We start from the raw sequence: 72089 nt of genomic DNA on the forward strand, positions 1-72089 counted from the left end.
TTGATTCCATGTGGTCTTGCCCCAGTTCCTGAGCTTTTCTGAGCCTCGATTTCCCCATGTACAGATTGGTGGTAATAATGTAAACCACCTCACAGGATTGTTTGTGGATTGTGTATTTCACATATGAAAGCTCGTGCCTTCTGCCCATAGCAGAGAGGAGGACTCTGTGAGTGGTAGCTAGGATTCGTCATGGACCCTGCTAACTACCAGTGTCCTATTGAGTTGGAGAGCCAGCTGAGAAGAACCAGGCTTCACGGTCCCCTCGCCCATCACTCCGGAACAGGTGGAGCCGAGGGGTCATGCATAACCTGGGCTCTGTGGGCAGACCCCAAGGCCTCGGAGAGGCTGCTTAAATCAACAATAAAAGCACACTGGAGGGGAAAATCGAGCAGGGGAAATGGAAACAGGTGATACTTTTCAAAAAAGTATAGCTCTAAAGTCATTTTGTTTCTTTAGAATAGATACATAATAATGTTGCAGTGGTTAATGAAGGGCAGCTAGTTTATTCAGATAATAACTGTCAAATTAGCAATTTTTCTTCTTTTGAGATATTATCGAAATGACAAAGAGCCCCTACAGAATGAATCACAGACTACTTACGCAGAGCTTACTGTAATAAAGGAATCAGCTACCTGCACTTTCGTTCTAGAAGATTTTCAAGGAGAATGAGCTTATAGAGAAAAAGGGTGGTTGAGGGGATAGGATAAGATTCAAAGTTTCATTTCTTAGTACCTGTGTGAGCCGTGGCAAGTCACTTAACCTCTCTGAGCTTCGCGTCTGTCATCTGCAGAGCATACCAACTTCACAACGGTGTCCATAGAATTAGGTGCAATTAAATGAGCTGATGGTGTATGCAGTTTACTGTGATCATAATCGTATTTTTCTTCCACTTTAAAATATCTGTTAAACGGCCAAGGAGGAGCATCTCTTTTTCCTCCAGCAGCTGGGAAACATCAGGCATAATCTTAAAGTCACAGGAAAAGTTTTTTGTAAAGAAAAGAAATTCCATTGTCTTTCTACAATACAGAACTCACGCAGTCTCATCTGAAAAGGAACGGGAACATGAGGGAAAAGACCAAGACGTGGATGAAATTTTCGTAACAAGGACTCTGCTTTGGTTTCTTGTCCCTAATTTTCATGACCACCTCCCAGCTTCTGTTTTTGCTGACGGTTGCTGGCCTGGGGCAAGGTTCTTGACCATTTTTCCTGAGGCTCACTGTCTTGGGTTTGGCTTTTTCTAAGCACAGGCTGGTGGCTCCCATTCCTTCTGACACAGGGGAGGGGCGCAGGGGCTCCCACAGAGCAGGACTGCCCCGCTAGCGGGCCGGGTGAGAGAGGCGACATTTACAAGGCCCTCTCTGGAGACTCCATTGCTCCTGATTTTGAAACCCACAGAAATCCAACAGCTCTCATCATTCACACTTCCGCCTTTAGAGATCTGAATCTGGGATGTGCCTCCGCTGACAACTGAATTCTTCCCACTTGATGACAATTCTTTTTGCTTCATTCCCCGCGGAATTTGTCAGACTACATACACTTAGATTCTCAAAACGGGTGACTNCAAACCAGGTCAGATACAATGACTTGGAGAAGACAGATATACCCAGAAAGCTTTCTGGTGAAAAGTTTTTGAAAATGATTTGGCGGAGTAAAGGAAAAGCAGATCTTGATCTGGCCTGAACAGATCAGAATAAAGACAAATAAAGACACTGTATTATAGGAGCAAGATTAGAACAGGATTGCGGAGTTCCGAAGCTTCTGCCGGCATGTCTTCATTCACTTATTCAATGAGCATGTATTCCCTGACAGCCCTACCATTGCAGGTGGTACTTGAGAGGCAGAAAGTCCCAATAAAGGCACAATGTGTGATCTTATCCTGAAGGGGCTGCAGCCCAGTAAAGCAGAAACCATTGAGTTTCCATCCAAAATGCATCATGGTCAATTCTAGCACGAAGCCCGTGCACACACAAAAGGGCGAGGGCACTAAGTGGTTGCTAGATCTTTTTTTAATGTTTGTTTATTTATTTTGAGAGAGAGAGAAATAGAGAGCAAGCAGGGAAGGGGCAGAGAGAGGTGGGGAGAGAGAATCCCAAGCAGGCTCCATGCTGTCAGCCCAGAGCTTGATGCAGGGCTTGAACCCACAAATCGTGAGATCATGACCCGAGCCTAAACCAAGAGTTGGATGTTTAACTGACTGAGCCCCCCAGGCGCCCCATTGGTTACTAGATTTGGGAAGGGCTTTGTGGATGCATCATGGAGGGAAGAGGGGTAAACATAGAGGAGGTGTGAGACAATGCTGGTCTCCCCCACATGGTGGGTCACTTAAAAGATTCTTCTCGAAAGGGAATTAACCAACGTCCGGGGCTAATATTCTAAGAAGCACCTCTACTTAGAGCACTCTGTGCTCTAATAAGCACAGAGCCAGCTCTGTGAAGGACATTTCTAGACACTATTTCCAGCCTGACAGTAAAGCACGGCCAGCATTGTCACCCCAGTCCCCCATAAGGACACAGAAGTCAGCGATGGTGGTCAAGGTTAAGTGACACACTGTAGACAAACCATTTGAGTTTGGTAGCTTGTGAAGTCACTAGGCCTCCCTGTACCTCATTTTCCTTTTATAAGCATAAAAAATATACCTTTCTCAGAAAAGTTCATGGTCTGAAGGAGTCTGTGTGCAGTAAGCATCCTTAGATGGGTCCCTGATACAGTGTAAGCACCAGACAAGTAGTTGATATTTTGATGTACCCAGTTTCTTTTTTTTTTTTCTTTTTAACATTTATTTATTTATTTTTGAGAGAGTGCAAGCCAGGGTAGGGACAGAGAGAAAGAAAGAGAGAGAGAGAGAGAGAGAGAATCCCAAGCAGGCTCCACGCTGTCAGTGCAAAGCCCAACTCAGGGCTCAAACCCACAAACTGTGAGATCATGTCCTGAGCGAAAATAGAGAATCAGACACTCAACTGACTGAGCCACCCAGGGGCCCCCAATGTACTTAATTTCTAAGTGGTTAGCCTGGGATAGAAATCTTGGTCAGAATTTTTAGCTACACCCTGTGCCCTATCCCTCCAAGGACTGATTCCTTTCAGACACCCTTTTCCAATTGGAGGAAAGTGTTTCCTTCTTGTCCCCTTTCAATTTTTTATTTCCCGTAAGGCTGGATCACCTGTACTGACAGCATCCATCTTGATAAAGGGACCAGACCAGCACTTCCAGGAAAAGACTAAGGTCGATGAACCGGCTTCCCAATCTGTAAAGTTCACAGACACGGAGTCTAGTTATTTCTCTATTGATCTAGCAGCTTTCTTTTTTGGGTGTTAATAAATCACAAATCTTCCCTGTCCGGTCTTGAAAGGAAGTGGGGTAGTTTTGGAGAGGGGGTTGAGATGGAGGACCCCGGGGTGGAAAGTGTCCTAAAACCCTCGGTGACTCTCCCTCTGGCACACAGGGTCACTGTAGGAACTTAGCTGAGTCACCCCAATTCTCTGAGCAGCGCGTTCAGGGAAAATAAATCCCGCCGCAAGGAGCTGACATGAGGTTGACACAAGGGCATGGATGTAGCTCTTTCGTCGTAGGACCTGGTAGTCAGCGTTCAAGTCCCCCTCCTGCATTTCCATGAAGGTTCTTAGAGCGACACCCAGCAGAAAGTAGGTGACGCAAAGGCGCATCACCTGAGAGACGGTCCCACATTCACAGCTGGGACAGACCTTGACCTGGTTGCAAATAGATTGTTTATCTGCCCAGAGTGTTTGGTGCCAAGCCTGACTGGCTCCAGGAGCCTAAGCGAGTGTCTGTCTACCGCTTTCAAGTTTCCAGAAACTTCCGCAAACATTTCATTTGATCTTGGTGATTATTGATGAGGTGGGTATTCAGTGGGCCACGTTTGTCTGGGTTTGCCCTGCGTCATTGGCCTCTCAGCCTCCTTCCTAAAACTGTGGGGACTCCGAAAACACAGGAGCTCCCTGGATATCATCTTTGATGTGATCTCTGGACTGACATCTACGGTTCTGTCCTTCCCCTGAAATCAAGACTCGTGCATCTTACAGCCTCCTTGATACCTGTACCTGGACATTTATAGTTGGCATCTTATATTTACCATGCTCCCACCCCGAATCCCTAATCTTTCCCCTCAAATCTGTATCACTGCATCGGATCAGATAGCGACAGGAAATTGCTGAGTCAGGACTTTGGAGGCTCCCTTCCTCCTCCAATCCCTTGATCAGGACCCCCTACTGACTCTGCCTCCAAAAGATGTCGTTAACCCAACCTCCTCCCACCTCCACTGCAGCCACGCGGGTCCAAATTCTGTCACCTTTCACCTGCAGACTCTGAATAGACTCTCTATTCCTGTCCTTGCCCCTTGGAGCACTCTGGGAGGGCCTGATGAAAAGCTCATCAGATTGTGTGCTTCTTTGCTGAACTCAGGTCCAACCATTTACTGTGTCCTTTGCTCACTGGTCTCCATCCGCTTGGCTTGGCTTTGCTGTTCCTCTAGCACTGAGCATGGCTCACTGACTTGCCATTCTCTGGATACCTGCCCACCTGCCCTCTTCCTTGCTTCAAGTCTTTGCTCAAATGTCATCTCAGCTCTGGGACAGTCACCGCCTACCCTCCATAAAAGTGTAACAGCCATACCCTCACCCAAGCATCCTCTAATCTTCCCTTTTCTTTACATTAGAAAAAAAATTTTTTTGTTTATTTTTGAGGGAGAGAGAGAGACAGAGCAAGAGCAAGGGAGGGGCAGAGAGAGAGGAAGACACAGAATCTGAAGCAGTTCCGGACTCTGTGTTAACAGCACAGAGATAACAGATGTGGGGCTCGAGCCCACAAACTGAGATCATGACCTGAGCCGAAGTTGGAAGCTTGACAGACTGAGCCACCCAAGTGCCCCTTCTTTACAATTTTTACACAGCGCTTATCTTTCAACATGCTGTGAAGTTAACATTTATTTGGTTACTCTCTGTGAAGACAGAGGGTTTTTTTGTTTTTGTTTTTTGGTGTGTTTTGTTTCCTCAGTGCCCAGAGCCAGAACATTCAATGGATATTCCCACTTATTAGTACTACGTTTGAAGGGTTCATCTGTTTTCTAAATTAGGCAAAACAATTTTGTTTACATTATATGACAGGAAAGCCTGCGTGGCTCAGCCAATCAAATGTCTCACTCTAGATTTCGGCTCAGGGCATGATCTCACAGTTTGTGAGTTCGAGCCCTGCATGGGGCTCCATGCTGACAGCGCTGAGCTTGCTTGGGATTCTCTCTCTCCCTCTCTCTGCCCCTCCCCCACATGTTCTCGATCTCTCTCAAAGTAAATAAATAAATTTTAAAAAATTATACAACATGGAGTTGTTCCATTGTTTTTCTGATCTGCATAGGAACTGTTTTCCTAGTTGTACAGCTGGAAAGAGGTACCTTCCCTTTCTGTCATTCTATCTTTTTTGTTACCTACAGAACGTTCCCTTAGCAGTGATGATTCAGCACCGAATGTCCTGCATCACATTCCTTCCTTGGTCTTCCTTGGATGGAGTTCACTCCATCCTCATGCACACACTCTACTGTGGACTTTCCAGTTATTTCTCAGAAGGAAGCAAGTAATAATTTAAATCTATAACGCTTCAGATTCATAATGAAGTTTCCTTCACCCTGTTCCGGTCGTGTGGGGCAGTTCTCCAGAGAGAGTTGATACTTTACTTCTGTAGGATAGGAACTCAGATTATAATTTAGTCAGGCCAGGAATCATTTTATTTTTTTCCCCCTAAGTGGATGATTTGGAAATTCTTTAAAGATATAATGTATTCTGTAAGTACTCGCAGCCTAATGGCTATGTATTCTTTTAATATTTACTCATAATATTCTTATTACTTGCAGATATGTTTTTCTAATGAAGAAAAAGAACTCATTTTTCTGTAATATGGGTCTCAGGAACTGGCAACTTTGTTTCCACTTCAGAGCTCAAATACACAATTTCCTTTAGCTTAAACAGCTGCAATTAAACCAAAGGGTTGCCTTTTCATTATAATATCCCTTCATTTTCTGTGATGATATCTCATAAACATTTTCCGCCAAGCGGCATGTTCCTCATATGTTGGAGCCAATGATCCTGCATTTTGGGAGAAGGGATCTTGTTGTCCTAATGTATAGATGATAGCCAAACCTACTGTCAGACAGAGGACATGCAGAATGAAGACCCCATCCTTTGGTACAAGTCGAGATAGTGGGTTGGTGTCTGTTTTGGAGGCAGGTGACTACAGTTGGGGACACCTACTGTGGCCATCAAAGGATAACAAGGGACTACCCTGGGGCACAGAACCAAGGGACAACTTCACCGGCTAAGCGGTAGGGTGCAGATATGTTCTTATAGATCAACGTTACAGATCAATGTCACAGAAGAACCTGTAAGCTAGTTTAATTACCTCAGTATTAGATTTTAATTGGCGAAGCAAACATCAGTTTCATCTGCTCTTACTCCTCCAGCCTTGAAGAGCCCCTGTTGGCCTTCAAGGGCAGCTTCTGGCCCTTTGGATTCCGATGCCATTAAGCCCATAAGACAGACAGTGTTACACCACATGATTGATGCCGTTTGAGCCGGACTACCTGATGTAGCAGAGTTTCTCAGAGCAGATCCAAATGCAGCGATCAATAATCATACACTTAGAAGTTGACACTCCACTACAACAGTGCTTAAGTAATCATCACCAAGATACCCCGGACCTATCTCTCCCAGCACATATTTCTTGTACCTTCCTGGAGCTTCTGTTGAATTCAGTGAGAGCTCTAGGTGCCCAGGGCGGCAGGGCAGTGACCCACGGAGTACTCACTGATTTATATTTGCATGGCTTTCGAGCTAATCAGCAAAAAGTGCTCATCAATCTTCTCCTCTCTAGGAAGTTGGACCACATTATTGTTCTTCTTTTGTGGGCAAGGAAAACTGAGGTAAAAGAGCTTCCCAAAGTGAGGAGATTGGGGGAAAAAAAGAAATAAAGTTACTTGCTGATGATCCCAAAGTGATACTTGACATCTGGCCTTCTACCGGGTGCCATTCGGCATTTTCAATGACTCAACAAAAACGTCCTTTTATGGAGACACTCACACCAGTGGAAAACACTGCCACATCACTGTGAGCATTCTATTCTACACTCGGAATAATTTTTTTTTTCTTACAAGAAATGCTTGTTCAGCTGATTGACAAAGAAAGGCGAACAGGACCAGGTTCTTGCTCAGACGCCCTCTTGATCAAGTCAGAGATATGCCCACAGTCACTGCCCAATGGGGTGGCCAAGACTCAGCTTCAGTAGCCTCGTAGTCATACCCCACAGCACAGGCTGATGAGTGTGAGCATGCCTCACTTCCTGGCTTCTTCCAGGATGGGTTTGCACTAGAATCATTTCCCAGGTATAATAAATTTAGGAGCCTCCCACAGTGGCACTGACAGCAAAGGCAAAAACTGTCAACCCACCTGCCCCCCTCCCCCACCGTGATGGAAAATCTTTCAAGGTTTTCCCAGCAGTGCATTAGAAGCTTTGTAAGAACCCACTGTTGTGCGCGTTTTGAGATTTCACGTCTTCCATTAACCAATTCTGAGACAGAAGACCAGTGTCTGTATTTCCCATGTTGTTGAAGTACCTTTACATAGACTTTTACCCACTTGCTAAATTGCCTGAATTTGTTAAATGTACAAAAGGGTCTACTCCCCGTTGATGGAGTAAAAGTAGTGTTTGATTAAGTAGATAGTTAGCTATGCTTTTTCCCCCACCCCATCTGGATGTGTTAAGGGGGTATGTTTCAAACTTAGCACTCAGTTCATGCCTTTAAGAAGGGGAGGGAAGAGGGTATTTAACAAGGTTAATAATGACAGAGAGAGGAATTGACACCACAAAAGAAAAAGAATCATTCCAGCATTTCATGACAGTTCAAAGACAGATGTCGTTGGCTAAGTGAGAATCTCGTAGACGTGGGGGTAATATACACCTTATATGCATATGGATTAGTGAAAGCAGACTGTCAAATTGGTGAGTGTAAGGTTGTCAAATATGAGACATAGCTGCAGAAAACCTGGAGAACTACTTACTATTTATTTCTTCTCTTAAAGACCCAATCCTGTTGTCTTTTCACAGACAAAAGACCAAGTCCTTTAAGGACCAAGGTGGGTCAAGAGTTGGACGGGATTGAGGCTTTGGATTGGGGCCTCCTGAGGACACCAGCTTTGGCAATCTTTTGTTTCTTGAAGTAGATTTTTCATCTTCATTATATGCGTACTATTCTCTTTTGTTTCCGTAGACTGTAGCTCACTCAACGGGGCCACATCTAATTCCATCTTCCTGGTGTTCATGATGAGAAATTCTAGAATGGCAATTGATGAGACCTCAGACTGAGCAAGTTATAGTCCAAGTCCCTTGGAAGTAGTTTGATCTTGGCAGTCAACCCTACCAAAGTGATTTTTGGCTCTGCCGTGGCACGAAGTGCTTCAGAGAGGCATCACTGGCCTTCTGAGCTGTGGTGGAGATTGGGTAGATGCAGAGCATCACTACCCAGAGACGGTTTGGCTTGGTTTGGTTGGGTAGATGAAAGGTGTCAGTAGTATGAGTCATGAGACCTGGATTGAGTCCTGCATCTCTCCCCAGGCTTGGACAAGTCCATCAGTCCACCTTCCTAAGCTTTGGCATCTTTATTCATGAGATGAGAATTGTTGATGAGATGATCTCTATGATCTCTCCTAACTGATATCCCATGACTTGACTTTGGCTTTGGCAGTGTGTCTCTGTGGGCTGTCAGGGAACCGGGAACAGCCTTGGGGAAAGGCTTTGTTGGCTACTGACCCATTGTCTCTAAGTAGACCCTACCTCTGTGTTTCAGTGCCATGCCCTCCCAGAAGGTCCCGAGCACTGAAGGCTAGCTCTGTTGAAGGTGGTCACAAGCTATTATGGCCTCAAACAGCCACAAACACAACCACTAAGTCCATCACCTACTAACCCATAGTGACTTACCCCCTTCGGCCAAACCTGAATGGTTTGACTTCAGGACTATGTGAACAGGAGTAAAGAAGTTAGGGATTTGCCTAACCTGGAGCAAAACTACAACAGATGCACGCTGGAGACAAAGACCTGCCTGACTGGTCTGTGTGATGCCTTCCCGGAGAAATTTCCTGTTTGTTGCCAGTGGCTGGAATGTCCTGGAAGAGGCCTCCTGAACAAAAGAACAGGGATGCCTGGTGAAGAGCAGGACTCTTGGGAAAGGCTCATAGCTTCCCGAGCAAAGGAGAATTAAGGAAGATGAGTTCATATAGACTAAAATAAGTGTATTGATATGGGGGAAATCCTGAACTCCACTGTGAGTTAGATGGTTGTGGTAAGTGGGAACTGCTTTGGGGGAAAACCCATGACTTCTCCAAATGCCTATGTAAATACCTACAGCATGGAAAATTAGCAGGAAGACCTCAAGATCTCAGCTCATACTGTCACTTACACTGGAAATATGGAGTTGCTACTGAGGGCAGGCAATGAAAATTAGAATCATAGGCTCCATAAGGTCAAAGGCCCATAACCATCTGACGCTTAGAAAAGAGAACATGAAAAATGCATAAGGAACAGCTGAGTGAAGCAAAAATCTGTACGAAAAAACAATCTGATAAGAATTATACAAATGTGGGGCACCTCGGTGGCTCAGTTGGTTAAGTGTCTGACTCTTAATTTTGGCTCAGGTCATGATCTCATGGTTTGTGAGTCTGAGCCCTGAGCCCTTCATTGGNATTTATATAATATATTTATAATTTGTTTATTTAACATAAAAAAAAGAATTATAGGATTGTGGTCAAGAAGCTATGCAAAGTAAATGATGAAATTACTTATGGTTAAATAGGGACAAAGGTCTAAGGAAAATGACCTGGGAGGGGTATATTTTGAAGTGGATATATATTCTTTAAAAGGATTTTACATGGAAGGTGACATTTTCTCAGTATTAAATGTGGCTAATACAGGAAAATAGCATGTAGCTCTGTATCAAAATGCCCTTCGTAATAAAAGTGCACCCAGATGTATTTATGGGTAAAATGAACTTGGCTTTAAAATACTCCAGCCAAACAACAAAAACAATAATATAAATAAAAAGACCAGTTGAAAAATGGAAGCAGGTTAACAATATCCTAGATAATTATCGACGCTGGGTGGCAGCTCTATGGGGATTCAAAATATGGTTATCTCTGCTTTCATATATATTTGAAAATATCTGTGATTGTATTTTTTAAGACAGAAAGAAAATGAAGACTGTGATTTAAATATCAATGATATTTTGAGGTAATATTTGCAGTGGCTATGAAGGAAGAGCTACATTTGCTTACATACAAAGAGCTTTACAAATTTATTTAAAAATACAAAGAAATAACTCAGTAACTGGCAATGAGCAAAGGACTCCATTATACAATCTACAAAAGAAATACAAGAGGCCATTGAATGCGAGAAAAGTATTTAACTTCAGTAATGGTTCCCAAACCGAAAATTAAAATAAATTGTGAGATAGGACTTTCTATTTATTCCACCTCAGAGATTGTCATGAGGAGGGTGGAGAAATTGAGGCTTGCTGGTGGCATTCACAGGGCAGTTCGGAGGCTGGTTAAGCATTATATAGCCATATAAATCAACGTGCAACTTCTCCCATGTGATTTCAAGGAATGCATGCTCAAGAAATAGGTGCATGCGCACATGTCCATATGTGTATGTGTGTGTATGAATGTTGTTCATTAGAATAAGGTCTTCAGAAACAAAAATTAAAATCAAATTAAATGTGGGGGCATCTGGGTGGCTCAGTCCGTTGAGCATCCAACTCTTGATTTCGGCTCATGTCACAGTCTTGCAGTTTATGATTTCAAATCCTGCACTGGGCTCTGCACTGACACCAAGGAGCCTACTTGGGATTCTCTCTCTCTCTCTCTCTCTCTCTCTCTCTCCCAGACCCTCTCTTTTCACTCTCTCCCTCCCCCATGCTCTCTCTATCTCAAAATAAATAAATTAATTAAAAAATAAAAAATCAAACTAAATGTTCATCACAAGATAAAACAATATTAGGCGTGTTCATAGAAGTATTTGAGGGTTCTACAAATCAATGATGAATGTCTATTTTCTGAGATGAAAAGGTATCAGCCATGCACAGTTGAGTGAAAATTCAAGTTGCAGGATAGTTTTAAACACTTAACAGGTATCTATGAAGGGGGAAAGAAAATATATCATAAGCAAAGACTGTTTTGGAAATTTATTTAAATGTAACAGAGAAATGAATCCAAGAGTGTTCAAAGCAGCTATTTTGATAGCCTAATTATTAACTTTATTGGGAAAGTAAGACTAGATTTATTGCACACTGGTAAATAGCCTACTTATTAACTTTATTGGGAAAGACTAGATTTATTGCACACTGGTAAATAAATAAAATCCACAGTCACATGCCAGAAATATTCTATTTTTTTTAAATGTTTTATTTATTTCTGAGAGAGAGAGAGAGAGACAGCGTGAGCAGGGGAGGGTCAGAGAGAGAAGGAGACATAAAATCTGAAACAGGCTCCCAGCTCTGAGCTGGCAGTCAGCACAGAGCCAGACGTGGGGCTCGATCCCACAAACCGTGAGATCATGACCTGAGCTGAAGTCGGACACTTAACTGACTGAGCCACCCAGACGCCCCAGAAACATTCTAATATTACATATTGGTGATACGAGTAAAAAATTGTTCAAATAAATGCAAATTTCTTACCCAAAAATAAAAAAAATAAAACCCAGAGCTACAGAGTTTAGCAAGGCATGTGAATATGTCTCCAAAAGCTTTTATGAAGAATCTATCAATCTATCACACATCTTGAGCCCCAGGATTTAACACACACATATGGAGGCCAAACTAACTGAAGAACCAAGTAGATGTATTTTCCAACCACTCTAGCAAAATATTTTTCTAGAACGTGAGATGAAGTTGAGAAATATCACAACCCCCTGCTCCCATAAAGAAGCTTAAAACACAGAGCAATTCTATTTTCAAACAACGGAAGCGCTAGTGTCTGAATTATAATTGACCAGTGAGACAAATTTAAATTACGCTTTCAAAGCATTTGTCTTTTTTATTGTTGCAAAGGACATGTGACATTGACAATGTAACCAGTTCGAAACGTACAAATTAGTGGCATTAAGTGCATTCACAATGTTGTGTAACCATCACCACTATTTCCAGACCTTTGTAATCATCCCAATGGCTACTTCACACCCATTCAGCAGAGGCTCCCATTTACCCCTCTCTCAGCTCGCTTTATAGATGTTTCCTATAAAGGGAATCAGACATTTTGTGCCTGGTTTCTTTCACTTAGCACAATATTTTTGAGCATGTAATAGTCATCCATGTTATAGTATGTATCAGTTTTCATGGCTTTTTTTAATAAACAACATTCTACCATACGGATGTTTTGTTTACCCATTCATCTGTTGATGAATATTTGGGTTGCGTCTACTTTTGGCTAATGTGAATAGAGATAGTATGTGTAACTCTATGTTTGTGTACAAGCTTTCACTTGAAAACCTGTTTTGAATTCTTTTGGGTAAATTCTAGGTGTGGAATTGCTGTGTTATATGGTAATTTTTTTGTCTAACTGGGAAACATTTTCCATAGCATCTACGCCATTTTAAACTCCCACCAGCAATGTGGGAAAGTTCCAATGGCTCCACATCCTCATCGATACTCATTATCTGCCATTTTTTGGCTTATAGTTAGCTAGGCTAGGGGTTGTAAGGTGACATCTCATTGTGTTTTTAATTTGCATTTCCCTGATGACAAATGATGTTGAACATCTTTTCGTATGATTTTTGGTCATTTGGATGTCTTCTTTGGAGTAAGGTCTATTCAAGTCATTTACTTATTTTTCAATTGGGCTATGTGTCTTTTTGTTGTTGAGTGGTAAATGTTCTTTATATATTCTGGATACTTTCTATATTTTGGTTATACACTAGACTTAATGTATTCCAGTATCCAGTATTCCAGAGTTATATCAGATGCGTGGTTTGCAAATATTTTGGCACATTCCATGGTTGTCTTTTCACTCTCTGGGTAGTATTCTTGATGCACAAAGTTTTTAATTTTGATGAAATAAGACTTACCTATTTCTTCCTTTGCTGGTTGTGCTTTTGGTGTTGTATCTTAATGTCATCTTCATGGCATTTTGAGATATCCAAATTTATCCAAAAAAGGAATACTTTATAATCCATAATTAACTATCCAATATATTTTATTTCCCCCAAACAATCTCATATTAAAATATTGTTTTTAAAAATCCATGCTCAGGGTGCCTGGGTGGCTCAGTCAGTTGAGCATCCAACTTCAGTTCAGGTCATGATCTCACAGTTCGTAGGTTTGAGCCCCATGTCAGGCTCTGTGTTGACAGCTCAGAGCCTGGAGCCTGCTTCGGATTCTGTGTCTCCTTCTCTCTCTGCCCTTTCCCTGTTTGTGCTTTGACTCTCTCTGTCTCTCAAAAATAAATAAACATTAAAAAGTTTTAAAATGCATGCTCTTTATCCATTTGGTGAAAACAAAAATTTAGTGTAAAATTAAGAAGTTGGGACATTCTCATAGGTTTTATTTGTTTTCTTAAAAAAAGTTTTCTATGTTGGGAAGATGAAACGTAGGCTAGAATTGGAAAGAAAGCATTAAAAAGTACTTTTGAAAGTGGAAGATGATTTTATTGAGTGCAGTTAGATCCAATGGTTTCTACTCTCTGATATTTAAGGAATTAGAAGAGCTTACATGCTGAGTCATTACTTTTTCATTGAGGAAAAGAAATAAAAACATAGTCTCCAATTTTTAAAATGGATTCAGGATGATTTTTTTAAAGTTTATTTATTTTGAGAGACAATGAGAGCAGAGGAGGGGCAGAGAGAGTGAGGGAGAGAGAGAGAATCACAAGCAGGCTCCATGCTGTTAGTGCAGAGACCAATGTGGGGCTTGAACTCACAAATTGTGAGATCATGACCTGAGCTGAAACCAAGAGTCAGATGCTTAACTGACTGAGCCTCCCAGGCACCCCATGATTCAGGATGATTCTAAAAATGATAATGTGCTTAATAATATCAATTCTTGAGCTAGAAGAATAGTAACGAGCTGTATTACTAATAAGAAGTCAAACACTTGAGTTCATTTTGTTTTAAGTTTTATAAAATGGGGATGCAATTTTACTTTTAGAGAAAGTTGACCCCAAATAAAAACTGACAAAGGAGCAGTGCAATAATTATCTAATAATGTTATTATTAATAAATAATAAATAAAAATAAATATCAGAAACCTCTTTAGAAGTAGGATAAAAAGGATGGAAATAATATGAAAAGATGTGAAAAGATACTCAACACCCCATGTTATTAAGGAATTGTAAATTAAAATAACAATGAGATACCCTTACACACCCATTTGAATGACCAAAATCCCAAACACTGACAACACCCAGTGCTGGTGAAGATGTGGGGCAACAGGGACTCTCACTCACCACTGGTGGGAACGCAAAATGGTGCAGCTGCTCTGGAAGACAGTTGGGAAATTTCCTGCAAAACTAAACATACTTACCATACAATTCAACAATCACGATCCTTGAAATTTATCCAAATAAGTTGAAAACTTAGGTGCCCACAAACACCTGTACGTGGGTATGTGTAGAAGCTTTATTCGTACTTTCCAAAACTGGGAAGCAACCAAAATGTCTTTCAATAGGTGAGTGTTTAAATAAGCTGTGGCCCACACAGACAATGGAATATCACATAGCACTAAAAACAAAGAGCTATGAAAAGACATGGAAGAAACCAAAATCATATTCCTGAGGGAAAGAAGCCAGTTTGAAAAGACTAATATACTGAATGCTTCCAACAACATGACCTTCTGAAAAAGGCAAGAATATGGAGACAGTAAACCAAGCAGCTTGTGAAATGTTGAGGGCAGAAGAATGAATAGGCAGAATTTAGGGAATTTTAGGGCAATGAAACTACTCTGCGTCATACTCTCTATCATACTCTGTATGATAATGGTGGAAACATGTTATTATACATTTGTCAAAATCCATAGAACATACAATACCAAGAGTGAACCTTAGACTAAGGACTTTGGGTGATGACAACGTATCAATGTAAGTTCGTGGATTGTAAAGCATGTCCCACTTTGGTGGGGGAAGCTAATAGTGGAGGAGATTGTGCATGTATGGAGTTTAAGAAAAATCCCTGTACCTGCTAACTGATTTCTCTGCTAACCGAAAAGTGCCCTCAAAAAATAAAATCTATAAAGAGGCATACAAGTGGTAGGTCTGTAGAATTCCACAGGAGGGTTATTCTGGAAAACTAGGTTGAACTGGAATTCCCAGAGTAGGTGACAAAATGGTGTTTTGGGTCCCCACCCTCAAATTAAACCTGATGAAACTACAGGAAACTAACAAAAACATGAGAATCCCTTCAGGAGACTATGGGCTTTCCTAAACTTGTGTGTAAGGGGAAGATCAGTGGCTGAGATTTGGTGAAGAGGAGGACCAGGAATTGCAGCAGAATGAGAGATTGGCAGACGGATTTTTGACTTTTCCTTTTGCCTTCTGCCCACAAGGCAGTTTCTGCTTTCTGCTTCTTTTCTTTACTGCATAAGGGTCCAGACCACTGTTGCCAGTATCTGTTCAGTGAGATCAGGACAGAGAAAAGGCTGACTGGCGTGAGATGTGGAAGGAAACAGATGGATTTCTGGGATGACCAGTTACTCTTAGGTACTCAACTTTCTACTCCTCTGATTCTGAACCCCCAAAACTAGAACATTATTCCCACAAGGCTGCCCGTCTACAGTCTTTGGGAGGGGTCCTCAGATTTGAGCATGTATCCACCATACCCAGAAGGTTTGTTACACCTCAGACTGTTGGTGCCAACTCTAGAATTTCTGCTACCGGAGGTCTAGGGCAGTAATTTGCATGTCTAACAAGTTCCCAGGTGCTGCTGACACTGATGTCCTTGGAGAACCACCCGCCATGGGTCCACAGACAAAACCTTAACTGGAAAGGTCTCCTGGAGTATCTGAAAATAGAGATTTAGTGCTGTTGCTCCGGGCTCTCCCTCCTCCCTTTAAACTCTTGGGACCAATGCAGACTGGGACCTGCCTTTCCTCAACACACATGAGTAGAGTAGTCAAGCCCTCCTGGAAAATGAACTCACCAGATTACATATCCAGAGAGTACGACTACTTCCAACAACAACAACAAACCAGATAGCAGCACCTTCTGAAACCCACGGTTAAGGGCCCAGTGAAAGAATGTAAAATTTTCCAACTATGCACCTTGTTATGGTCTGAATGTTCATGGGCTCCTCAACTCCCATTCATATGTTGAAGCCCTAACCTCCCTGCTGTGGTGATATTTGGAGGTGGAGCCTTTGGGAAGCGGGAAGGTTTCCATGAGGACATGGGTGTGGCCCTCATGACAAGATTGGCACCCTTAAGGGAAGGGGAAGAGCAGCTCTCTTTCCTCTGTGTGAGGACACAATGAGAAGGCAGCTGGGGCACCTGGGTGGCTTAGTCGGTTAAGCGTCCGACTTTCGCTTAGGTCACGATTTTGCGATTCATGGGTTCGAGCCTCGCGTCGGGCTCTGTGCTGACTGCCAGCTCAGAGCCTGGAGCCTATTTCAGAGTCTGTGTCTGCCTCTCTCTCTGACCCTCCCCTGCTCACGCTGTCTCTCTCTCTCTCTCTCTCTCTCTCTCCTAGAAATAAATTTAAAAAAAAAAAAGAGAGAGAGAGAGAAGGCAGCTGTTTACGAAGTCAGGAAGCCAGTCCTCACCAAGAATTAAATCTGCTAACACCTTGACTTTAAACTTCCAGCCTCCAGAACTGTGAGAAATAAATGTCTGTTGTTTAAGCCCTCCAGTCTGTGGCATTCTGTTAAGACAGCCTGAGCAAAGATGCGTCTCATTTTCTATCAGGGCCATAGCAGCATGGGCACTGAGGTGGCCTCTCAAATCCACAGCTCCTCCTAACATTGCAGGCATAACCACATCCCAACGTTTCTTCTGACCATCTTTCCCAGAGACCAGATACTGAACACAGTGGTGAGATATCACCTCTGTTGGACATCTTTATAAAGTCCTTTTGGTATTTTACTTGATCATTCAGAGTTCTGATCATCACCTGTGTTAGGTTGGGTTCGCCCCCAAGGTGACCTTGAAACAAGGATTTATGTGCAGGTGGTTTCTCTGGAGATGACCCCAAGAAGCCCTGGTGGTGGAATTGGGAGGTGGGTCAGGGAAGGGAGGGAAGCCAACAGTGGTGTGTTCATGAGCAGGTAACCCCTGTGGGCAACTGAAGTTAAACCCCAGGGGGATCTGAGGTGGGGGTTGGGGATGATATAGTATACAACACACTTATGTTCCACCGGAAGGAGGCTAAGAAGTTAAGCCATTGACTCACATCAATCATTGATGGAGGGCTGCTCCCCAGAGCAATAAAGTTTTGGCACTTCCATCAATGGCCGGTGTGCGTGTGCGTGTGTGTGTGTGTGTGTGTGTGTGTAGGATCAGTGGGAACCAAGATGATTGGAGAAGTGCACCTATATCACCTTGCTACCTTATCTTCTCCCAATTACCCAGAGGACTAACAAGGCTTCCTTTCCATTTGTGATCTGCTTCTGATCAAAGAGGTATCTTTCTCCCTACCTAGCTACTGATTATTCTCTAAGTTATTGATAATCCTTTAAGTAGGGTACTTCTCCAGTTAGAGGGCAGAAATTTATTGTATTTAAAAAATTTTTAATGTTTATTTATTTTTGAAAGGGAGAGAGACAGAGACAGAGCATGAGCAGGGGAGGGGCAGGGAGTGAGGGAGACACAGAATCTGAAGCAGGCTCCAGGCTCTGAGCTGTCAGCTCAGAGCCCAAAGTGGGGCTTGAACTCACAAACCCTGAGATTGTGACCTGAGCCGAAGTCAGATGCTTAACCAACTGAGCCCTCCAGGAGCCCAGAGAGCAGAAGTTTAAAATTTAAAAAAAATTTCTGAACAAAATAAGAGAGTCCAGTAGCCTTTGATCAGAGATCTCAGGGCTATGAGCCCAGAAACTGCCTCCAGCAATGTCTGAATTTGTGTCTTTTACTGAGCTTTCTTCAGGATGCCAGGGCAGGCCTGGGATGTATCCAGCCAACTGTTCCTCCCCAGAAGGTCAAAAACCACTGGCTTAAGCTGATGAAACGCAGTCACACTAAAGTGTAGTCCCTCACAAAAGCAGAAAACCACCAGCAATGTCTTCCTGGTCTGACTTGGAGGCAATGCCATTGGAGGTGTTATGCCTGAGTGGAGGAGGGGTGCAGAGTAGTCCCCAAACCAACATGGCACTTGGAACTTTTAGCCTTGGGTCAAGCTCATGAGCTTCTTGGGTGAAGCCAAATAGCACCTGTGTGATGATGTCTTGCCTGGTCTAGGGGGTTGCACACACCTACTCGCAGAGCTGAACCACAGGAACTGTGCCACCAGCACTTACTCTAGGGTTATGTTTGCTATGGATGTTGCCTCCTCCTTGCATTTCCTTTTAGTCCCATCCTTTCTTTCCAACCTCCAATTCTTAAATTGTTTCTCCATTTATCACTCTTCATTCATCTATGTTCAACTGTTCATTGCTATATGGCAGGAAATGGCCTTAAGGCTACAACATGCTGAGATATGACATCCGCGCTCAAGAACTCCAGTGTTTAGTGAGGAAGACAAACATAAAAGCCAATGCCATTTAGGATGATAGATACTATGTAGAGGAGGAGATGAATATATGGAAAGCCCTGAGGATATCAGAGGCTTCTGCATGAATGTGTGCTATGGTCTGAATGTTTGTGTTCTCTAAAATTTTCATATATGAAGACATTTTTTAAAATTCTTGAGAAAGAGAGAAAGGGAGGAAACAGAGGTGGGGGGAGGCCTAGAGAGGGGAGAGAAAGAATCTTAAACAGGCTCCATGCTCAGTGGAGCCTGATACGAGGCTTGATCCCATGACTGTGAGATCATGACCTGAGACAAAATCAAGAGTTAGATGCTCACTGGCTGAGCCAAGCAGGCACCCTCATGTATGAAATCTTAATGCCCAATGTGATGGTATAGGAAGTGAGGCCTTTGGGAGGTAATTAAGCCAGGAGGGTAGAGTGCTCATGTTTGGGATTAGTGCCTTATTAATGAGGCTCCAGGGAGAGTCCTAGCTCCTCCTACCACGTGAGGGCAGTGAGAAGTCTATAGCTGGGAGGGAGGCCCTCATTCAACCATGCTGGCTCCTGATCTCAGACTTCCAGCCCCCAGTACTGGGAGAAATGGATTTCTGTTATTTAGCAGCTACCAGGTCTATGATATTTTGTTTTGGAAGCCTGAAGGGACTAAGACAATGCATGCAATAAATTCAGACATCATTGAAATCTGGACATCATTATGGCTTGTTATTCTCCATGTCTGCCATCATCCATGTAATAGTGTAGTTTTTAATTTCAACCAAAGATGATACAGAGCATTTGAGCTTTTCGGTTTGCTTCCAAGTGGCAGATAGGGGTTGGCTGTCCTCACTGCCTTGCATACACATTCTTGTGATCACCAGCACACTTTGGGTATGGGTGTAGTACTGGTAGTATGCTTGTGCCAAAGTACCATGCTACTCACTGATTGACTTATCAGTGACCTAACTCATGATCTCCTACCACAACAATCTGCCCAGCTGATAGATATGGACTACCACTGAGTCCAGAGAGGACTCAGGCACAGTCAATATTTTCTTACCCACTGAGGTGTAATACTAACTAAAGTAAAGAATGCCAAGGAAGAATGCAGGTGCATCTCTCTCCCCCAAGGTTCCAGAGCTACCTTTTCCGTATACATAGAGGCATGGACAAGGCTTATTAATTACTCTAAGTCTGTGAAGGTCATTAGCTAGTCACTTGTCTCTATAGTAGATAAGTCTTGGGAGCCCACATAGATCTCACCCACACAAGGTGGGTATCCATTGTTATTTCAACCCTACTTCAAACCTCTTCTTCTGAGTACAGTGCATCGGACTAAGTTTTGTCTCCCAACCCAAACTGGGCCAGTTTGATTTTCACCCCCAGGAATTTGGAGTTGTTACCTAACATGCTGGTTGATATCTAAGAAAGGCAGTGAGGCCGAAGTTAGGGTAGTTCTATTTTGTAATCTGTGTGTCTCAACAGGGAAATGCATTTTGCAGTGTTACAGGAATGAGAGACAGCCAAGGAGGAAGAGATAAGACCCTGTAAGACCTGGTGGAGATGAGAGAGGAACCTAGGTCCCTGGCTGGGTTCAGCTTGGACTTTCCTGTTTCTTGTTCCAATTTCTGACAAGCCCTGGGCTACCTCTCTGCCCTTGGGTGCCACAAGGCATCCTGTATTCCTTATTAGGAAAGAAACAAAGAAAGAAGAGAAAATGAAAACAAATGTTCACTTGAGGCAGCTTGAGTAGGAGTCTGTTACTTGCAACCCGAGGAACTTGACTAATTGTCCTAAGAGAATTTTTTACCAGTGTGAGTTACTCTCACCATAGCTGACCTTAGGCAGTTGAATTGTTTTGAGACAGTCCTTTTAAAAAAAAAAGGTATTATTCTGACCCTAATGGCAGATAAATAGAATCTTGGTGTCCATCTGCTTGGTTCTGTGACCCTAGACTATAATGGGAGCATCTGGAGAGAATGAGGAACTGAATGAAAACAGGCTGGGTCGCCCCGAGGGAAATAAGCATAAGTGTTCTCAAAGAGAGGAACTAACTGCCAGGGGAAGCAGGAATGTCCCCATCCTGGAGATTTTCAGAAATAAGATAGCCAGTTGCTAGTCTGGGATAGCTGGAAGCGTTCAGATGACAAAGCCACCTTGGGTTGTCCCTCCTCTTTGAGCCCCTCGAGTCTGTGCTCTGGGTCCCATGGCCGTGCTTTGTGTTGGGGGACGGGGTCCTGCACTACGGGAATTTGTCTGAGTGGCTCTGTGGGCATGTGGTCCGTTTTCACGATTTTTGCCACAGATTTTATAAGCAGACCTTTGAAAATTCCCTGCTCTTCAATCCCCTGGATTCTGGGTTTCCATTAGGCTTGTTGGTGATGCCTTAAAGATGGCAGAAGAAGCGAATGATTCAGAGAAAACCAGTGAAACCAAATAGGAAGTTGGAAAAAGTGAAATTTTACAATGCATTTTCCTGCCCTTGACTTGTCTCTCTTTTCCTGGCCAGGATTCATCCTGAGAGTCTATTTTTACACTGTTCCTGACCCAGCGAAACCTGGAGGTTCTGCAAATCTTACCAGATTTAGATTCCATTTGTGTTTTCTCTGTAACCTCTTATTTCTGGGAAAGAGAGACAATCAGGAGGGACTGCTTCAACTTGTACTCATTTCTCTCCTATCACACTGAGTAAGATTGATCTCATTTAGAGGCACTGTGTGCAGGGCCCCAAGCTGCCCCACTGGGAAAACAAGATTTGCAAACTGAAGAAACCAAGGAAAGATGAATCTCTTCTCCAGAAAGGCTCATGGAGTAGACTGCTCCACAATTTCTCTGTTCTTTGAGGCCCTAATCTTGGGATATCAGAGTTAGGTGAGAGGCAAGTCAACAGTATGCCTTCTCACTGTGGTTTCCAAAACTTGACACAATTTCAGAGCAGTTCCTCCTGCAGATGTAGACACATGCTGGTATCTTCAGGAGGAAAATGTCTGCTGTGGCAAACTCCCAAAGTGTTGAAGAAAGAACTCCCCAAGGCAGAATTTTCCCACACTCAGCAACAGGGCAAGGAGAAACCAAGAGGCACAGTCTGAGCACTGCGGAAATCACAAGATGTGGTCTGCAGCTGGGGGAAGAGTGGCTGCAGTTCTTGCCATTCAGGGTTTCTTCTGGCTGGAATATTCTTAATCCTAAAGGCATTTAGCAGAGGATTTTCGGGCAGGCTTGGGTGGAAGGAGAGAAGAATATGCCGATGGAACTCGCTGTGTCTCTGTCTCTGTCTCTCGAAGCAGAACATGCTGCCTTGTCTGAACTGAGAGTGAGATATGAAGTCTATTTCTGGTTCTGCCAACTGACTCCCTGGTGACCTCAGTCACTTCCTCTCTTACAGCCTCAGAGTTCTCTTCTCTGAACAGGACTTTAGAATATTCTTACAACCAGATAGAGCCCCCAAACCCAGAAGATGCCAGTAAGACACAACTTCTGATTGCTACACTCTGAGTTCCTGTGGATTTGATTTAGCCAGGGGCAAGTGAGGTGCGAGGAGAATATTCTCTGGGTCATGTTCATCCTGGATTTGATGCATCCAGGTGAAGCAGTTTCCTCCTATCACTTTCTCTGCTTTCACAAAAGCCTATGGATTAACTCTTGGATTCCATTCAAAGCTGGTCACAGAGGTCCTAAAAGAACAGCAGTGGGACTGAGGAAAATATTGGAAACGAACTTCAGCTTCAGGAAGAATACTGCCCAGATGAACTCTAAGGCATCGGCCACACTTTTTGGTGGGCTGCAGCTACAGCAAAAGCTTGGAAGTCAGAAGGACGAGGCCTGGGCTTGAGGTGTTCTCAGATCCTAATGTGACCTGGATCAAGATAAAAAAAATATTTAGTGTTATGCATTAAAGTGTGCATATTAATTTTCAAAATACTACTTAAAAGGAGAATTTACTGAATTCAGTATTCAGTAAATTCTGAGTACTGAATTCAAAAGGAGAAAAGAAGATAGTAAAAAAATTAAAAGCAGAACAAACAAAATGCAAAATGATAGAAATAAATCAGAATACATCATTACCTAAAATAAATTTTAATAGACTAAATTCTCTAGTTGGGATTGAGCTGGATCTTGAGAGTAGATTTTAAAAATAACCCAAATGATATGCTTTTTATAAGGGACATGTAGCACAGGTTTCAGAAGGATTGAAAACAGAACTGTGGGAAAGGCTATAGTGGCCAAATATACATGAAAACAAACAAACAGGTGCAACTATATTCCTACCAAACAAAAGAGACTCTAACATAAGGGGATTATGAAAGAACAAGAGGACTACCACACCAGTGTCAGAAAAAGTTAATAATGTTAAACTTGTAAACTAATAAATAGCCTCATAACATAAAAAGAATGCACATGCAATATTAAAAGGGAAAATAAATAAATCTATCTTCATAATCTTAACTAAATAGGGAGATATACCATGTTCATGGATTGAATAACACAATAGTTTAGAGATGTCAATTGTCCAGATTGATTGAGGAATTCAATTCTAATCAAACTCTATATTTTTTAAAATAACTCAAAAATATGATCCTGACAATTATGTGAAAAGAGATTCAAAACTTTAGAATAGCTAAGAAAATCCTGAGCCAAAATATTGGACCATATGCTTCATCAGCTAGCAAGAATTATGAATAACATAGGGACTAGACAGTCTAATGTTGGTGGAGAATTTGATAGGTTGATCAAGGGACCAGAATAGAGAGCCTGGATTCAGATTCATACATACATGTACTTAATCTATAATAAAGGTAAAACTGCAAATAATGGAAAAGGAGAGGTTTTTTAGTAAGCTGTAGTTGAAGAATAATTTGTTATGCAAAAAAGAAAAACAAATAAAAACTACCCCTTTCTGCAAACCATTCCTCTAAAATCAAATCATTGAAGACCAGATTGTGAAGGAGTAAACTTTTGCTTTTGAAGAAAATGCAGAAAACTCTCTTCATGATCTCAAGGTCAGAAAAGTTTTGACACAAAAAGCATATTTAAAAAAAAAAGGATTCAGTGGGGGCACAGAGGATTTTTAGGGCAGTGAAAATAGTCTGTATGCTATAATAATGTTTTTCATTATACATTTGCCCAAACCCATAGAGTATATATCACCAGGAGTGAACCCAGAGGTAAAGTGTGGATTTTGAGGGTGGTTATGATGTGTCACTGTAGGTTCATCCTTGATTAAAAAAAAAAAAAAAAAAGACATTTCTGGAGAATGATACGATGATGGGGAAAGATATGCACATGTGGGGGCAGATGGTATATGGAAAATATCTGTACCTCCTTCATCATTTTGTAGTAAAGCTAAAATCCATCTAAAAAAGTAAAGACTTAAAAATAATAAAAATAGAAAATAGAAAAATATTAGAACTTTCTGTAAAGAAAGTGTAAAGGTAAGCTCCAAACTGAGAGATTCTTTCACGAATACATATTACAGTCATTTGTAGAATTTATAAAGAATTCCTACGAGTCAGACTTTTTAAGTCCTTAATAAAACAACAGGGAAACAGCGGGAGGCTGGAGTCGGCACTTACAAAAGAGAACATAATGACTTATGAACATGTGAAAAGATGTTCAGCTTCTGAACAGAATGACTTATGAACATGTGAAAAGATGTTCAGCTTCTGAAGTAATCAGGTAGATGCAAACTGAAACCATATTATCATGTCACCAGATTGGGGGAAATTAAAATAATCAAAAATGTAAAGAACAGTGGCACTTTTTGTAATAAGAAAGATTGTAAGAAACCAGAAGGTCCACGGGTAAGTGACTATTTTTAGAAACTGTGACATATGGTTGTAATGGCATACTGCACAGCACTTAAAATGACCCAACTATACATTACAAGTGAATATGGACAGATGTCAAGAGCTGATTTTTGAGTGGAAAAAGCAAATCAGAAAAATTATAAAAAGTAGACTCCTGGGGGCGCCCAGCCAGCTCAGTCAGTCAGAAAACCATGCAACTCTTGATCTTGGGGTCATGAGTTCGAGCCTCACGTTGGGTGTAGAGTTTACTTTTAAAAAAGTATATTTCTATACCTGTGGAGTCCAAAGAGATAAAAAACAAATAATATATTATTGATGGATGATGGAAAATGAGAATAAATTTCTAAAGAATGTATGGAAATAAAACTAAAAATTCCAGGTAGTGATTTATTCTGAGCAGGGACAGGAGGCAAGGTTAGGAAGAAGATCTCAAAATAATGGTAATTATTGGTTTTCCTAAAATGCTAAGTGAGGTCATGGCTGTGGATGGTTATTTCTTATACTTCATGTATATTTATACTATCGTATCTACTCAAGAAGAACTGAAAATGTTGTGAACAATTTTTCAGTGCCAAAGGGTCCAGCATATTCTATTTCATTCTTTTTAGAAGGACATAATATTCTATACTATGGATAAATGATTTCAACTTACTAATTTCCCTACAGATGTAAATTTAAGCATTTGGTTTTTTAATTTTTGGTTTTTCACATGTGACGAAATCTAAAGAGGATCTTAATGGTTACTTTTTTTTTTTTAAGGAAAGGAACTGTCTTTGTTTAAAAAACAAACACACCCATGATTTTGAACTCCTCCAAAGTAAAAGACTTGGTGGCCAGGAGACTGGAGAAGAAGGAAGAGAGAAGGCAAGGGGCGGGGGCGAGGGGAAAGGAGTGAGTCACTGAATGAGGTAGGGGTGATCCTGGCTGCAAAGCTGAGTCATGTTCTGTGATCTTGACCGATTACAAAGAACTCTGTCCGCCTTTTTCTCCATAGCCGTGGACTGGAGTCTTCACTTTACCGAAACTTCTTCGACCCCCTCTGCTAACCAAATGCATGATTCTTCTACGTGGAAGTCCCTTATCTGCAAATTTGGTATGTTTTCTTTTTCCCTGCAATCTCCAGGAATTGCATTTGCAAGATGAGTATTAGGGATACTTAGAAAACACAAGAACAAGGATCTGGCTGTGTAAAGAAATGACACGGAAAAGGCATAAGAGGTGTAAAGTTCTTTTTTCAATGGCCAAGTCCATCCTGGGCATACAACATTCCTCCTGCCTCCATGCTGCTTCGGGAATATTTGTTGATTCTGAAAGATGAAGAGTTTATTCAATTTACCACTGTTAATAAATGCGTTCCTTTATTAGAGATAACTTGGTTATTTTTTAAATAGGTTGTTGAAAAGATGGCCCAAGATGTCATTTAAATAAAGATGCTACTGTATGTAATGGGCCACAGCAACCAAGAATACAATATCCAAGTAATTTAATAACAGTTAGGAATAAGATTTCCATTAGACATGCCTGGAATTGGAGCGTACTACTTTAGTGCTTTCTATCAAGAAGACCTCTAAATTCCCAATTTAAAACTGATACATTTCAAGCTCGTGAATTAGACTGGGTATCTGAGTAAGAGAATAAATTGGGCCAGAGACTTAGCCATTGTGCTGCTGTGCAAACCTGATTGCTCCTGTGAGGTTATTAAAAATTCTGGGCTAATGTTCTGGAAAGAATGAATTTGCTATTATAGCAATCTTCCTGCATCATGGTACCTCTGCACTTGAAGCGCTATCTCTAAATTTAGCATATGCTCTAGGAAGGAGATTAATTGAATTAAGAAGTATTTATTAGAGGAGAAATAAATAGCTCTTGCCAATTAATGAGATCAATCAGCCCAACAATTAAAGAGGATTAGGGAACTCTGCCAGAGATGGCGGGTTTTAAGATACAGAGCCTGATAGACAACCTTCCATGGGGTGGGGAACCCATTCATGAGACAAATACATTTAGAAGCACAGAGTAAATGAAGTGTAAAAGAGAGTAATTGAGCCATTGTAAAAGGGGAAAAAATATATCCCCTTTCCCTTCTCGTTCTTTATCCCCCCCTCCCAAACATCTCACTTATGTAATCCTCTATATCGACTATCAAAGCAGTATGCATCTAATGATAAGCAGATGCTTGTTACTATCAGTTGATGCCATTTGTCACAACGTGGACATGAGCAACGCATGGAGAGTCATTCTCCAATTTGCTGTTTCAAAAGGAAAACATACTCCATTCCGACAATCAGAAAATGTATCTGATTTTCACTTTAAATTTATGAAGATTTCAACTAAACAGAGAGGAGTTTCCTTTTTCCTCCGGTATCCCTGTAACTTTTTCCCAGACTTGTTATTTCAGAACGTATTAGAATTGAGGAATAATTGATTTGTACTTAAACACATACACAGGACACACCATATGTGAGTTTCTAGCTATTATATTCTCTGTGAGGCCAAATAAGTTTGCCCAAAGATACTTTTAAGTTCCCAGTACAAATGTACTTTCATCAACAAGCTGGTGGCGACCGTAAGGAGGATAATCTTAACGCCTGGAACAGAACGGTTTTGACTGGAAGGGACCTCCGGCATCACTGGGCACATTGCTGTTGTCTGGATGGCCTGGGTGCTTGTGTCTTCACCAGAACCCAAAGCAGTGTCTCCGCAGGCTCCGCCCACTCACCAGGATCACTTTAGTCCTGACCCACAGGGAACCCTCATTCCTGAAGGAGGGACCCAGGCCAGGAGAAGTGATGAGCAACTCCTGCTCACCAACTACATCTAGACACTGTGTGGACAGTTTTTGTGCATCGCTGAATGCCCACAACACCCCTAGGAGGCAGACATTGTTATGTTCATTTTGCAGATGAGGAAAACTGAGGCTCAGAGCAGCTGGTCAGTTGTGAAGTTGAGACTTCACATGCATCCGGTATAAACTCACTTTTCCCTTAAAAAAAAAATTAATGTTTACTTATTTTTGAGAGATAGACAGAGTATAAGCAAGAGAGGGACAGAGAGAGAGGGAGACACAGAATCCGAAGCAGCCTCCAGGCTCTGAGCTGTCAGCATGGAGCCTGATGAGGGGCTTGAACCCACAAACCATGAGATCATGACCTGAGCCAAAGTCGGATGCTTAACCAACTGAGATGCCCCTAAACTTACTTTCCCTTTTTCCACTACTTGCAGTTCACTTGTCCCCACAGGCAACTGGGGACAGGTACCCACCAAAGCAGACATGCTTCCCCATGGTTCAGAGGATGGTGAGACCACCTCAATTCCAATCACTGGAATCCAGTCTTTCCTTCTGTGTGTCCCTGGGCAAATTACTTAGCCTTTCTGTGTCTCAGTTTACTCATCTGTTAAATAGCGATGATAATAGTGCCTCTCCACAGGGGTGCTTAGAGGATTAAATGAATTTGTATTTGTAAAGCAATTGAAAGCGTGCCCAGTACACAGTCTGTTCTAAGTCACTGTGGCCATGATGATCACATAGGCGTGTAAAGGGATTAGAAGGGATTACCTGGCACATGGCAGGCACTTAATTAAACACGTTATCCTATCAGGACATAATGTGTTCGTTTCTGCACAGCTGTTGGTTTTTTCTCCATCTTTAGAGACAAGTGCTTGAACTCTGCTCTGCAGGACATGAAGAGCAAAGTCGCAGGAAGTCTACACTGTGACATCACGGTCCTTCCAGGAGTGAGCTGGAAGGCTCACTTGGATTGGCACCCCCCCCCATTTGAACCATTTCCCCCATCTTGGTTTTGTTGAGTTGACTTTGATCACTGTCACATTACCAGGTTTTAAGGACAGGGTCCTGAAGCTTTCTTCTTCTATATCCACAGGTGCACAAGAAACGTTTATTGTGCACCTGTGTACATGCAATCTTTGGAAAGGTTGGGTCCTTATCCCAAAATGGCTGTTGATTCCCATTCTGGAGACCCAGAAGGCTGCCCTCGGACTCTTCTGTGTGTGTGTGTGTTGCAGGAGGGGCTCAAGGTTGGGTTCGAAGGGTGTGTGGCCAGAGAGGTACTGGTGATTTGCCTCTGAGCCTGGGAGTTAGCCACTCAGCAGAGAGGTGGGTCTAACCCCCTTCACTTCTTACTCAAGGAGGAAAGGCTCATCTGTTGAGCACAGTGAAATGGCAGAAGTGTATTGACATAGCAGAGGATTTCATCTGACGCTAATTATTTTGCTTTACCCTTTCCAAAATTTGGAAATCCCGGACCCTCTCTATATAGTAAGCAGCACATACAGTGATGTTCAGGCAAAGTCCTATCAAGAATGTGATGTTCCTGGTCTCCCCACTTTTATTACATAAATTAATAGAGAAAAGCGCATGTGCCTTAAAAGTGCTCATGAAGTATTGCCACATGTCGTTGCCTGCAGAGTGAATTCCAGCTGTGGTGCCCTCAAGTTAGGCGGCTGGAGAGGGCAGCCTCTGGAGAGGGCTCTTGGTTACATGTGTGAAAATAACTTACTAATTTGTAGAGGGTCTGACACTAGCCCTCAGTCCCAATTTGCCCCAGAGTTGATGAAGATGGCCATTAGGTGCGGTGGAAGGAACACCCCATGGAATGATCAGACCCGCATCATTCACATCAGAGTACCCCCTGTTCCCGTACTCCTCCACCGCATCACAACGGTCCTGGCGTACAGCGTTCAACCTCAACCCAAGGGCACAAGGCTTCCCCTCTCTCCCCCATGATAGATGAACCATCTGAAGACATACAGACTCCTCCTGCGTATTCTGCATGAGGGGAACCAAATGTTTCCCCATTGTGAACGCAGTTCACTCTCCCGCATTGACTGAGTCCAACTGGCCCAGACCCCTCCCCCACCTCCACCCCCAGCTGCAGACCTTTGAGGTTTTACTGTTGAACATTTCACACCCACAAGCTACACCAGAGCAGCATAGCCCATGCCCAACTAAAGGGTAAAAATGAGAAGATTTTGAGTAACACAAAGCCCTATCACGTGATGCATAATTCAGAACATGGCCAAGCATCTCTCTTGATCAAAAGAACTTCTTTAGAAGGAGTGCTTCTAAAATAAAATGGGATTGTTATGTGCTGAAGCCAGGCACACACACACACACCACACTCACTCACTTGGAGAAGCGGGGTCCAAACCACTCCACCGCTCCTGAAGTTTCAGAGATAGCAGAGACAGCACAATGGAAATGCTTCCCTTACTTAACTCAGAGTTCATTTTTAGCACGCGCACAGGCGGCCCGGCTCGTTATACATTTATTACTCCATAATGCATTTGGCAGCTCACACAAGATGCCCATACCTGTCCATAACAGGGAGCCACACCATTTGAACCAGATCTCCCTCATCCCCTCGGCAGCCCCATTAAGTAGGGGAGTAAATTATTAATTGTGCTGACTAAAATCTAAGCCCCAAATGATGCAAATAAAATTAACCAACAGGCGCTGGAAAAAAACAGAAGTATTCAAGGCAGCAGAGAAAAGTTTGCTCCCCACAAAAGCATGTCTTCAAAGTTATCATTAGGTATTATTGTGACGTGGCATTTGGTGACCACAGGGCCAACTGGTTTAAGAATGGAGCCTAGGGAATTTGAATAAATTTCTATGTGGCAAAGAGTATAAGCAGACAGTGATATTCAGGTCAAGTCTTGTAAAGAGGGTGGTCTTCCTGGTCCCCTACTCTTGTTGAATAATTGAGAAAAGCTCGATTCCCAAAGTGGTTGGATTTGGGCAAATAAAACTTGCACCCTCGCCTATTTACAGAGGAGTTTGGACCTAGAGACCCAAATCTTTTTCCAAGGATAAATGGCAGGGGTGGGAATCTTCTAGAAGCCCCGAGGCCCTCCCTGAGGCCAGTGATGGGGGGACCATCCCAGCTCTGCACCTGCGGCGGGTGACCATGATCAATCCTGGGAAAAAGTGGGGTGTGGTAGGAAGCCCCTGGGGCTGCTCAGTGACAGAATCTTTGTTTTCAGCTTTCTAGATTGGTCTGTAGCCTGGCACAGATGTCCAGGAGGCTTTGTGTCATGAATGCACATATTTAAAATGGTAAGTTTGAAGGTCTTATGATTGAGAGCCTGAGAAGTTTCTTCTTGAGAAAATACTCACCAATTGTTATTTGGTTCTGTATGTTGGGCCCATGCTGGGCCAGCGGGGCCTTCCTGGACTTTCCTGGAGAACAGGGTCATTCTGTGCCTTGGGTGCCATAAAGGGTCAGGCCAGGGCTCCCATGGCTTCAGCATGGACAAGTGTCTACCACGGGGGGGAAAAATGCCGAGATTCTGCAGTTGAGAGAAAAAGAGAGGGAGGGGGGCAGGCAGAGAGCACTCCACACTCAAGCCTTCCCCACCTGGACTTCCTCCTGCTCGATGGCCCAGCGTGCCCTTCACATCTGCAAACTAGTCAAGCATCTCTTAAGTAAGGCATTGAGTGTTGTTCATGCCAACTCACATTTGGGTTTCTGTAACCAGTGACTGAAGGACCCCTGAGAAATACCATAAAAGAAGAAAAAAATAACCACAGAAAACACACACAAACAAAATGGATACATAAATCTAAGGCTGAATTCTTGGAAAACCTAACGATATGACAAATCCCAGAAATAAATACAGAAGTAAAATATGTATCAGCAAGTTTGCATAATTCCCAAATTTTGAGCCTCTGTAAGAAATCAGGAAGGGAGGGAATAACAGATATGGTAAATAAGCATAGAAAGCTTCTACAAACAAGTACATGACAGAAATAAAATTAAGAGGAAAGTGAATTAGAAAAAACTGTCAATAAATAAATGACAAGATTTAATTGGAGTCTCATAAAAATTGGTAAGAAAAATATTACAGCACCGGTAGAAAGTTGGGGAAAATGAATGAACAGACAATTCACGCAGGCTGATTGTAAATTTCCAACTTGAAAGTTGAAAAAAAAAACAGAAGTACGAATTAATCTCACATTGTTGCCAAATCACAGAAGAGGATCAGTAAAACTATGCCGACATTAGAATATTCTTGGTTTTTTGATGGCAGGTTACTTCGACATGACTCTTTCAGAAAAGAATTAAAAATTCCCATCAGTCTTCGAAGAAAATTAATATGCCTTATCCAGGAAGTCCTATTCCTGGAAGTAGATCATAAGGTAGAAGAATTTAAGAGCTGTAGTAGGAGAATTTGGTCACCAAGAATGAAAATCCAGTTTCAATAAACCTAGACAAATAAAGGACTCTATTTTTCCAAGTAATTGCAAAAGGCAGGGAAAGAAGGGCTTTCAAGCAAGGGCCTTCTACTACTGTAACACAAATTGCCATAAATCTGAGTTGTAAACCAATTCCCATTTTTTAGGTCACCTTTAGAAGTTTGGTCAGGGTATGACTGGGTTCACTACTCAAGTCTGCTGAGGCTGAATCCAAGGTGTCGGCTGGGCTGAGCTCTTTTCTGGAGGCTCGAGGGGTGAATGTCCTCCCCAGCCCATTCAGGTTATTGTCAGATTCATTGTTTGTGGTTGCAAAACTGAGATCCCGTTTCCTCCTTGCCTGTCAGCAGGAGGCAGCTGTCGGCTCCTACAGGCTTCTCTTGTTCCTTGTCACGTGGCCCCTCCATTTTCAAAGCTAGCCATGGAGAACCTTCCTAATGACAGACCTCTCTCATGCTTTATCTCTCACTTCCTGCCTCTGACCTCCAGAGCCAGACTGAAAGGGCTCACGTGCAACTAGATAATGTCTCTCTTGATTAACTCAAGGCCAACGGATTATCTACCTTTATAGCATCTGCAAAATCCTTTTTGTCATGTAACATAGTGTAATTATGGGAATGGATATCTTATCAGATTCACAGATTCAGCCAACACCTAAGGGGAGGAAAGTGTATATGGGTGAGGACCATTGGAGGTCATCCCGGCTTCCAGCCACCACACTCTTCGTGTCCCAATCTGTCTCACCGTCTGCATTGACTGTTTGCCCAGGGAATGAGCACAATGCAGGCTCCAAGTTCACATGCTCCTTGGTGTGTGACCACACTCTGGAGAGAATCTTTCCTTCCCAGAGAGGGCACATGAGTCGTGGGGTCCATAGAGTTGCCTGGGTAAGGATTTTGAGATGGTCTCTTTTGACCCCTGTGGTCAATAAGAGATAAAGTTAGCAGCTGACTTCATGACTTAGTAAAAATGTAAGTTGAACAATTCTGAGATAGACTGAGATAGACTTATTTTGTCACTAAAATTAAACTTATCTCAACAATATAGGAAATGTACTAGTTCCAGTAAAAAACAAACAAACAAACAAACAAACACAAACAAACCAAGAGCAGGTGCAGGAAGAGCTGGATCCAGGAGATCAGCAAGGAAATCAGGGACTCTCCATTTGCTTGGTCTCTCTCCTACAGTGTCAGCCTCATCCTGGGACTCCAGGAGGCTCTCCCTCAGAGAAGAAAGCTCTACCCTTGCATCCAGACCTCATGTTTGCATTTGGAGGAAGGGAGGATGTTTGCCCTTGACACTCTTGCATAAGACAATGCTTCTCTTTCCAAAGGCCCTGGGAAATATTCTGGGTCTGGTTGTCTCACGTCCCTGTCGTAGGACAGATTGCTGTGGATGGATGGTGTCCTGCACACCAGGCCTCCACCGCTAAGGCTCCTGGCCTCCAGCTGAGCTCACATTCAGCTCAGGAGTGGTCGCCGGACGGAACTGTAGCCACACACGAGGCAGGCCCAGCAGGAAGCCAGCATGGACAGGACACCACCAAGGGGTCTTCGAGCCCAGCAGAGCACCAGGACCTGTCGCCCAGGGCTCTGGGAGTGACAGACAGGGAGGGCCGCCGCTTCCCGGAGAAGCCCGTGCGCTCCTTCTGCACCTCCGACCAGGAAACGAAGGCCGATCGCTATCCTGCCCTGAGCGGTAGAATTTCTCGCAGCTGCCTGTTTGTAGCCCCCGCTCCCCCCTCGCACGTGTGGGCCGCTGTCTGCAGTCCTCAGCCGCACCAGCCTCACCGAGCCGCCCTTGTAACTGTCTTTCCAGTAGGTAGGAATCTCACTTCCTTATTTCCAGGCATAAATAATCGCAGATGCAAAAAAGTACAGCCTTATTTTAGACCCAAGGGTTGAGAATACTACTGAATACTCAACAGCAGCTTTTTATTTTCGAGTGGGAGGTGGCCTGACTCCACCGTGCTGGCCCCGGGGGCCCCTCGGCCTCTGTGGAACACAAGCTACAAAGGAGAACCAGCAGTGCGTTCCAGCCCCCCTGAACCCAGTTTACGTGTTACTGCTTCTCCTTACCCCCTGCTCCTTGAGAACTGTCCTCTGAATTACAGACGGCGTGGGGGACTCTAGGAACCAACACTTCATCAATAACCTTGAGTTGTGGGTTCCAGGGCTGCCCGGCACGCGTCTGCAGGGCAGAACGGGATACGCACGGTGCGGGGCCCCGCACACACTGAAAATACCAGCGCCTGCCCAAAAAGCAGGAAACGCATTTCCTCATTCTTTCATGATCTCTCTCTTAACAGGTCCTGATGTTTCTTTATTTGCTATTTAATGTCATCTCCCTCATGCGGGGGGATAATCAAGGGGCAGACCCTCACAGCATCTGGGGCCCCATGACTCCGTCTGCCTGGCCCTATCCATGTCCCCACGTCCCCATGCCCTGACCAGGGTCCCAGGTCCCCGGGGGTGGAGGCGTCGGGGCAGGTGGCTTCGAGTCTATTCCACGGAGGGTTGTGGTCCCGAAGGGGGTCTGCGTGTGAGCTGAGGTTCCTTCCGCACACGCTCCGCCGTGCCCAGGACTTCACGTGCAAGACAACAATCCAGGACCAAAGTACTGACAACTTCGAGATTGGTCTGCAGCAACCACAGATCATGAACTGCAGACCTTCCGAGCCAGGGGCCCGAGGGACGGTCGTCCGCAGGCCTGTGAGGTCCTTGCTCTGGGGCCTAGCAGGCGGGGAGGGAAACAGAAAACAAAAAAGTGAATTGGATTTCTTGACTGGCTTCATGCATCTGCCCTTTGGGAGTTATCTGACCCTGAAAGGGCAGCGAGGTCTTCCGAGCCTGTTTCCAACCCTCCTGTGTTGCAGCTGCCAGAGGGAGAAACTGAGGCCTGGCAAAGGCAGCGATGGCCCTAGGAGGGGTTCCTGACTCATTAGCAACTGCCTCGATCCAGAGCTGAGGCTGCTGCAGGTCCCGTGGGCAGGAAGGCCAGGCGCCCTTGGTGAGTGACCTTGGGTGGGTCTCCAGGAGGCAGCTGTGGGGGTCGGGCTCTGGTCCCAGTCAGCTGCTCTGATTTGGAATATCCCTGTGTTGACTGCTCTGTCACCAGATGGCTGAGGCACACTGGGGACCCCAGCACCTCCTGAGGGCCTGCCTCTTGGCTGGGATCCAGAGATAGGGGACTCACAAGGCTCCATCCCCCACCCAGAGCTCAGAGCCACAAGCCACGCAGTGCGGCCTGGGACCCTGGAAGCCAGGGCGGAAATGCAGAAGGCAGCCCGGGCAGCTCAGGGCTGGGGCTGGGTTTGCATTTCAGGCCTTGCACCGAGTCTGAAAAGGGCGAGGAGGGGAGAGGCAAAAAAGAGCAGAAAAGGGACTCTGGGCAGAAGGAGAGGGTGCAGCAGAAGGGGGGGGAGACGGGCCTCTCAGCTACGGCTCAAAACCAGCCTCTTGCTTCCTCATTCCAGGGTCTAGAGACATCTGCACCTCCAAGTGCCCAGGGCCAGCTAAGAGCCCGTCCCTGTTTGCCCCGGAGCCCCTCACCTTGTGATGGCGGGATGGGGGGAGGGAGATGGCGGGGTGGGGTGTGCCAGGGGAGGGGGTGGTGATTCACAAGAAAAACAGGTCCTCCCTTTCTGCACAGCAAACAGGGTAGAAATCAGAGCACGGCGGTGAGGCGTTTGCACCCATCCGGTTGCTTCGGAGGGCACCCAGGACCCCTACCCGGTTGGGAAGAGGGGAGACTGAGGACCACCCCGTGCATGGTGCAAAGGGTGCTCTTTCCTAGTCCCAGCCGACCGACGCGAAAGACGGCGACCCGCGACAGACCGAACTGTGTGCGTGTGTCACAGAACACATAAAACAGGGGATCTCAGAGCCCACAGGAGCCTGCGGTTTCTGAAATTCGGGTGGGTGGCTTCCTGCCGCTGCAAGGCATGCCGGGAGGAGTTGGGAGGGCCCCGGGGGGCCGCCTTGCTGGGTTCCCTGCGCGGGTTTGCTCAGCCAGCCTGGCCCTGCCGCTTCCTAGGGTGGAGGGGACCCACCCATTCCCAGGAAAGCGAGGAGTGGACCGAGCAAACCCATCCACGAGGCTCCAGCCGTGCCGGCGAGGCAGAAGCCCATCTCAGGCAAGGGCTGCGGAAGAAAGGGGAGGACTCACTTCATGGTGTGCATCTAGACAGTGATTTTAATGTTATGTAAACGCAGCCGGCGATGCCTCATCTATCCTGAAATGTATGTGTCAGGGCGCGGGTGTAGCTAGGTGGCCCCCGGGTGAAACAAGCTGTGTTTTTATACAGGGGAGGCTGGTGATTATCTGCTTCTGAATTTTTTTTCTTATCGTTACAAATTTGAAACAGAAGAAGCAGAGGCAGTAAAAACAGAGGCGCGAATGCGGGGGACTGCGGGAAGTGACTCTGACATCCTCGCCCCCACCCCTGCCCTGGTGAGGAGGAGGTAGACAGACAGAGGGGCTCCTGGCGGCTGGAAAGGACGGAGAGGGAACGAATATTCTGGCATGAGAGATACAAAGTGACATGCATGTGTCCAAACTGATGTGCTGGGGAAATCAGGAGGAGGCGTGCGTGTATCCGTGTCCCTCGTGGTCATCCCTGGAAAAGACTGGGTTCTCAGGAGGGAGGGAACTTTGCACGGTTGCACCAGAAGCAGAGGATGATGAAAAATTCACAAGTGTGCATCTGCGCAGATCACAGGGGGGTGCAACACGAGGAGCCGGTGGGGTCCACCAGAGAGGGGACAGTACAGGAGCCAGGAAGGCAGCAAAGCCCCCAGCTCCCACCCCGGTGCAGAGCTGGTAAGCACAGCTCCTCTCTCTCCTTAGGTCCACAGATAGAACACCTGTCTGCTTAGTGTGACCTATCAGCTTCTGAGACAGCATGTTCCAGGGTGACCAGAAGTACCAGTTCTTCAAGGACAAGCCAGGGACCCACTCTCTGTCCCCCAAAGACCCCATGAAGTCTCTAAGACTCTGATCTGCCAGGATGACTTCCTCTCCCACAAGGATTGTGGAAAGAAACAGCCACTAGGGATAGTTGTCTTGTGGGCAGATTTTTAATCAGCGATGCCATTGATGACTTGGCTCCTCAAACAAATAGCCCCTTTTGAAGTTCATGCAGAGCCAAAGAAGTTTATTTGGCCAGAGAAAGAGTAATATTTACCATGAATCCTGCAGTTTCCGCTCTTTGACCATAGCTTTCTGTGACCAGACTGGAAAGCTTGCAGCGAAAGGCGTCCATCAATTTCCGGGCTCCTGGGTGTTGGATCTTTCACTGGGGATTGTCAGCAGATGTTTTTCCCTCCGAAAGCTCCACCGTCTTCAACCTTTTCCATTCCGGGCTCCTTGACTTCCTTCCTTCTCTGTTTTGTCTGTTTGTTGTATTTCGAGCCAACTTTAGAACATTTTGATGTTAGGAGAGCTGTTTCCATGTAACTCGACCAGAAAACCGGTGACAGGTGTGCCGATGGGACAAGGCCAGTGCGACGGCCCTTGGGCATTTTCACCAGGTTTACGTTTATGACCCCTGGTGGGTCGAGGTCGGGGTGGCCCCCCGTCCCAAGGCACACTGCTTGGCAAGTCAGTCCTGAGGTGTCGCCAGGATCCTGGCTTTGGAAATTCCACAATGGGAGGAAAGAAAATAGTTCTGTCATTAAATGAAAGAGGCGTCAAGCCACAGATGAGTCTCCGGCTACCTCCATCTCTTAACGTTGCTTTCTCACAGCCCTAAAAGGCTCCCCGTCCCCCAGACCGAGGCACAAAGTCTCACTCACTCACGTTTTCCTCCCCACGTTCCTGTCCTGCTTTCCTGATGCCCGTCCTTTCTCAGGTTCTTGGGAACCAGACTCCCTCCTCGCTGCCCTCCGGCCCTTCTAGTGCCACGGCTTCGCTCACTCTGCCTCCACCCCGCGCTCTCCCAAAAGGTCCTCACAGGGCACTGCCTGTCACCTGCGCAGGGATCAGATCTTTCAGAGAGTCCTCCCCTGTCCACCCACTGACACTTGTCACCAGCCCCCTCCACCTGGCCCTGGTATCCATTTGTTCTTTATGTTCACCGCCCTCTGAAGTGATTCCTTTCTTTCCTGTTCAGTGTCTGTCTTCCCCTGTCAGTGTCTGGAATTCAGGAGCCGTTAGAGAAAACGTTATGTCTCTCTTGTTCTTTCATTGTATGCCTAGCACCTTGGGGAACATATGAAAAGATTCTTAAGAGAATACTTCAGAGAATAAGTGAATGAGCGAATGAACGAATGAAGAGAATGAATGCCTAAGAATATAAATCCTTAAGAGAATGAATGAATGACCCACTTCCGCAAGGCTCTTAGCAGCGTTCTGGGCCCTTCCGTGAATCTCCATTCCTGACCTCTGGTTCTCCCCTTTTTATTTCCCTTTATAGAAAAGCCTGATGAGTGCTGCTAGGATACTGATTGTCTTTGAACATCCCTTAAAATTCCCTATTCTCAGCACAGAACAGGGTCCAAACCGCAGACCTTCCTCCAGCACTGATCTGAGTCTATCACGGTCCCCTTGAAAGCGCCTCCAGATTCCCGTTTCTGCTTCCTGTTCCTAGGCCTTTCCCATACCATTCCCTCTTTACTGATTCCCTCTTCCTATTTTCCAGTGGAAGGAATTCCCACCTAGAGTAAGAAAATAATCCTTGAAGAGTCAGGTACGTCTGGATTAAAATCTTGCCTCCACTATTTAATTTCTGGTTTTTTTTTTTTCTTTTGTAAGTGGAATATTTAAAGGCATGGGTCAAGGGCATGGCAACGTGTCAATGTCCTTCTCTACATCATCTGGTCTCTACAGCCTTTACTAGGAGGCTGGGTTAGTCTTCCCATCCCCCAAAGGTGGCCCCAGCCCTCTGCTCTCATTCCTGTGGTGAATTTTCATCAGTATCTGCTATCTGCACACACTGCATGGCACTTAAACTTCCCGGACATTGTTCCCTAGATCTCTGCATCACTGTCAACCCTTCTCAACTAAATTGTATCCTTCTACAGGGTGGGGAACTCATCATGATAGTATTCTCTTCAGCCTGCTCCCCAGAAGGTATTCTCTAGATGTTCAATGCTTTCATCAATTCATCTCTTTATTTGGTATTTATTGAGCACTTGCTATTTGGAAGGTAAGATGCTGAGCCCTGTTGTGGAGGTCGCATAGACAGGAAAAGATGGATTTTTTCTCAGGGCACTTAAGTCCATGGGGCTTCAATCCACGGTGAAAACAGCATCGTATAATTATCTTGTTCCTCCCACGTGCTGGGGAAGATGCCACCACTAGTGATGAAATGGTGAACAAAATCATCTTACACTAGATTATAAGAGAGAAACTGCCAAACAGAGATCAACTCTAATTTTATGGGCACTTAGAATAAGGAGAAATAGGAAGGATAAGGATGATGATCCCTAATGAGTAAGAAAATATTTCTTACTGGGGCGCTTGGGTGGCTCGGTCCGCTAAGCGTCTGGCGTTGGCTCAGGTCATGATCTCACCATTCTTGGGTTCGAGCCCCGTGTCGGGCTCTGTGCTGACAGCTAGCTCAGAGCCTGGAGCCTGTTTTGGATTCTGTATCTCCCTCTCTCTCTGGCTCTCCCCTGCTCATGCTGTCTCCCTCTCTCTCTCTCCAGAAATAAATAAAACATTTTTTTAAAAAAAGAAAATATTTCTTACTGAATTTCCACATTGACAAAGAAAAAGATGAACATTGTTATTCTGAGATATCCTGGATTGGCACTGATCTGGTGAATGTTTGTGGTTTAACATACACCACCCGAGCTCAGAGCACTCCGCCATCTTAAATTTGGTCTCTGTAGACCTCTGTCGGTGCACTTCCTGTTTGCCCCACTGTGGATGGGTTTTCACCTACTGAACGAGAATCAGATCTTGCAGGGGCTCATTGGCTTGCTACCCTAGAGTGCTAGGAAGGGCAGGAGACAAAGAAGAAAGCCCTTCCTCCCTCTCTCCCATTCTCCTTTAGAATCACTGCAGCCAGGGATAACCCCCAAGAGCCTTATGAAGTGTGTATCTCTGTTCCTGTTTTTCAGATGAGGAATTTGTGACTCAAGGAATAGAGGGTCTGAGCCACCCTTCCTCTAAAGAAAGACATAACCACCAGGTACAGTGAAAGCCAGAAATTCCCCAGTGGCAGCTACTGTAGCTGGCTGGAGCTGGGGTGTCCGAGGCAGGCTTTTCCAGGAGGGCAGAGAGACGAGGTGGGCCCTGGCCACTTCTCTCTGGCTCTCTCTACTTCACTCCCTGTCAGAAGCAGCTGGACACCACCGTGGCTTTTCTTTTTCCCTTTTTCTCTTTTCAAAGAATTTCTGGCCCCTTTGAAAAATCAGGAAGTTCTGGAAATCAGGCAACAACGCTGAATCTCATATTTCCTACCCAAATAGGCACTGAAAGTTCGAAGTTTCCAGATAAGCGTTCTACTTCTTGATGTTTATCTAACCCAAAAGTTTAAGCATTCTAGGGTTCATTGGATTCCAAATCAGAGAGTCACACAAGCTCCTTTTTATGGGACTTTTTGTTTTGTTTTGTTTTGTTTTTTACCACCTATCGTGCTATGAGTTGGGGGTGGTGGTGATGGTGGTGAGTACTCTATTGTTATACTCGGTTTTCCAGGAATAAATATTATCCAGAAGGAGCTACTGGGTGGGGGGAGGGGGAGTTAAAATCCAATCAGTAAAAGATTGACTTATCAACAGAACATGGTGTCCTAGATATCTGAACACCCACAGATACAGATCTCTCCCACACTCAGGCCTACATAGAAACAAGGGCTTCATCCAGTCACGCACTCCGTGTAGAAAGAGGTTGCACATGCTTACAAAGCACAGTGATTGATTCACAAAGGTGTGTTCATTTCCTGAAAAGAAAAAGCAAGGCCAGAGCCGGTTAGGGACGGTTGAAAGTACCACCATCAATTTGTATAATGGCTAGTACTTTTCAGAACATTTTCACTCCCATTATTTACCTGATCTTCCTGATACCTGATATGTCCATTACAAAGCTGGGAACTTTGAGGCTCAACCATGTTGGGTGACGAGGACTTGCAAGAAAGGACAGACAGGGGGCGCCTGGGTGGCTCAGTCGCTTAAGCATCTGACTTCGGCTCAGGTCATGATCTCACGGTTCGTGGGTTCGAGCCCCGTGTCGGGCTCTGTGCTGACAGCTCTGAGCCTGTAGCCTGCTTCAGAACCCCTGCTCATACTCTCTCTCTCTCTCTCAGGAAATTAAAAAAAAAAAATTAAAAAACAAAGAAGGGACGGAGAGCAGTTGCTAGAATCTAGGCTTATGGTTCCCTAAGGGGAGGTTGTGATCTGTATGTACTAATACTGAAAGACAAGTGCTGGAAAGAGCAGTGGTAGATATAGCCAAGTATGAGATCATGGCCAGCAAGGCAAGTAAGCCTGGTTTCATGAAAAAACCTTGAGTTTTGGAGCTACACACCTCTTCCATTCTTTCTCTGGCTTCTTACTGTTCAAGGGACTCATGCACATTACCTAGCTGCTCTTGACCTCCGCTTTGCTGTGCGCGATAGGGAGGATTTTGTGAAGATTAATGAAATAATTGCATAGAATAGGCTCATGCTGTGTGTTAGATTCCACCTCTAGTCCTCTCCCTCCTGGATTTACCAGAACTAACTAATCACACTTCTGAAAACTACTACTGGTAAGTCAGCTGCTTCTTCTTTTTCATCCTAGAGATTCCCCAAGATGCCCGCACTTTGTGTTATCTCGTGTACACACTGATGGGGGATACAGAACTGAAAAGATGTAATCCCTTCCTCTATGGGGCTCAACGCTTACAGTGTATTTCTTTCTTTAAAAGAAATCAATTCATCATCTATATGAAGATGTAAAAACTGTGGCCCATGGGCCAAATTTGGCCAACCGTCTCTTTGTATTCCATCTGTAAACTGAGGATAGTTCTTACATTTACAAACAGTTGTCTATGACTGCTTTCATGCTACAACTGCAGAGCTATAACTCAAACAGCTTAAACTCTAGTCCTTGGCCCACTGGAGAAAAAGTGCCCAGATCTGTGATTTATATTCCCTCCTAGATTCCACTATGAGAGCCCTTGATGCCCAGGATACAGTCACCATGTGGTATGAGCTCTTCCTTTTGCACACTCCAGTTTAGTTTCTAGTTTCTTAAGCCCAAAACTTAGGTTATTGATCTGAGACATTCTGCTTTTCTCATATAGATGTTAAATATGTAAATTTCCTTGTAAGCACCACTTGGACTATATCCCATAAATTTTGATATCTATGTTTTCATTTTGTTGTAACTAAAAATATTTTAAAATTTCCCATGTGTTTTTATTTTTTTGACAAGCTGATTATTTAAAGTTGTGCTACTTAATTTCCAAATATTTGGGGTTTTACCAGATTTCTTTCTGCTATGGATCTTATTTAATTCTATTGTTCTCAGAGAAGATATTTTATATGATTTCAGTCTTTTGAATTTATTTAAGTTGTTTTGTGACCCAGAATATGGCTTCTCCTGAAATTATGTTCTCTGCAGTTCACAAGAGTGTGAATGTCAGTTAGGAGTGTCCTGCAAGTATTAGTTAGGTCAAGTTGGTGAAGAAAGCTGCTCAAGCCTTGTATATTTTTTTGCTAATTTTCTGACTAATTATCCTATCTTTGTAATTCAAACATCTTGCCAAGGCAGCTCGTTATTGAGAGAGTCATTGTAATTTCCAACTGTTATTGACAAATTGGATATTTCTCCCTTCATTTCTGTCTAGTTTTGCTTTATGTGTTTTTAGTTCTGTTATTAAGTCCATAAATACTTATAATTGTTATATCTTCCTGATGTATTGACCCTTGGTGTCGTTATGAAATGCCTCTCCTTGTCTCTAACACAATTGGTTTTTTCTTGTAGTCTATTTTATCTGCTATTAGGATAGCTATCTCATTGTTTCCATGGTTGTTGTTTGAACGTTACATATTTTCTGATCCTTTTAATATTTGTGTCTTTGAATCTAATATGTATTTTCTGTAGACAGCATATATTTGGGTTTTGTTGTTTTTAATCCAGTCTGACCATTCCTACCTTTTGAATGGGGAGTTTCATCCATTTACACTTAATGTAATCATTTGTATGGATGGATTTATGACTGCCAGTTTTGAAGATCTGTTCTTTACCTGTCTGGTGTCTTTGTTCTTCTGTTCCTCTTCTGCTGCCTTCTTTTGTGTTAGATAAATGTTCTTTTTTTTTTAAATTTTAAATTACTTTATTGATGCTGGGGAAGGGGGTAGGAGGTCTTCAAAAATGTGAAGCCAAGTGGGCCCTGGGTGGGGACTGGGCAGATATTGAAGCTTGGCCACTACTGGACAGGGAAGACAATTAACACTGAATGCACAAGGGATGAGCAGCTGCCAGTACTCCAGGGGCAGGTGTCACTCCACAAGCACATGCAGGGAGACTTGGTTGTTGACTAGGCCCTGCCATTGCATCAGAAGTTCCAGGTCCTCTGGCCTCACAGTCTTGCAGCCAGCATGAGCAGCAATTCCTCCAGGTCATCACATAGATGCTAAAAATACTTGTCCAGGCATTTCTCCACCATCTCAAGAGTCTCCTTCTCCATAGGCATCTTAGCACAGAAGCCAAAGAACTTCACATAGTGACTCAGTCCAGGCTTGTGGGGATTTTGATGAGGACTGAGATCAGGGATTCAGGCCCTGAGAGGAAGCCTGCTCAATACAGGTTCCAGAGGATGTGAAGATAAGACTGCTCTGCTAGGAGGTGGGCCGGCTCAAGAAACTGAAGTTGCCTGGACTGAAGAAACTCAGTGGTGCTGGAGGCCAACTCTGGACTTGCTGTCCTGCCAGAGATGTCCTCATCTCCTGAAGATCCTGCTGGATCCTTGGCTTCAAGAGCCCCTGGGGATCCTTTGCTTCCGTCATTTCTGTATGTCCCTCAGGCTTTTCTGTCCTGGCAGATTCTTGCATTCCTCTTGTATACTTGACTCTGCTCACACTCAAACTTTCTTCCATTAGATAAATATTCTTAATGTACTATTTTAACTTCTCTGTTTTCTATTACACTTTAAAACTCTACTTTCTTAACAATTATACTAGGGATTACAATATACATTTTATCATTATTTACTTGAGATGGAAACATTGCTCCAACACATCTCCTTCTAATCACCCCTCCGTTGAGTTACCACTGTCCTTTAGATTATGTCTATTTTGGCTATTAATTTAAGAATACAGTAAAAATATACATTTTTACTTTACACCGTCTTATGCCTGTTAGAGAAGTTAAAAAAAATGAGTGATAAAAATATGTTCATAGAGTGTCTTGTATTTATCCACATGTTTACGATTTCCAGTGCTCATTATTTCATCCTGTGGATTTGAGTTACTTTCTGTCACTACTTCCATTTGGTTGGAAGGACTTTTAGGCATTTATTTTAAGGCAGATATGCTACTGACACTATCTTTCGGTTTTGTTTAGCTAGAAATATTATTATTTTTTTCTTTTATTTTTGAGGATAGTATTACTGGATATATAATTCGTGATTTGATGGTTTTTCTTTTAGTGCTTTGAATATTTCTTTGCTTTGCTGTCTGGTCTTCATTGTTTCTGCTGAGAAGACAGCTTATTCTTTTTCTCTTGTACAGAATGAGTCCTTTTTCTCCTAATGTTTTCAAAATTCTCTTCATATTTGTCTTTTAAAAATTTATGTGTCTAGATATATATCTCTTGTAGTTGCCCAACTTGGAATTTATTGAACTTGGATGTGTAGATCAATGCTTTTAATCAAATTTGGGAAGCTTTTAACCACTATTTCTTCAAATAATTTTAATGCTTTTTTTCCTCTTATTTTTCTGGGACTGTCATTCAAATTCACTTGAATTTGTATCATAGGTCTCTGAAAGGATGCTCATCATTTAATCTTTTATCTTTGCTATATTGAATAATTTCTACTGTTCTGTTTTAAAGGTTACTCAATCTTTTATCTGCCATCTCAAATTTGCTGTTTAACCCTTTAGGGAAAGTTTTCATCTCAGTTATTACTATTTTCAACCCCAGAATTTCCATTAGGTTCTTTTAGAAAATACTTGATGTCTCTTTATTGAGACTCTTTCTTTGTTAAGTCTGTTTGTTGACTTGCGTGTACATTTCTACCAATATTTTGAAGGCAGGGTTTAGGGCTTATTGAATTTTGTATCCCATTCAATTCACATATTCTAAACAGTGGTTAAATCAGAAAAGAACAAGTCTCACACTGTTGAATTAGATCAAGATGTGGAGTGAAAACCAGGAGAAACTTTACTAGCTTTTTGTTTTCTTAAATGTTTTATTTATTTCTGAGAGAGAGAAAGAGACAACCTGAGCCGGGGAGGGTCAGAGAGAGAGGGAGACACAGAATCTGAAACAGGTTCCAGGCTCTGATCTGGTTGTCAGCACAGAGCCCACCACAGGGCTCGAACCCATGAACTGTGAGATCATGACCTGAGCCGAAGTTGGACACTTAACCAACTGAGTGACCCAGGCGCCCCGAAACTTTACTAGCTTTTTTAGAAGATAGGGGAAAAGAGATGAAAAAATGAAGAGAAACTGGCAATTCCAGAGGATAGAGACAAAAAGTTGGTTAGGTGTTATAGGTCTTCTAAAGGAATGAAGCAAAGCAATAGATCAGAACTATCAATATATAGTCAAAACTGATGAAAAATTTTCTGAACTCATATAGGAATACACTGATATCCAGGCAACATTAATGGACAGAAATCTACCAGAGCTGCCTTGGCAAGATGTTTGAATTACAAAGATGATGGTGACAACAAAAACCCTTATAAGTATCAAAAAAAAGGGGAGTGGGGAGAAATTAAGAAATAGGTTACCCACAAATGTTTAATACATATTGCTATTTCTTAGCTTTCCTCTGTAACAGTGTGAAGGAGGAAGGAAAACTTGAAGGAAAGAAGAGAAGTAGCATATACAGGATTTTTAGTACAAACATTTTAGTACAAAAATATATGACTTTAGAATGTGACGTGCCACTAAATTTTTTCTTCATATATGGAAGCTATAAAAAGATGTTTCCAGATATTCAAAGACAATGTAGCACTTACATAACCTTCTTTTAATAATGGCCTAAAATTCGTGTTAGCCAACCAAAAAGTGAATCAAAGTTACTCAATTAAGAATAAGAAATTTTCTGGATATATGGACAGCAACATGCAGAAGAATGAAACTTGACCACTTTCTTACACCATACACAAAAATAAATTAAAAATGGATGAAAAACCTAAATGTAAGACAAGAAACCATCAAAATCCTATAGGAAAGAAGAGGCAGCAACCTCTTTGACCTAGGCTGGAGCAACTTCTTACTAGACGTGTCCAGAGGCAAGGGAAACAAAATCAAAAATAAACTATTGGGACCTCATCAAGATAAAACCTTCTGCACAGCAAAGGAAACAATCAACAGAACTAAAAGGCAACTGATGAAATGGGGGAAGATATTTGCAAATAATATATCAGATAAAGTGTTAGTATTCAAAATCTATAAAGAACTTATCAAACTCAACACTTCAAAAACAAATAGTCTAGTGAAGAAATGGGCAGAAGACAAGAATAGACATTTTTCCAAAGAAGACATCCAGATGGCCAACAGACACTTGAAAAGATGCTTAATGTCACTCATCATTAGGGAAATACAAATCAAAACCACAGTGAGATACCACCTCAACCAGTTAGAATGGCTAAAATTAACAACTCAGGAAACAGCAGATGTTGGTGAGGATGTGGAGAAAGGAACTCTTTTGCACAACTGGTGGGGATGCAAACTGGTGCAGCTGCTCTGGAAAACAGTATGGAGATTCCTCAAAAAATTAAAAATAGAACTACCTTACAAAACAACAATTGTACTACTAGGTGCTTATCCAAAAGACATGAAAATGATAATTTGAAGGGGCACATGCACCCCAGTATTTATAGCGGGGTTATCAACAATAGCCAAATTATGGAAAGAACCAAATATACATTGACTAATGAATAGAAAAAGAAAATATGGTATGTGTACATGCACACACACACACATACACACACAGGACTACTAAGTGATCAAAAAGAATGAAATATTGCCATTTGCAACAATGTAGATGGAACAGGAGGGTATTATGCTAAGCGAAGTAAGTCAGTCAGAGAAAGACAGATATCATATGATTTCGCTCATATATTGAAATTTGAGAAACTCAACAGAGTAGAGGAAGGGGAAAGGAAGGGATAATAATGTAAAAACAGAGAGGGAGGCAAACCATAAGAGGCTCTTAACAGAGAACAAACAGAGTTGTGGGAGGAGAGGGGGATAGGCTAAATGGGGGATGGGCATTTAGGAGGGCTCTTTTATGAGATGAGCTCTGGGTGTCATATGCAAGTGATGAATCACTGGGCTCTTCTTCTGAAACCAATACTACATTGTATGTTAACTAACTTGAAATTAAATAAAGTAATTTAAAAAATAGGAATGTTAAGGTATAAAAGGACTAAAGGTGAAAACTAACTTTAATTATTATAAAATCAGTTACATTTGAATCCAAACACTAGTGCTATTTATGAAACAGAAAATAAAGCTTATTTTAATAAGAGTCAGTTTAATGAGAGTCACTAAAGGGACGAACATTATTGTAAGGATAGCACAATGTTTATCTTGTACATCACTTCTGACCTATTTCTATGGCTTCCTATAAAACAAGATTGTATAAGATTCTGAGGCTACATCTGGACTCAAAAGGGAAGGGTGCTGTGATTGATTAGTGATATTTCCTGAGACTGATCTGTAACAAGTAGATGTTAAGTCTCATATGCCGCATTCAAAGCACATTGCATTTCTATACAAATAGTTAAAATGATTTCTGAGAAATAGTTAAAGTTAACATAATTCATAACCTAGTATCAAACATTTGTAGAGTTCAAATACAAAGTATAAAGCAACAGAATGAACATGCCACACATTCACGTGTGCACACACGTGCATGTGCGCGCGCGCACACACACACACACACACACCAGATAGAAACTATAATATATCACAGATTTTCAAGGTGGGGATTTCATTTGCTAATGGTTAAAACCAGGACCATAAATCATTTTAGTGAAAAGGCCTGTTGAAACATTTTCTGAATGGTGTCCACAGAATACATGTTCCATGAGATATTAATCTTAAATGGTATATTAAAAATAAAAAGTTTTCCAGAACACATAACTGGAACTTACACATTAAATCAACATTATGGATATTGGCAGTCCATATTGGAATATTAACGTCTCTAAGAAATTCTGCACTGAAAACAAGCCATTGGAAGTTAACTATAACACTTATCCGAACTTACCAAATATAAAATGGATAATAGACTTGGGTACCAGTAGTAACTAGTTAAAGTCATTAAAAATAAAATTCTATTCTAAAAGTACAATACAAACAGATAAAGAATCCATTAATAACTCTGAGAAAATGTGCAGAACGTACAAAAGAAACTTTATTGAAGGTATAACTGAAAAATGTAATAGCGAGTTATGTTATATTTCTGAATGGAAAAACTGAAAATAATAAAGATACCAGTTCTTGACAAATTTCAGCCTAAAAACATAAAAAAATTATTGTAGTAAACAATATTACTAAGGCTTACGTGAAGGCATTAAGAGGTGAAGCTAGTTACAAAATTTGTCAAAAAGAGTAGATTTGTGTAAAAGAATACTGTTACTATCAGATATTAAAATATATGGCAACGAGATAAATATCTTCAGCTAACGGTCAGGTGGCTCATTGGACACAAACTCTTCTACCTATTAAAACGAGAAGTGCTGGATTTTTAAAAATTTGAACTCATTGGAGACCTATCAAAGCAACAAGACTTTGTGATTCTTGAAAACGAGGGAATTGCAGGCAGGGGAACTATGTATTTGGTGCTGCATTTCCCTTCAAAATATTTGTTGGGGTTTTGTAGCTGGTGGGAAGCTAGGAAATGGAGGAAAGCTTCCTCTTCTCTTACGGTGGAGAAAACACCAAAATTACGGTTCAGGAACTGAGAAGGGAATTTAACCCTAGTAAACCCAGGCTTTCAGTTGGGGCACTCAGAGGCAAAGCCAGAAATAAATGCACAGTAACAATGATTGAAATAAACCAAGCCTTGGTGGGATTAAGTTGATTTGCTTCTACATTATTGTACATTGTTAATGCTTGTCAATAACAAAAATAAGTCCCATCTGGAAGAATATACAAGCAACCAGAGGCTCAAACTGCCTCTACTAGCTTTTGTACGTAATGTTCAGCATGTAATATCAAATCACCAGGAATATCCAGTGATGAAAGTCAAGACAGAATGACCAAAAATAGTAGTAGTAACATATAGTGGAATCAGAATCACAGGGAAGTCCAGAAATTAGAGTTATCAAACACCGGTTTCAATTTAATTGTACAACCTAATACATTCAAGGAAATAAATGGCAAGAAGAAAAACAACAGAGAGAATAGAAAGTAAGGAATGAAATAAAAAAAATTTTAATGTAAAATATAATAATTGAAACTATAAAGATGCATTTAATAGCAAATAGAGGTAAATGACAATGAGGTGGAAGAAAAGAGCCAGGTTAAAACTTAGAGTGAGAAGTGGGTAGAGGACCTAAACAAGAACACAGGACACATTTGGGATGTGGTAGAAAGGTCACCCACTTATGAATAGTTTCCCAGAAAGGAGAGATAATGGGGCAAAAAGGCATTATTTAAAGACATAGTGGCCAAGAATTTTAAATTTTGACAAAAGGCATCAGCCCACAGATCCGAGGAGCTGAGAAGCCAAAATAGTATAAATGCAAAGAAAACCAAATCCAAACACATCTAAGTCAGGTTGCTGAGACCCAAAGATGGAGAGGAAATCCTAGGAGCAGTTAGTGGCCAAACGAAACACTCTTGAATACGAGAACAAACTGAGGGCTGGTGGGAGTGGGGGAGAGGGGAAGGGGGGTGATGGGCATGGAGGAGGGCACTTGTTGGGATGAGCACTACAGCAACGTGCCTGGTCCTGGAAGCAATCTCCCTCCCTGGGGTCTGGAGAGTCCCTTCCCCCACCTGGAGGTAACAGGTAGGTTGGCTGGGGAAACTCCTTTTGCCCTTGGGCAGTATTGGCAGGGATCAGAGGGAATCCCAGCACAACCAAATACTGAACAGATGAAAATAATTCTGCCAGGCCCCAACAACTGAGTAGTCACTGGGACCATAGTTCACCAAAGTAAACCAAGACCTGGGTGCTATACCTCAATAGGGTGACTTCCTGCTTTAAAATTTTTATATAAGACCCAGAATCTCCTAACCTAAGAATCCAAATGTCCAGGCTATAACTAAAATCACCAAGGAATCAGGAAATTCACAACTTGGAAGAAAAAGATAATCCACGGATACCAGCATCCAGATGAATCAGCTGTTGAAATTATGTGGCAAAGATTTTAAATCGGCCATCATAATAATGCTTCAACAACTGTATTATGAATTCTCTTTAAACAAGTTAAAAATAGTAAATCTCAGCAGAGAAATAAAAGGTATAAAGAAAGCCACGTAAAAATCATAGAACTGAATGTTTCAATAAGAGAAATGAAAACCTCAGTGGATGGGCTCAATGGTAAATGGAAATGACAGAAGATAGAATCAATGAACTTGGGAACAGAGCAATATAATAGATACAATATGAACAATAGAGAAAAAAATAGACTGAACAGAGCTTCAGGGACTTGAAGGACAATGACAGAAGATTCATTATTTGTATGATCGGAGTCCAGTAACGAGAGGGAAAGGAAACCTCTATATGTGTATTTAAGGAAATGTTGCTGGAAACCTGAGATTCAAATAACTGGCAGCTGAAGTCTCCCAAATTTTGAGAAAGATATAAACCTACAGATTCAAGAATCCATATGAATCTTGAATAGAATAAACTCAAAGAAATCCATGCTGAGTCAGGTCATAATTAAACTACTGAAAAATAAAGGCAAAGAAGAAAATCTTGAACACAGCCGGGGGTGGGGGAGAGCCCACACTCTCTGTAGGGCTATCAGTTTTAATGATAGTGGTTTTTTCATCTGGAATCGTGGAGGTCAGTTGGAGACCATTTTGTCAAATGATCAACTGTGAATTTTATGTTTAGGAGAATGATCTTTCAGGAATGAAGAGGAATTAAGGCATTTTCAAGCAAATGCCACAAGAGGACCTATCCTTACACCATGGCTTAAGGGAGTTCTTCAGGCAGCAAGGAAATGATAAAAGAAGAAAAGCAGGAACAAGAGAAAGAGCAGAAATATCAGTATATACAAGAGACCATCTTTCTCATGACTTGAAACAGAAAATATAACATCAGACACTCCAGACAAGTGGGTAAGGTAAGGAACCTAAGAGGAAGTGGGGTTTCTACACTTTACTCAACGTGGTAAAACGTTGATACCAATGGACTGTGATAATTCATGTGTGTATATTATAATACCCAGCGTCACCACTGAGAACGCCATACAAAGAAATATACTCAAAACCAATATAAAGAAGTCAGAATGACAGTTCTACAAAAGAACAGAAGTGCCTGGGTGTCTCAGTCAGTTGAGCGTTCAACTCTTGATTTTGACTCAGGTCATGATCCCAGAGTCATGGGATGGGGCCCTGCATGGTGCTCTGCACTGAGTGTGGAGCCTGCTTGGGATTCTCTCTCTCTCTCAAAATAAATAAATAAATATGGAAAACAAAACAAAACACCAAAACCAAAAGAACAGATTAGTGTTGCCAGGGGTTAGGAATGGGGGTGAGGTGGGGAGCAGTACAGGATGGGAGTATTTTAAAAGTACACATGAGGAGGGGCACCTGGGTGGCTCAGTTGGTTGAGCATCTGACTTCGGCTCAGGTCATGATCTCACAGTTCGTGGGTTCAAGACCCGCTGTTAGCTCAGAGCCTGGAGCCTACTTTGGATTCTGTGCCTCCCTCTCTCTATCTGCTCTTTCCCTACTCACTCTTTCTCTCTCTCTCTCTCTCTCTCAAAAAACAAGTGAATAAACATTTAAAAATATATTTTAAAAAATGAAAATAAAAGCACACATGAAGATACCTCTAGTGATGGAGCTCTTCTGGACCTTGACTGTCGTGGTGGATACACAGACCTGTGCATGTGATAAGATTGCTAGAAATGAACACACACACACACACACACACACATACACACACACACACACCCCACACACACACAGATAAGTAATATGAAGGAATCTGAGTAAGATCAATTGAGTGCATCTATGTCAATTCCTTTGTTGTGATTACTGTTCTACAGTTTTGTAAGATATTACCGTAAGGGGAAATGAAAGCCAGGGTACATACCTCAGAATTTAAAAGTGTAGTTACTCATCCCCCTCAACATGATAACAATAGAAAGGACCCTCTCATTGCCTAGGAAGTGTTAAGATACTTACAAATAAGCACAGAAAGCTGGTTGTAATATCTAGGGTCACGGACGAAAGAACAATGAAGGACTATTTACTTCTATCAAGTAAATAGAAGGAGAAGATAAATGATTTTTGAAATGGTTTAATTAAGCAAAAATAAGGAAAGAAAAGAGAACAGCAAAGTACAGAATGGGTGCAACCGATAGAAAATAAATTGTAAGGTGGTAGATTTAAACTTAAATATAAAACTAGTTATAATGATGAAGAAAGCTGACATCTCCCAGATAAAGACTATGGTTGTCAAACTGCATTTTAAAATGATTTAAAAAAAAATAAAACTTGAAATTTATATCTCAGATATAAATAAACAGAAACTTGAAGCTTATGTCTTTTGAAAAAGCTGGTCAAATTGATCAATCCCTGGGCCAGAAAAATAAGCGAATGAAAAAGAGCATGCATTACCAATACTAAGGATCAAAAAAGGCACATGTCTACAGAAACTATGGATGTTAAAAAGCTCACATTAGAATTTTATTAAAAGTTTTATTCCATTAAATTTGAAAATTCAGATAAAATGGTGAAGTTCCTAGAAAACTACAGCTTTCTAAAACTGAAACAATACAAAAGAATATTTGAATAATCCTATATCTAATGAAGAAATGGAATGTTATGAAATCCTTTCAGAAAAAACAAACAAAACAAAACGAAACAACAGCATGATCATCCAAATGGCTTCATTAGTAAATTCTCCCAAACACCTTCAGACAAAAGACAAATAAGAACCTTTCAACTTTTTTTTTTACAGTACTAGTATAACGCGGATACAAAACTTGAGAAGAATGTCACAGTAAAGGAAAATGAGCCACTAAATATTTCTCAGATATGAACATAGATATAAAAGTCCTGATCAAAATATTAACGAAATCCAGCAATATAATAAAGAACAATACATCGCAACTAAATAAACTTGGGTTTATTTTAGGAAGTCAAATTTTGCTTAACGTTTGAACAGTAGCTAATGGAATTCACTGCATTTGCGGATTAAGGAGAAACATCTTATGATTATCTCAATAAATGAAGAAGAACCATGTGATAAAATTGAATACCTGTTCATGATAAAAACTCTTGGGAACCTGGGAATCGAAGGATTCTTTCTTCATCTTACAAAAGGTATCCACAAATACAAAACAGAACAAAATTAGGCAAATAAAAATCTATGGCAGCTTTCACTATTGATGAGTAAGCACCTACTGGACCAAACCTCCCAAAGACCAACCAAAAACTCTGGGAAAAACACAAAAATACAAGCTGCAGGCCCTGGAGACGGAAAGAAAGTAGGCAGATCCTGTATTGGAGGTGATACTTGGAAGGAGAAAACAATATGAGGAAAGTTTCCCTTTTTTGGGGGGAGGTGCTTTTAGCTGGTAGTAAGACACCGATTTGTGCCATACAGCCCAATTAGTGGGACCTGAGCCTGACTGTGGTTAGAGCGGCCTCAATGCATGGGAAGGGTCAACAACGATGGGAGATGAGTTACTTCTAGGGAGATTAATTAAATAAATGTATTAGGGGTACTGAGTTCTCACTGTTGGAGAAGGGGTTTACACCTATGGTAAAGGAATAAACTGAAACTATAGTTCTGGATTGGAGCTGGAATTATTTGTGTGACTTCATGGTCTTATAGGTAGGTGTATGTGTGTACATATGTTACCTTTGTGTGTGTATATACACACGGATATTCCCAGCTTCATCCACCAAGAAGAATCAGAAACAGCGAAACTCAATTGCAGTGAGCACATCTAGGCCCACTTCTTGGTTTCTATATACCCGTTTCCCCCAGATAGAACCATGGCTCCTTGAAGGAATGGCTGGGACCAAGAAAATGTGACACGAACCTACAATATTTTGTTGTGTCAGAATGTAAGGAAGTAAAGTTTGAAAGGAAACATATAATAAGGACACAGAGGCCAACTTGAGGTGGCTCCCATTATTCAAATATGGAAAAACTTGAGCATCAAAGTAAGGATTGTAATAGATTAGAACCCACTGAACTAAAGAGGAAACCATGAGCCCATACTGCTATAAATGAAAAATAGATGAGTAAATTATAACTTCGGTAAGGCATAGGATATCTACATATTCTCCAAGTAGCTACACAGAAAACATCGTGAATAAAAAAAGGGGGGAAAGAGTAAGAAAATTACAGTGGAGAAACCAGCAGATGCCACTTCAACCAATCAGAGGGAATGTCACCAGTAACGGGATAAATCAAGGTTGTATTTCAGGTGGTAGACCATCTACAGTGAGTGCACAAATAATCAGGGGATGCCAGGCAAATACCTATAGGGAGAAATTCCTAGAATAACAGGCCCTTGCTCCTCAAACTTGTCAAGAACATGACAGGGAATTAATGAGTAAGGTTTTCAGGTTGAAAAAGACAAAAGGGGAATTATAAGTAAAAGTGGCACATGATTCGACACTTGATTCGTTTGCTGTAAAGGATATTCTTGGGCCACTTTGTAATAATTGAATACCGTTTGTAGCTTGAATGATAGTAATATGTCAATGTTTATTTCCCATTTTGATAGTCTTATCGAGAAGATTTATAGGGTAATTTCTTTGTTTATAGAAAATATGCTCTGACACTTTTGACAGTTGATGAAGCACCATGTCAGCAACCTAATATCATATGATTATGGGGGGTGGTTCTTAATAGTTTTCTTGAAATTTCTCTATTTTGAAATTTTTTTTCCAAAAAACACCTTATTTTTAAAAAGAAAGAACATGGTCAATTTAGAACACTGCAGATACGTTGATATGTTTGGAATATCAGATACATTTGCAAAAGTAGTGGGGGTGAAGCAAGAGCCATCTCACAGAGGACCAAATGGTCTATCTCTTTGGTGTTTCAGGATTTTAGGGGAAAAAGTGTGATCATTCTTACAGCTTAGCAGAGGATTTAATGAAGAGGGCCAAGGTATAGTTAAGACCACAGTGACTGTCCATAAGGCAAGTGATAGGCTGTCAGATCAGAGCTCAGAGAACCATGTTCAAGGCCATGTTTTCAGTGAATAGTGCAATTAGAAGCCAGCAAGAGAAGTTGGAGGGGAATGATCAGTTGGAAGCTAGACAGTACGGAGGAACACAGGGATAAAGCAGTGGAAGCTTTGAGACATATATAATGACAAAAGTCTTGAACCATCATACTTTAACGTGCCTGAAACATGTTCATTCCCTGAACAATTCAGAGAAGCAAAGTCCCGTTTATACAAACATATAGAGCTGTTTTACTGCCTCGGGCAAGCATGTCACCAGTGAGGCAGAAATGAAGCAGAGAGTGTGTGGTTGGGACATTCTGAACGGGGGACAGTTGGGGAAAGGGTATGTGTGGTGTCTAGCTGTGCTCATGATATTTGTGGGAGGTCTTGGGAGCATGCCAACAAAGGCCAAGTTGGCAGGTGTCTCATGGCATTCCATGGAGGTAGGTGCCTGAGGGCAAAGATGTGCAACTGATTCCGGGGAGCAGCGGTGAGGTTGGATGATAAGAGTCAAGCCCCTGGAGGGCCCGCAGGGGACCAGGAAGGGAGAGTGAACGTTGGCCAATTGCAGAGCAACTAGCAGTGGGACGATGTGCCACCTGCCCCAATGGGACACTCTTTGAGCCTGTTCTGTGGCTGCCTCACTCGTTCTCTGGAGCTTTGAGAGCTTATCAGGGCAGGAATGGAGACGGACTGGTCAGGAACACACTGAGGGCTTCTCTGTTCCAAGAACTGGCTGGACATTTGAGAGACATTATGTGCTTAATTCCTGCATCCAGCCTACTGGGAGGATATTATCTAGACCTAGTTTTGAGATAATAAACCTGAGGTTTAAGAGAATTACAGTAACTTGCTTACATGGGGAATCCAGTGCTGCCTGACTCCAAAGCCCCAGAACTTGCACCACTAACACTTGGCTCAGATTTACTGAAAAGCAGAAGAGTAGGTAGAAGGATGTCAAAAGAAACACGACCAAATATCTCCCTCCTATGATGTAGTTAGGATGGTAAAGTTCAATTAGTAATTCAGAAGCCTTACAGACTTGCCACGAATCAGTGGTGTCTTCCAGAATGTTAGGATTTCAAGACTGCCTGCATTTAGTTGCCAGTGTATCCCTTTACTCTTTAACCAGTTGAGAAATTTTAATGCAGAAAAGTGGGGCAAATTTGCCAGAAGGACATGGATTTTAAAGCTCAGAAAGGGGGTGCTTGGGTGGCTCAGTCGGTTAAGCGTCCGACTTCAGCTCAGGTCATGATCTCACAGTTCACGGGTTCGAGCCCCGTGTCGGGCTCTGTGCTAACAGCCAGCTCAGAGTCTGGAGCCTGTTTCAGATTCTGTGTCTCCCTCTCTCTCTGACCCTCCCCTGCTCACGCTGTCTCTCTCTCTCTCTCAGAACTAAATAAAACATTTAAAAAAATAAAGCTCAGAAGGGCCTATGTATAAAAAAAAAGATACCACCAATACCAAAAAAACAAAAACCCAACAACAACAACAACAACAACAAAAACCCCAGAAAACAAAAAACCAAACAAACAAACAAAGAAACCTAAAACAAAACCTCCGAAACAAAAAAATTGAAAAACTCCCTGGCATGTGTTTTTAAGTATACCCATAACAGTATTTTATAAAGATGTATGTAACTTGCAGANAAAGCTCAGAAGGGCCTATGTATAAAAAAAAAAGATACCACCAATACCAAAAAAACAAAAACCCAACAACAACAACAACAACAACAAAAACCCCAGACAACAAAAAACCAAACAAACAAACAAAGAAACCTAAAACAAAACCTCCGAAACAAAAAAATTGAAAAACTCCCTGGCATGTGTTTTTAAGTATACCCATAACAGTATTTTATAAAGATGTATGTAACTTGCAGAGCATAATAAAGCATTTCACAAATGCTGGCTACTTTTGTAATCAGTAGCTTAGTGATTTTAACAATCACCTTACAGACAATATTTTTTTGTAGTTTTGTAAACTATGTAGCTTTCACCATGATGGCAAAAAGAAGTGGTGGCTGGTTTGTGTGTTTCTGTGATTCTGTGATTTGGGTTATTCTGATGTCAGATACTGAAGTTTGGTCATGAACTTCAGATCCACTGAATGAATCCATGAAAAATACAATAATCGTGGCTGGTTTTGCTTTGACGTGGGGGACTCAAGAGCTTAGAAACACTTGGCTTCTTCACCCTACTGCTGGCCTTTCCTCTTGACTCGTGTACCAGAGGCACACCCCTTTCATGTGTTGGGATACAGCTGCCCTCCTGCTTTTCAGGCGTGGAAAGTAACCCTACATCCCCACTCCACAATGCTGCTGACTCTTGATATTGTCTGGCCTCAACCTTAATGCCAATCTAGTGGCAAAACTAACATTATTGTCATTTCAATTAGAATCTTCTACGTGATTAGTGAGACTCAACATTTTCATATATATTTCTCTCAAAGTGCCCATTGAAAGAATTTTCCCACTTTTCTGTTGGATTATTGGTCACTGTTGTTATTTGTATGTGGGGAGTTATTTACATGTTTTAAGAAAAATATTTGCTCAGTGATATGTATTGCGGGTTACCTTATTCCAATATGCATTGCGTCTTCATATCTTCATTGTACCTTAATTTTAAGGCTGACTGGCCAGTCACTTGCTCTGATGGAATGTACTTTCAGCTTCTTTAAGCAGGTCTTCCCTTCTCTGGGTCATAGTATTCCACATTATCCTCAAGTTTTATAGTTTAGCTTTTAATATTTATGTCATATATTTATCTTGAACAAGATTTTCGTGGGCCACGTGAGAAGGGGATGCTAGTTCATTTTCTTCCCCATATAAAAGTCGTTTTCTGCACCATTTTCCAACATACTCCAATGCCCATCAGAATCAGGTTTCTATTTTTTGTCAAAGTCTGTCTCTGAGTCCTGCTTTCCGTTGCTTAAGTCCCTTTGTTTATCTCTGCACCAAAGAAACCCATCTTAGTCATATCATTTACAATGTGTCTTGATACATGGTGAGGCATCTCTCCCCTACCTTGTATTCTTTACCCATGTCTTCTTGACTGTGGCGATACACAAATTGTAGAGCCAGCTTGATGCAGAAAACTGACCTGTTGGAAGTTTGTTTGCATTTGTCTGGGACACACAGATCACTCTAAGGCAACTAACATCTTTATTATATTATCTTCTATTCAGGTATCTCATTTTCTAGTTGCCTTTTTCTTTTTTTAAAAAAGTTTATTTATTTATTTTGAGAGAGACAGAGACAGTGCAAGTAGGGGCAGAGAGAGAAAGAGAGAGAATCTCAAGCAGGCTTCACGCTGTGAGCCCAGAGCCAGACATGGGGCTCAAACTCATGAAACCATGCGATCATGACCAGAGCTGAAACCAAGAGTCAGACACTTAACTGACTGAGGCACCACCCAGGTACCCCCAGGCATCTCATTTTCTTTGTGTGGACCTTCTACATTTACACTTGCTCTATTGCATGTATTCCTGGGCATTTTACAATTTTTGTTTTCTATGGTATATAGGAAGACATTTACGGGTTAGTTAACATTGCACTCTGGCACATTTGATATTGCATTTCCACACAGAGGTACGGGTATATGTTTGACTGGGTTATACAAATGCCATAGACTTTCCTTTGTTTATTTTGTATCCGACGTTCCTTTACAATTCTGTTATTAATTCTTAGAGTGCATCAGCAGGTTCCACCGGATTTACTATATCCTCCATTACATTACCTACAAATAATCATAGCTTTGTTCTGCCCGTTAAAATTCTCTACCTTTTGTTTCCTTTTCTTGTCGTTCCCAGCTGGCTACAGCCTCAAGTAAAACTTGATGCTTGTCTTCTTACTCATTTTAACAGGGCGTGATTAAATACATTGTTTTCCCTAGGTTTTTAATAACCCTTTTTTATTAGTTTAAGGCTTCTTCATTTTCTATTATTCCAAGCCATATTTTCCTGAATATTGAATTTTATTGTCCTTCTTTGTTTCCCACTTATCTATTAGTGTTTTTTTCTTTTCCACCAATGAGTCTTCTGATGCCAAACCTTATATTCACAGGATTAAATTCTACTTAGCTATTACATTAACATTTTATGCACTCTTAGATTTGGTTTTCTCTCTGACTCTCTGTCTCTGTCTCTCTCTATTTTTAGAATTATTGAATCTGTAGAGATGAGTGAGATTGGCCTGTACTTTTCTTTTCCATTTTCTGTGTTCTCTGGTTGTGATATTTAGGGGAAGTTAGCTTCATCGCCCCCGTTGAGTAATACTCTTTTTTCCATATTCTAAAAGAGATGGTGTGATAGTAGAATTATTTGTTCTTTCAACATCAGCTGAAATTCACTGGTACAATGATCAAGTAGGATGCGTTTCTTTTTTTTAATGTTTATTTTTGAGAGAGAGAGAGAGACAGAGAGAGAGAGACAGAATGAGAACGGTGGAGGAGCAGAGATAGAGGGAGACACAGAATCTGAAGCAGGCTCCAGGCTCCAAGCTGTCAGCACGGAGCCTGATGTGGGGCTCGAACCCATGAACCATGAGATCATGACCTGAGCTGAAGTTGGATGCTACACCGACTGAGCCACCCAGGCACCCCAGATGTGTTCTTTTAAAATACTGATTCCACTTATTTAATGGTTATGGGGCTATTTCATTTTTTAAGCCCCTCTTGAATAATTTTGTGAAGTTATATTTTTCTAAAAATGGGCCCACTATCTTTTAGTTTATGTATTATATTAGAACCAAGTTGTACTTACCACCTTCTTCTTTCCACTATTTGTAGCATCTATGGTTGGGTTCCTTTTCTTTTTCAAAAGTTGCTTCTAGGGGCCCCTGGGTGGCTCAGTTGGTTGGGCGTCCAACTTTGGCTCAGGTCATGATCTCATGTTTCATGTTTGAGCCCCGTTTCAGGCTCTGTGCTGACAGCTCGGAGCCTGGAGCCTGTTTCAGATTCTGTGTCTCCCTCTCTCTTTGCCCCCTCCCCCACTCATGCTTTGTCTCTCTGTCTCTCTCTCTCTCTCTTTTTCAAAAATAAAGATTAAAAAATCTTTTTAAGTTACTTCTGTGCATTCTCTTTTGTAAATGTGAGAAATGCCACTAAAGGTTTCTTAAATATGTGATACTTAAAAGAATCCACCTACTGCTGTGTTGCTCTCATCTCTCGTATGTTAGTTTTCTGTTGCATGACTTAGTTTTTATCATAATTTTTTGGTGTCTACCTTCTTTGGGTTGATTCCATTGTTATTTCCCCAACCGAAATAAGATGGTTATTTCATTTTTTCCTCAGCTTTCAAGTCTATAAATTTCCTATTACGTATCATTTTAGGTGCCTGCTATGTGGTTTCTCTTCCAATTTTTTTAAATTGTGGTAAAATACACATAACATAAAATTCCAAGTCTTGACTATTTTTAAGTGCACAGTTCAGTGTAGTTAAGTACATTCATATTTTTGTGTGACCATCACCGCGATCCATCCCCAGAACTTTTTTCATCTTGCAAAACTAAAATTCTGTCCCCATGAAACGCTAACTTTCCATTCTTCCCTCCCCGCCAGACCCTGGGAACTGCCAGACTTCTCTCTATGATCTTGACTACCCGACATAGCTTCCCGAAGTGGAATCATACAGTCGTTGTGTTTTTGTCCTTGGCTTATTTCCCTCAGCACCATAGCCTCAAAGTTCATCTGTGTTGGAGCAGGTGTTAGAATGTCCTTCTTGTTAAGGCTGAATAATCTTCCATTGTATGTATATACAACATTCTGCTTATCCATTCATCTTCTGATGGACCCTTGTGTTGCTTCCGCATCTTAGCCCTGGTGAAGAGTGCTACAGTGAATATGAGCATGCAAATATCTCTTTGAGACCCTGTTTCCTTTTTTTTAAGTTTTTTTTTTTTAATGTTTATTTTTGGGAGAGAGAGACAGAGGGTGATCAGAAGAGGGACAAAGAAAGGGAGACCAGAAACTGAAGCAGGCTCCAGGCTCTGAGCTGTCAGCACAGAGCCCGACGCTGGGCTTGAACCCACAAGCCCTGAGATCATGACCTGAGCCAAAGTTGTATGCTTAACCGACTAAGCCACCCAGGCACCCCTTTTAGACCCTGTTTCAATTGTTTTCAGTATAGACCCAGAAGTAGAGTTGCTGGATCATGTAGTAAACGTATCTTTACTTTTCTGAAGAACTGTCGTATAGTTTTCCACAGAGGCTGTACCATTTTAATTTCCTCTAACAGTGTACAAGGGCTCTGAGTTCTCCAAACCTCACCAAAATGTGTTCTTGTTTCTTTTTCTTTTTTTCCAATAGTACCCATCCTAATGGGTATGAAATGCCTATGTGTTTTGATAGGTCACGCTTTTAATAATGTTCAGTTAAACATTTTAACAATATCCCCCAAATCCTTGACTCTTTAACAGAGAAGTTATTTCAAATTGTAATTTAAATGTCATAAGTTACATGCATCTCAGTTATCTTTTTGTTATAAACTGCGTTGATGTCAGCATTTATTAAGAAGTGCTCTCTGCCCTTAGTATTTAGGTACTTTTTGGAAAGTTTCCTCTGTGGAGCAAAAGAATATGTATTCTCTAGTTCTTGGACTCGTGGTTCATGTGCTAAGGTCACGTTGTTACTTATGTGACTAAAATCTCTTAAATTTTCATGAATATTTTGGCCTGATCTATCAATAAANAAGTTTTTTTTTTTTAATGTTTATTTTTGGGAGAGAGAGACAGAGTGTGATCAGAAGAGGGACAAAGAAAGGGAGACCAGAAACTGAAGCAGGCTCCAGGCTCTGAGCTGTCAGCACAGAGCCCGACGCTGGGCTTGAACCCACAAGCCCTGAGATCATGACCTGAGCCAAAGTTGTATGCTTAACCGACTAAGCCACCCAGGCACCCCTTTTAGACCCTGTTTCAATTGTTTTCAGTATAGACCCAGAAGTAGAGTTGCTGGATCATGTAGTAAACGTATCTTTACTTTTCTGAAGAACTGTCGTATAGTTTTCCACAGAGGCTGTACCATTTTAATTTCCTCTAACAGTGTACAAGGGCTCTGAGTTCTCCAAACCTCACCAAAATGTGTTCTTGTTTCTTTTTCTTTTTTTCCAATAGTACCCATCCTAATGGGTATGAAATGCCTATGTGTTTTGATAGGTCACGCTTTTAATAATGTTCAGTTAAACATTTTAACAATATCCCCCAAATCCTTGACTCTTTAACAGAGAAGTTATTTCAAATTGTAATTTAAATGTCATAAGTTACATGCATCTCAGTTATCTTTTTGTTATAAACTGCGTTGATGTCAGCATTTATTAAGAAGTGCTCTCTGCCCTTAGTATTTAGGTACTTTTTGGAAAGTTTCCTCTGTGGAGCAAAAGAATATGTATTCTCTAGTTCTTGGACTCGTGGTTCATGTGCTAAGGTCACGTTGTTACTTATGTGACTAAAATCTCTTAAATTTTCATGAATATTTTGGCCTGATCTATCAATAAAATTGAGTCGTAATACAAACATGCACCATTATGAAGATCGAGTTGACATTTTCTCCTTGCATTTATGTCAGGTTTGAACTTTGTAGGGTTGAATCCATGATATTAGATACATACGTGTTTAGCTGTTATATCTTCCTAGTGAATTGAGTCTTATAGACTCACTTGCTCTTGTCAATCCTTTTTTTTCCTATTTAATCTCTATTTTGTCTATTATTAATATAACTAGACCAGTTTTCTTTTCTTTTTTATTCTTGTAATATTATTACGACCATTTCAGTGGTGTCCCGTCATTCTTCTTCCACTCTTGTATTTCTGATGTCCTTCTCTTTTACGTAGGTGTCCTGTAAACATCACATAGCTGGAATTCTTTTTCTTGATAATCTGGTAATCTTTCACATTTTAATGGAATGCTTAGTTGTATTGACTGCTTGGGGCACAGTCAAGGTTCTTTTCCTAGGATAGAAACACGCTCCCCCAAGCTGATGGGACTTCCAGCACTCACCTCTGTTCTTGTTCAAGACTTGTTCTCAGCTACTGACAAGCCCCTCACCCCAGGGTCACATCTTCCCAGGGTAACCCACATCCAAAGCCCGATCACTAGAAGGCCATGAAAGCCCAATCTCTCCAGGCCCCTATTGTGCTCTCTCTGGAGGGCCATCCCACTCCCAGAGACCCCTGTGGTTTTGGCTAAGGCTTTTGTTTGACTGTTTCATAGCTAAATACCTTCTCCCGGATGCTGTTTATTTCATTCCCCCAGGAGCTGATTCTGAGAGCACTTGCTGGTGAATTTCCTGCATGCAAATCTCTGTCTCAGATCTACTTCTTGGGGAAGCTGACCTGTGACAGTAGTACATTTACTTTTATTTTATTTTAATGTAGTTGGATGTATTTCTACTCTTATTTTGCGCTTTTAATATCCCCCTCCTCTTCTCCTTCCCTTTTTTGTCTTCTCTCAGATCGATTGGATTTTCAAATTTCTCATTCTTCTTTCTCCTCTGATTCTTTTAGAACTTACATACTTTGTCTATTTTTTAGTGATCATCTTAGAAATCTTAAAAGGAATAATGAAGAGGGGCGCCTGGGTGGCTTAGTCGGTTAAGCGTCCGACTTTCGCTTAGGTCATGATCTNCCTTTCTAAGTAAAGCCAAGATCTAGGATGAATATGCTCTTGATTTTTGGTTCAGTAGTTTAGGTGAACTGTTTTCATCAAGTCCCTAAAATTAAATATTGTTGTTTTATTATTGTTTTGTCAAATAGCTAACTGTTATTTAGATTCTCCTGTCAAACATACCAGCACATTTGCCCATAATTTCTTCCTGCAGGTCAAATTATCCATCTGCCTTCACATTCCTTCTTTGTAAGGCCATTCTTTAGAATTGTCTTTGGTGGCTGTCAATAGATCAGTTTTTGTTTCCCAGAGAAACATCTCTATATTTCTCTTGTTCTTTAAAGGGAATTTCCACACACATACAATTTCACATTGACTTCTTTTTGCCAGCACCTCAGTGATATTATTCTCCCGCCTTCCATGTTTTTTCTCAATTGTGGCCACGTAGCCATGTCAGCTGTCAGTGAGATTGCCATTTAGTTTTAGGTGTTTGTCTTTTGTCTCTAGTTTTCAGATCCTTATCTTTGGTGTTTTGAAATGGCATTTTGTGTCTCGGCATAAACTTTATTTTATTTTGCTTGACATTGCCTGGGCTACCCAAATCCAAAGAGGGGTGCCTTACAATCAGTTCTAGGAGATTCTCAGCTGTTTCCATTTAAGATATTCTCTGCATCGAGACTCTGAACAAACATGTGTTAAGCCATTACACTCTAGTATTTCATGTCTCTTAACACATCTTTCTATTTATAAAGCGTCTAGTTTTCTTTCTGTGTGGCAGCAGCAATGAGCTGTATCTAACTCGCTGGTTATTATTGTACTGTATGGTATTTTATTGTATTTTAAATTTTAGTACTTTAAAATATTTTCCATGGGGTGCCTGGGTGGCTCAGTCAGTTATGTGTCTGACTTTGGCTCAGGTCATGATCTTGTGGTTTGCGGGTTTGAGCCCCACATTGGGCTCTGGCTGATAGCTCAGAGTCTGGAGCCTGCTTGGGATTCTGCATCTCCCTCTCTCTCTGTCTCTCTGCCAATCATGGTCTTATCTCTTAGAAATAAATAAACATTTAAAAAAATAAAAAATAAAAAAAATATTTTTCAGAAGTTGGAGATGTTTCTTTCTTATTTACAATATGTCTAGTCACATTTTATTGTCAACTACTTTGTACTAATAACATCTTCATGTTTTATGATGCTCCTTTGAAATGTATCAGTGGGAATTCTTTGAGAACTGGGTGGGAATTGTGTTTCCTGGAAATGATTTATTTGTCTTTTCTTACAGGAAAGTATGCATATTACTAACCTGGGGCCATTTCAATTCTTGCCTTGAGATTTTTCAAACTATAGACATATCTGGACTTTGAGTTAAAAATGGACATGAAACCCAGGTAGGGATGAAGAATTTTTCCCCTTCTATATAGTGCCAAAGCCCAAGTAGGCAAGTGCCCCTGTGTTTATTTCTCAATTACCTTATCTTTTTGGCTTTTGACCATAAGTAGGCATCTCGTTGGTGCCCCTATTTGGGAAAGAATTAGACTTATCTCTTTGCTCCATGTGCGGACATCAAACCAAAACTCCTATTTCAAGGATTCCACTGATACTTCTTGGGGGTAAAAAGAAAAGCCTGTGTTTGCTCACATCCTTGGATTCTTTTTCCACTTCACTATTTGCTTCTGAGCAATACATTAAAATATATTTTTAAAGATATTTTACACTAAATTTTGTTTGTTTGTTTTTGTGGAAATATACCTCATGACATCCTGTCATATTGCCAGAAATGAAATCTAGTTTATTTTAAAAACAATGTCCTTGGACTTCAAAAAAAGAAGATTTAATTAACCACACTTCCTACTTTATGACACATAATTATTAGTCTACTTTACTGTCATTGTTCTCACCCTAAAATCATTCTGATATGCCGGATATATATTTTGGAAGTTTTCTTTCAAAATGTGTATTGGTATCTCGTTATATAAATATAATCTCTTTAACATCCTTTTCCCCCCCACTAAGGACTGCTTTGTGAGGGGCGCCTGGGTGGCTCAATGGGTTAAGCATCCTACATCCGCTGAGGTCATGATCTCCCAGTTGGTGAACTGAGCGCATTGGGCTCCCCACTGACAATGCAGAACCTGCTTGGGATTCTCTCTCTCTGCCCCTCCCCCACTTGTGCACACATGTGCGTGCGTGTGCGCGCTCTCTCTCTCTCAAAAATAAACAAATGTAAAAAAATAAATAAAATAAAAATTTTTCTGTGTTTCACTAAGTACATTGAATTTGTTTCTTCTATTAAATAATCCTCCACAGCCGACATCTACCACGGTTTACCTATCTGATTTTCTAGGATAAATTCCCTTGTGGCTTCTAGCTCCCTGTCTCCATGGTGAGGACTGCCTGGAGTAGCCTCACATATGTGGCCTACAACTACTTGTAACTGAGGAGGGACTATTCTTGATCTATAGTGCTGGGTTGCCCTCCGTGGCGAAGAAGATCAGTATCTACCTCTCCCGGCACCGGAGGGGACGATATGCATCTCAAATTTCTACTAAGGCTTGACTTTATCTTTCCTTCTAATTTTATCCATTAACTTTGTCCACGGTGCCCCTAAAATCAATCCTTCTAAAATGACCGAAGTGGTTTTGTCAAAGTGGATGCAAGCATTTACACTAAAAGGATTTTTTTTTCATGAAAAATTCAGTTATCGAAAAATTATGAAGTATGTTGGGAACATCCTGGTCATACGAATTGACTTTTTTAACTGTAAATTTTCTAAAATCTGACTGTAGATAAACTATTTGTGGTGAAATTTAGAGGTTGAATTAAAACATATTCTAAATGCAAAGATACACTACACTTTGAAGACTCAGAAAGAAAAAAGTGGTAAAATATCTCAGTGCTTTTCTAAAGCTTGATTACATGTTGAAATGAGAATATTTTGGACGTAACAGGTTAAATAAAGTAAATCATCAAAGGTACTACACCTGTTACTTTTTTAACGTGGCAACTAGAAAATTTTAAATTGCATGTATGTTCCACATTACATTTCTATTAGATGGAACTGGTCTAAAGCCCTAATTGTATGGGGGCTCCTTAATTTTTCTCTATGTCATGAGTTATCTTCCAAAGCTATCTTCCAAAAAAATTTTGCATTCACCTAGTGTGCCACTTTCATTGACCATATACACATCAATTTTCCTCTGAATCTCTTCTGTTCCATTAACCTGGTTTTCTTTTATTCTCTATTATTCTGTGCATGTACATATATGTCTTTATGGAGTTTATGTGGAATATGTCTCTATTTATTCAGATCATTTCTTATGTCTTGTGTTAGAGTTTGGTGTTTTCTCTGTAGATGTCTTCATTGTCTTCTAGACACTTCGATGTTTTTGCTATTATTGTAGTAGTGTTTTTTGTTTATAAGCTCGTGCACAGTTGATCCTTATCATTCACAGATTCCACACTTGCCATTCACTACTTTGCTAAAGTTTATTTCTAAGTCCAAACCAATACTCACGGCATTCTCCGCTACTCAGAAACACACACAGAGTGGCAAAGAATTTGAATGGTCCACATTCATCTTTCTGGCCGAGGTTACACAGCGCACCATCCATCTTTTTATCTCAGCTCTCCTACTATAAACAAATACAAGAGGTCTTTGTGGTCTATTTTGTGACACTCCACTGTTGAATAGTTTTGGTTACAGATTTCCAACTGCTTTTGAACGGAATGTCGCACAAACTGACAGCGTTTGCTGACAAACTGATTTACAGCCATTCCTTCACCTTCAATCATTTCTCCAACCTGAGCAAGTGGATACTGATTTTCAGCGCCATGGAGGGCAATCCAGCACTATAGATCAAGAATAGTGCCTCCTCGGGGCGCCTGGGTGGCTTAGTCGGTTAAGCGTCCGACTTCCGCTTAGGTCATGATCTCGCGGTTCGTGGGTTCGAGCCCCCCATCGGGCTCTGTGCTGACTGCCAGTTCAGAGCCTGTTTCGGAGTCTGTGACTCCCTCTCTCTCTGACTCTCCCCTGCTCACGCTGTCTCTCTCTCTCTCCCTCTCTCTCCTAGAAATAAAAAAAAAAAGTTAAAAAAAAAAGAAAAGTCCCTCCTCAATTACAACCAGGTAGCTAAGTAGAGCTATATGCGCATCCGCGTGCATGACACTCATGACAAAGAGTAGATCATCACTGGTTCAGGTTCACATTTAAAGTTAAACTTGGCCTGCTACCTGCTTGTGTGACACACCCAGACAAGACTACGACAACAATTAGATGTCTACTAATTCCCCCCTCACTTATTTCAACGCACCTATCAATAACGGTAGTTCTTCAATTTAAAAAAATGCAAATTTCTGAATTGATTTTACTGAATGGGAGACAGGGACAACAGTCATTGACGGAGACTGTGGCAGACTGGAACTACAGTCATCGTGTTGAATGTTTGCACACAAGAGGAGTTTGCTGATGGAGACAGCATTCGGACTTAGAGCTGGATATAGTAACTGGAAAGGGCTCCAGGTTGCCTCACTCAGGGAGAGGGAACCTGTGCTCTGTGGGTGGGAAGGAGCACCTGCCTAGATTTTTGGGGAGCCATAGTCACCATCAAGGCAGAGCATGCTGGTTGGCCACAGGCCAATATCTTAACCTTTGAAATGTATTGAGGCTATGTTTACAATTTAATGTGGGCTCTATTTTTAGAAGGCCTTACATGTGTTTGAGAAACATACTTATTCTCTGTTTCTTGGGTATAAAGGCCTATGTAAATCTAACAGTTGGAGAATATCAGTTACAGTAAAACCTTGGTTTGCGAGCATGATTTGTTCCGGAAGCATGCTTGTAATCCAAAGTGTTTGTATATGAAAGCAAATTTCCCCATAGGAAAGAATGGAAACTCAGACGATTCATTCCATTTGTATAAAATGATTACAATACTGTAATGTAATACAAAATAATAAAGAAAATACAAAATATTTTTTAAAAATTAATTAACCTGCAATTATGTTTGAAAGCCTTCGTGGCTGGTGTGGAGACAAGAGAGAGGAGGGTTATTGTGTAGGATGACTTTCACTGTCACTAACGGAATCACTGTGACCTATAGGCTGAATGGAATCTTTTTTGCATGGGGGACATTGTATATGGTTGCATGGATGTTGACTAGAGTACAGTATTAATAAACCCTTGTCATATACTATATTTAGTGTAACTGGCAATAAGACAGCAAAAGAAAAGGTCTATATTGTAGGCAGGCTGACCTAGAATGAAGCAAAGCCTTCCTAAGCTCACTCTTGTATGGAAAAGCCAAGGACTGTCCATAGGTGCTTGGAAGTGACAAAAAACACACCACTTGCCAGTTGTGGGCACCTTACAACGTCTGAAACATCACTGATTTCTGCCAAACACCTCAGCCTGAGACCAAGCGTCTGAGCATGGGAGATGATCACCCCCACAATCCCACAGTGAGAGAGACTGAGAGAGAGAGAGAGAACCATTGGCTCAGTTGTGATCATGTGACATTTAGTGTCACATACTACTTGTATTACAAGACATTGTTCATTTATCAAGTTAAAATTACGGAGTGATGTTATACACAAGCATTTACTTATAAAAAATTTAGTCTGGAGGATAACATTCGGAGGAACTTGTCATCAACTTTAACTGGACAGGGTAGTAGAAATGCCAAATAAGTCGATCGCCAAGGAAGGAATGGAAATTTTGGCAAACAATTTCTACCAAAATCCTGGTCCTCTATGTACTTGGCATTGTAGGTACATTTTTTCAAATTTTGAAGAAACTTTTCATTCCAATATCACCTGTTCTGTTTTAGGACAAAGAAGGAACTGGAAACCAGGATGACAGAATAATAATATGTAAAAACACACAATCATGTGTAAAGCAACATCCCTTTTGAACATAAGTGTGAAAAATTTAATCAGCTACTATTAAATAGAAGAAACATCACATGCAGTGTTTCTCTTACAGATACTTAAGAATGGCTTGATGTCAGGGAATCCTCTGATACGATGTAGTAAGTGCATCACTTGGTCAAATAAGAAATTTAGAAGTGATATAGCTTTAATACCTAACCTTTAAAAATCTTGGATATTAAGAATAGGATATATTTTTAATATGAAATATGTATTATATGTATATAATAATATAATTATAAATGTATTTAATATTTATATGTGTAATGCCTTTATGTATATAAATGTATATAATAATTATATGTGTATATTTAGATATATTTCACATATAATTATATACATATAAAATGTATATAATAAGTATATGTGTATAATATTTAGATATATTTCACATATAATTATATACATATAAAATGTATATATTTTACATATATGTAAGATAGCAGGCATATATATATATATATATAAAAGACAGGAGACAAATATATGCCACATATATATATATCACATATATATATATGATGGCAGCCATATTATATTTAATCCACTGGCAAATACCCCAGTAACAAAGAAAAAGAGATGAATCTATGCATCATTTTACATTGTATTAGAATTTTCAGCCAATAAAGCAAGGAGTGAAGCAGAAATAAGGGACCCAAATATTAGAGAATAGACAAAATTTTCACTATTTTTAGATGATATGACTTACACCTAGAAATTTTGAGAATATCGACGACAAGTAACATTAGCACCAATAGGAATTTGGGGGTTGGACAGACACCAAGGACTTTCTCTAATGCCGGCAATGTATCTATGACTGGAAAATATTCTAAGAAGACCTCATGAACAGGGACAAGATCAGGACAACCAGAAATATAAGCTACGTTGGAATAAATACATGAGAACTAAATAAGAACACCCAGGACTTTCTTACCAGACACAAGGGAAGTGCTTAAATAAATGGACACACCTGATCAGAGCCGGCCTCGGATGGCACACAGGGTGCAGCAGGAAAGAGAAATGGGGCACGTCTTTGCCGGACTCTGTTTCATCCCTGGGGAGACATTTCACATCTGATACTTGACCCTCTACGTCTCCATCTTCCTTTGGAAGATTCGACCTCGAGGCCGACCTCCAACCATCGCGAGGCTTTCTTCACTCCCCTGTCTTCCTGAGCTGGAGGAGGGAATAAGGAACTGAGGGGAAGATTCAGGCTCTAAACTAGTGGTGATCAGCTGCGTGTGGTAGCGTTGCCTTTCCGTTTAACAAAGTGAGCACTTGTTTCTCATGAGGGGAAGATGCACCATCAATCTGTAGGTTCAAAAACCAATGACCACCCTCCCCAACCCATAAGTGCTCATGTTGCCTTGAGTTCATCTCGCTTCAGAGGCTCAGCGTGGAGAAAGACCGAGTGACAAGTAGCCGAGGTCAGATGTCACAGGTAGGCAAAAGGAATCTGTCGCTCATTTTAACCCTTAAGTGGAAAATTTTAAACTCTGTTTTCTTACCTACCAGTGTATTCAATTATTAGTTCTCTTACCTGATATTTATATTAACCTGCCACGGGCTAAGGACTGTATTAAGCATGGGGGTAAAATGGTAAATGAATACATGTATATTCATATATGCATATGTGTAAATTACAGAAACATGCATATATAAATATGTATGTGTATGTGCACACACCTGCATTTGTATGCAACATACATATACATATATATATCTTGGGATACATACATATATCCTAAGTGTGAAAATACATAAACAAAGGAAAAAGATCACAAGGTAATGGGTAATGTGATGATTTCTAGGAGGTGATATTACAGGTGATTGTGAGATATTTTCTGGCTTTTTTCAAGTGCCTGTAAAAAGCATGGGTTTTTATTTTTCATCTACGAAAAATACCCTGAGGAACTTTTCAAAGACATAAAGACTTGAATTACTAAATGAGAGTCTCTGCTACAATGCCCCGAGCATGTGCTCCACACTGGGTGTGATGTAGATACTTACAGTGAAGAGCCACTTCCGGGTTGTGATTCAACACCCCGCTGGAAGTGGACGGCTTTAGTTGTAGGCTTAACTCTTTTATGATGAGATGCTGGCTTCCAGGTAAATTTGGCTCCTGAACTCTTCCTCTAGGTGACGTGTTGTGATGATGTGCCTCTGATGGATATCTTATCTTTTTAATGGAGGAACACTGTGTTTGAGAATGATGATGATCTAGCTTCTGAAATACCCAACCACCACCTGCGATGGGGTTTCCCTAAAAAGATGCATTAAAGAGAGTTTGGAGACAAGGATGTCTATTACAAGATGGCCACACAGCCCTGGCAGGAAGTAATCGGGGCCTGATGAGTGGAAGGCAGAGACAG

This window comes from Crocuta crocuta, unplaced genomic scaffold (assembly GCF_008692635.1).
Source record: "Crocuta crocuta isolate KB4526 unplaced genomic scaffold, BGI_CrCroc_1.0 scaffold108, whole genome shotgun sequence".
NCBI classification, from domain to species: domain Eukaryota; kingdom Metazoa; phylum Chordata; class Mammalia; order Carnivora; family Hyaenidae; genus Crocuta; species Crocuta crocuta.